The 72,089-nt window shown below is 45.4% G+C and overlaps 2 protein-coding genes across 7 annotated transcripts; one reads left to right on the forward strand and one right to left on the reverse strand.

Annotated features, from left to right (window-relative positions):
- Nucleotides 1-14,855: 14,855 nt before the first annotated feature.
- LOC112881570 (50S ribosomal protein L19, chloroplastic-like) lies at nt 14,856-25,089 on the reverse strand. Of its 6 annotated transcripts, none has more exons than XM_025946321.1 (7): nt 24,735-25,089; nt 19,638-19,718; nt 17,408-17,574; nt 17,111-17,305; nt 16,897-16,983; nt 16,691-16,824; nt 14,856-15,334 (listed from the first exon to the last, which is right to left on the reverse strand). In XM_025946321.1, exons 3-7 carry the CDS (start codon nt 17,564-17,566, stop codon nt 15,232-15,234), a joined length of 678 nt encoding a protein of 225 aa, XP_025802106.1. In that variant the 5' UTR covers nt 17,567-17,574; nt 19,638-19,718; nt 24,735-25,089; the 3' UTR covers nt 14,856-15,231. The 6 variants fall into 6 exon arrangements, with proteins under 6 accessions (XP_025802106.1, XP_025802105.1, XP_025802104.1 ...); XM_025946320.1 differs by having other exon boundaries at nt 17,408-17,580; XM_025946319.1 differs by having other exon boundaries at nt 19,638-19,723.
- Nucleotides 17,886-22,299, forward strand: LOC112880916. The gene is made up of 3 exons (XM_025945643.1): nt 17,886-18,019; nt 20,882-20,934; nt 21,119-22,299. Exons 1-3 carry the CDS (start codon nt 17,886-17,888, stop codon nt 22,297-22,299), a joined length of 1,368 nt encoding a protein of 455 aa, XP_025801428.1.
- Nucleotides 25,090-72,089: the final 47,000 nt, after the last annotated feature.

Genomic DNA, 72,089 nt, shown 5'->3' on the forward strand with positions numbered 1-72,089 from the left:
TGATGTTATCTATGTGCTCAAATTAATTCATGATTTATACTTTCTGTATAAATTTCTTGGTGATAATTCTTGCTTTAGGTTTTCTTGCTTAAATGCTTAAAGATGCTTGAAAGTTGTTGTTTGCAATTATGTTGTGTATCATCACATGTTGTACCATTCATTTTTCATGTCATATCATCTCATGTACAAATTATGGCCTCATGCTAATGCATACACTCATTCATGCATTTTAGTGACCGAAACGCCAGAGAACGATTCCGTTGAGCCCACCGAGAACGTCGAACCCGAGCTTGAAGTTGAGTTCATTATTTTGCCAGAAGAAAACCAAGGCAAGCAGCTAAGCATGTTCTTTTTACCCACCTAATTTTATTTAGCTTTAGTTATCTCATTTGGGTATCTACGGTTATGTATTATGTTTATTTATTGCATTGTTGTACCTATTCTTATGCATTACCCTTTCTTGATTTGTTATCCATATCCTTGTCACTTGATAGCCAGTAACTAATTAATTTGACTAGTTTCTCAGCCATGCTTCTATTTGTTTCACAACTTGAGAGGAAAGAATGGAACAGGGTCACACTAGACTCACTTGATTATCCTTGATGGCACGTGTTCAGTTATGGTTGTGTTGGAAAGATGTTATCATGGTTTGGGTGGAATGGTAGGGCCTAGAGAGAGGAGTCCTGGAGGCATAGTCCGCTCGAACCGTTTAAGAACCATCCATGGATGACGTTGGTTTTGAGCAACTTAACGTGCTACCATATATCCAATCATGGTAAGCATGAGTCCATAACCTCCTTTATCTTGGTCATTGAGGCCCGGTCCTATTTGTATGGCCATTGGACTATGTAGAGAGGCTTAGGGGTGTCCTCGGTGGATCTAGGTGACTCTCCCCGTAAGCTAGGCGTACCCTCAATGGCCGAGGCTTGTTTTGGGAACGGTTGACGCGAGTACCCCCTCATCCAACTTGGCCGGTTGGGTGAGCCGCATGGTCCTTGTATCATGTGGGTAAAGAAGTACACACTTGCAAGATTAAATAATCAATTTGAATTGCCACGCTCCCGGTCATGCATGAGCAAGCTCAATATATCATGAATTCTTCGTAGAAAGTTCGTATATGTTGGAAATGGTTCATGTCACCTTTATGATCAAGTACGTGTTCTACTTATAATCAACTAAAACTAGTTTGGTGGTGGTTTGGGTAAGATAATTAATTTGGTAGGGAACTAGTTGTTGGATTAGAGAGCTCATGCTTATGCAATAATTACTTAACCATAAAGCCTCATCCTTGTTAAACCCTCTTTGCATAATCCTTGTTTATATATAATTGCGTAAGTTTTGCGAGTACCTTTGTACTCATGTTGTTTTTTTAAACTTAGTTGCAGGTGAGTCGGAAGTTGTGTTTAGCCACTTCTACCCCGCCGATTCCGGTGCGGGGGAGGAGTAGGTTGTTGTGGCCTTGATGGTGTTCTTGAGCAAGACGCTATTATTTTATCGTACTTTTGTCAAGTTTATCCGCTGCGTAGTCGTTTCTTTTAGAAGAGCATGATAAATACTAAACCTTTAAGTTTCATGTCTCTTTTAGTGCTATTTGTGAGCTCAGGGCTTATAAGTTGTTGTTTAACCTTTAATTTCAGATTTGAACCCTCCTACGTTGAACCTGTAATGTTTAATTATCGAACCTTTAAAATGCTTAAAATTGCTCTTTGTGGTTCATCGGTAATATATGTGATTGTACACAGTATGTGTGTATGCTTGATCTTAGGCATATGGTGAAGCACATTCCGGGACTATCGGATTTGATATTATTTTTGGCGAATGACGTGTCGGTTGTTCATGTCTTTAGATATGGATTAACACGTGGCACACTCTCGAACGAGCACGTGCCAACTCTCATCTTATGGATAATAACCGGCGGTTTGCTTAAAATAGTTTCAAATAGAGCGGTTCTTACATGATACGTGCCTAAATGTTTTCGATTTATGTGCTGTGCTTGATGCTGATGCCTAGCCCATTTTAAGGTGCGCTACGTGTATGGCTCACAAGCATATATCTCAATGAACTGGATTCTTGACTTCGTTGGAACTACTTTTAAGGTAGAGAAAACATTAAAAATATTTAAAAGATCCGTGCACATATAAGTTCCATATTAAGGAGAGGCGACAACCTATATTAGCCTGAACGCTACCGAGTTTTAACATTCCTGAAAGGATCGAGATATCTAAGAGCGACTCAAACTTTTTTATTTACGAATTTTTCTTTCAAAAATTAAAAGCTTAATCACCCCACATGCCTAAACCTTAGAAAGTGATGCTATTCTAATTGTTTCAAAGTCTTGCATGTTAGTTCCAACCTTATACCTACATATAATTCTAGAAATTAAAATTGTGGGAAGTAAACAAAGAGTTATAGTGCCAATTTTTTCCTAAAATATCGAAGAGTCAGAACTCTCCCCTAGTCCTCGTTGAAGCACCTCTCAAAGAATAGCTCCCCTTTTATCCAAGCAAGGATTAACTGCTCCTGAATGGTTGTTTTAAACCATGTACAATCTTCATGGTGCTCCCACAAGGTTCCTCTTTGAGAGCTCACTAAGAACAATACCACCACTAGACCATGTAGGTGATGCCGATCACTAAGAGTAGCCAGTAGAGAATCTCACTTGACCTACAACAAAGCCAAAGAGATGGGTTGATTCACACATGCTGCTCAGTGGCACTAATGGTGTCCTTAATCTTCAAAAAACGAACTCCAAGATCAACTAGTGCAATGCTTGCTCTTGACCTCTAAATATGGCTATGAAACCTCATGCTGACAAGAGCTTAATTGGAGAAGAAGATAATGTATTTTATAAACCCTCTCGCCCAAGAGCTACATCACTCAGGTGATTAAGCATTTGAAGAGAACCAACTAGTTCGGTCCCTCTCAGAGAGCACGACTGAATTGGTCGGTCATTGCTTTTTACCTGATTTCAACGGCTACTGACCGGAGAGCAAAAGCGTCTATCATATTTTTGTACACACCGAACCAATGTATCAATGTAGAACCAAACTTCAACAAAATGCCACATGATCGAATCAGTCAATCACTCTGTAGACCTGTTTTGCCAGCATATAGTAGGACCGACTGATTCACGGTGCCTTATCCCTATGCACCGATTTAGTCAGTCTTCGGTCGATCTAGCCACTTATAAACTTGTCCAATTCAATCACTTGGGTTTCTAACTCTCAATGCTTCATTGATCTTCATCCGAGCTACTAATACTATAATTTCACAGGTGTGCACCACATATACTCTAGGGTTGTCTAGAGAAACCTAATATACCTTGCCCGCTTAATAGTACGATTGAAAAATAAGGAACTAAACTACTCCAAGTGACCATCAACACCAAATGATACTCAAAATTAGCTCATTCTTAGTTTTAGCGCATATCCTTTGCACCAATACAATGTAAAAAATAGCGATGGAAGCAAAGAATAATATGAAAGTCTCTCATTGTGCACTAACTTTTAATCGCCGTTGCCAAGAATACACTAGTCACAATGGTCATGTCATCATTAATTACCCAAATTCGAATTAGGGGACCAAAATGCTATTTCAATGTAAAATCATTTGCCTGTGTAACAGCGACCGACCTGCTTGTTGTTCTGATTCCGTTTCATGGGCAGCCTAGCAGCTTGCATCCCTTTTGATCCCTTCCCTTTTTGCGTCTTGCCCTGTCATTGAATGGAACAGCCGGCCTACTGTGAGGCGTCAGCTCTAGATTATATTCCAATTCGTTTCCAAAGCGCACACATGCTCTGACTGCATAGCTGCTGGACAGTGACGAAAGAGTGGACGACGACGAGCACCAAGGAGGGTAGAGGAATATAGCACTACATACAGGGTGTGCGCACACACGCGACCAGGTTCACTTTTGCCGCATCACCGGCAACGGCGGCGAGGGTTTGACGCGCTGGGGTCGATGGCGACAGCCCGCCGCCGCCGACTCGGCCTTTGCCAGCGGGCCGGGCGTATGCTAGAGCCTGCTAGCTATATATGTTTTTAGGGAGAATCATATGCAAGCATATGTTGTGCTCAACACATGCCTGTTCTGGCATATGCTGATGCACGTTTTTATCCTCTCGTCGCCGTATATATAGTATTTGTTAAAGTGGGCTCAAATGCAGTGGAACTAGACACCTGTAGAATAATATTCTCAGATAGTGGCTCCGGCACATGTGATTTTTCTGCCGCCCCATGTTTCGTGCATGGCCATGGGAGCTGTGTGCTTTTGGTGCTTTTAATTTCCCAGTCGTTCATTGTATATTCAGGAAAGCAACTCTTCGTTCAGTGATATGATAGGGCCTCAAATATACGATTTCACATCCATATGTTGTGGAAGATGTGTCTTTGTCTGCCAATTTCTATTGTGAAACATTATTGGAACCAATGAAGCTGTAATGTTGTGAAAGCTCTTCTATATAATGTTTCTTCTGGGGATATCTTATATGTTTCTATAAAAAAATAACGCAGAGCACTGCCATGAATAATTATTGTACAGAGAATGACGAATGGCAGTCGTTATTAAATACTTTAAGCCATGAATTAAGAAGATACTGTTTGTTGGGATTCAGAAAAGAACGGTACGATGCTTCTTCGTAGAAACAAAATCCAATCTGCAGATCAACAGATTCTGAAAGAAATGGACGGAAGTAGGATAAGGAGTGCAAATTTTTGTCGTGTGGATGAATCGGCACATCACATTGCTTTTGTGTCCAATTATTGTCCTTCTCTTGCTAGTGTTTTGTTAGAGATGCCCTTCGGAGGTTAAAAAATCGTACCTACGACGAATAAAAAAAAAATAGAGTTCCAGGGCAGGGAAGCCCCCAGGCCTTATGCATTGCAACAGAGCCCTTGCCAGTGTTTGAAGAAGTTCAACGCACAGAGAAACAGCCCTTATGCACAGATTCAGAAAAGAAATGAGATCAGAATAGAATCACATAAGGACGTAGCTTGCACGCCCGGCAGCAGCAGACTTATCTCCCTTCATTTCGGATGCTTTCAGTCTCCTTCACCTGATCACTTCCAGATTGGACATGATCAGCCTTCATTTACGTCCGTAATTTTGTGTTATCTCTTTGTACCTGCTAGGGCCCCGCGGAAAGTCCTTAATTAATTGGAGCCATGAAGATGTCGGAGTATAGACTAGATGCCTTTGCATAGATGACTAAAAAGCTTGAGATTAAGGACAAAAGTCAATGGACAAAGACCCGTAAATCCTTAATTAATTGGAGCCATGGAGATGTCAGAGTATAGACTAGATGCCTTTGCATAGATGACTAAAAAACTTGAGATTAAGGGCAAAAGTCAATGGAGAAAGACCCGTAAATAGGTTTCAATTTGATGAAGAAGGTGGGAAGAAGCGTGGCATATTTTCCTCTTTCGATGATCCTTGTTATTTTGGATCATCAAAAATGTTAAGTTGCTTTGGAAAGAAGAAAAAGTTGCTTCGTTGTTGATAGAGAAAATGGAGCTTCATTCGATTGGTGCATTACGCATATATAGTTGGGTGGCCTCGCATCTGTCAACTAGTCATGCTGGTTTTCATCGTCTTCACTAAAATTTTTTTGAATATTTCCTTCATCCTGTCTTCACATTCTAAACTACTATTTTGTCCAATTCTGTCAGTGAGATACCATTTTTCCAAACTTTAGATGACCCACACTAATAATGCACTAAAAAAAGGCAGCACCTCAGCAAATATAGTGTCATAAAGTTCTGCACTTCGAGAACGAATCACATACCATTTGGCTCAGTGGATTGTGATCCAGAATATATTAACTAAAGAAACATATTTTTTTCTGCACGATGGTTCAAGATAGAGTAAATGATTTCTTAGTAAGATTTCAGGCATATATAGCACTTACACTAATTGCATCTGGACGGTTAGAATTTCTGTTAATGCAAGGTAAAAGTTTCAATTCCCAGTTCCCACTAGTTAATCTTTGCTCACATTTACTCTTGTCTCTTCTTTTTTATCTCCATTCCACGCAGAGAACAGATCTGGGGGAACAACAACCAAACTAAATTAACTCGTCAAGATGGTATATTATTCCTGCACGTAAACAAACAGGAAGTACTAATTTCTCATCATCCTCCACGCCGAAAGAGCCTACCCTGCTGGGAGAATATATGCACACTGTTTCGCAGATATGCAGTATAAGATAATAGAGCGCAGCGACGAATCTAACACATAGGCCTAAGAAGCAATACATTATCCCAGAGTATTTCTTTGACAAAATTATTTGAGAGTACATTCTAAGGCTCTTGCATGTTCTAGACACATGCTCAGGAAAGATGCAGCATCTGGAACAAATAAACTTAATTACCTAACTTTAGTTAAGGAAGCAGAGTAAAACGATAACAAATAAGCGGGCACCTTCTACGCTAAGCAAAAACTTCTTTGGGAGTAGTAGTATCTGTAGGAAATTTTAGAATTAAGATTAAGATTCAACTAAAATTCCAAATATTTGTGCTGTTACTCCTTTCTCTAGGAATTTGAAGAATTACGATTACGGTAAATCGACATGACTTAAAATATTTGTATCGTTAGACCTACAGCCGTACCAAACAGAACTGAATGGAATAAAGGTAGATGTTAATACTGTGCTTCTGCCAGATTATCACAGCAATCGGCGAGTGTTTGGCCTCTTTTTATTCATAAGGCACATCACCTTTTTTCCCATCATCGTTGTATTGAACTCGGTTACTACAACAGATAGATGTGTGGGCGAGAATTATGTCTTGCATAAGTAATTCGGATACTTCCGTGATGGTCTGATAAAAATGTGAGATGATAGAGAAGAATTTTGGGGCTAGATTCTACCGTTTTATCCTTATGATAGAGGCCTCAAAAGCTCAAATAATGCAGTAGAACCAATGCCAACCACCTGTTGCTGCTGAGCTAGCGTTATCGGCTGAAGTTCAAGTCCACCATATATTTTGTTCCACCCTTTTGTGGGAGTGGTGTTGTAAATTCATAATGATTTTTCTATTGAGAATATAGGCTGATGCAATATTAAATTCTGTATGAAATAAATTATGATGAACACAGAAACTAGCATACATAAGTCTAACATACTAGACAGCATAAACAGAGAATACATGCTTAAGGAACAGATCAGATCATAAAACACGTACCGAACCTTGGCTGGAGGGTTGACGACGACGAACCGCCGCTGCTGGAGATGACAAAAACGGTTGGCCTATGAGGTGACGGAATTGGATGGAAGATGCGCCGTGGTGAAGAACTTGAGCAGTCGCGCAAAAGCACTTCCCAAAAACCTTATTCGTCCTCTCCCGGTGCAGAATCCCAAAGGTGAAGAGTCCGGAGACCCGCTCTTCCGTTCGCCAGTGCACGCCGGCACTCGGGATGGAGAAGACTACGATGGCGGCGCAGCAACGAGAAGAGGCAAAAACCCTAGCTTTTGGTGTGTTTTTGGTAGAGGCCGATGAGTCATATATATAGGGAAGTCAAACCGACCTCGGGATCTAAACCGATTCATATCTCACAGATTTAGGGACCAAGTCATCAAAAACTAAAACTGCTAAAGTAAGCTGCGCCCCCGCAAGGTGAGGGGCCGAATTTTGGCGGACTATTCACACAGGTGCCACGCGCCCGCGCCCTTCGCCCCGCCCGGCCTGGCCCGGCGAGGCGTGGCGTGCGCACGCATGTGGTGTTTATCTTCCCTCCTCCATCACATACTTGGAGGAGTGGAAATAACCTCCATATTTATGTTGGTCATCCCACTCCTCCACTAGCAAGGTAGGACTAAATTTGTACCACTTCCTCTTGCACATATGGGCCTTTGAGATTTATTAGAATTTCTGAATTTGTTAATGGGCCAAGCCCACTAAAATTCCAACAATCCCCCACCAGATCTCAAATGCCCATTTAGAGTTTTTTCTGTTCTTACCACTATTTGATATACTGGTGTTTCCGCAGAGACTGTTAAGTTGAACTTCCTCCTAGAGCTTTAAGTTATGCTTATTCACAACTTGACAATGTATTATGCCTTGAATTGCTAGTTTTCTGCGAATAAGTTTCACTCAAAATCATAACCAGTACATGGCTGCCAGTAGCCTACCCCTCAGGTGGAGCATATATGTCGTACTCCCTAGTCTCTTCATGAGCTTGCTAGAGATCACCTAAGTCTCATAGAGGCTCAGATAGGTGTGTTCTTTCAAGAACGCTCTGTAGCACAGCACCTTTGCTTATCAAAGCCAATAGAAACACATTACGGCGTATAGCCAACCTGCTTTACAGCATTTGAAAGTATTGCATCTTCACTTAGAGAGGGTTAAAAAGAAAAATTACTCTCCTCAGTTAACCAATAACTTGTTCTTCACAAGTCCTAATTCACGAGATCTCCGATCACATAGGTTGGGTTACTACTATGGCAACCTATATGGGTCTCATACCCATCTCCCTCGATGCATTTTCAATCACATTCCGTGAAAGCCCTTTTGTAAAGGGATCTGCTAGGTTTTTCTCTGTTGAGATATAAGTCACACTTATCACTCCGGAGTTTCTAAACTTTTTGACTGACTTCAGTCGTCTCTTGACATGTCTTGATGACTTCGCATTATCATTAGCACTGTTAGACTGTTACTTAGCTAGCACCGTTAGCCGGCACTGATTTTTCAACCATAGGCAAGTCCATCAAGAGCTCACGCAACCACTCTGCTTCAACAATGGCTATGTCTAAAGCAATAAGTTCCGCTTCCATGGTTGACCTCGTCAAAATGGTCTGTTTGCAAGACCTCCATGATATCGCATCACCTCCAAGGGTAAACACATACCCACTCGTGCCATAAAGCTCATCTGCATCAGAAATTTAGTTCGAATCACTATATCCCTATAGCACGGCGGGGTGCCTAAAATAGTGAATCCCATAGCTCATAGTGCCTATCAAGTAGCGCATAACCCTATCAAGTGCATGCCAATGATCAGAACCCGGGTTTGAGATGAACCTGCATAATTTGCTTACAGCAAAAGATATATCGGGCCTCGTTGCACTAGCTAAGTACATGAGTGAACCAATAATCTGTGAGTACCTCAATTGATCCTTAGCAATTTTCTTGTTCTTACGGAGTATCACACTGGGATCATAAGGTGTTGGAGATGGCTTGCTACCCATGTAACCGAAACGGCTCAAGACCTTCTCCACATAATGGGATTGTGACAAAGTAATCCCATTCTCATCCTTAATAAGCTTGATGTTGAGGATCACATCAGTTTCTCCCAGATCTTTCATATCAAAACTCTTTGACAAGAAAGATGTGACATCATTACTCACCTCAATGTTTGTGCCAAAAATCAGCATGTCATCCACATACAGGCATAACATAACTCATTGGCCCCCACCATGCTGATAGTACACACATCTATCAGTCTTGTTAATGACAAAGCCCGCAGAAGTCAAGGTTCTATCGAACTTCTCATGCCATTGCTTAGGTACTTGTTTAAGATCATACAAGGATTTTAACAACTTGCACACCTTGCCTTCTTGACCCTCAGGTACAAACTCATCTGGCTGATCCATGTAAATCTCCTCATCCAACTCTCCATTTAGGAAAGTTGTCTTAACGTCCATCTGATGTACGATAAGACCATATGAGGCAGCTAGAGAGAAAGTAGTGCTCGAATAGTGGTCAATCTAGCAATAGCAACGGGTGAGTAAGTGTCAAAGAAGTCTTCTCCTTCCTTTTGTGTGTAACCTTTAGCCACAGGCCGAGCCATGTACTTCTCAATACTACCATCAGGCCTAAGCTTCTTCTTGAACACCCACTTATAACCAATTAGTTTGCAACCATATGGTCATTCAGTTAATTCCCAGGTCCCATTGGATAGAATCGAGTCCATCTCATTATGAACAGCTCCTTTCCAATCATCAGCATCAGGAGATGCGTATGCCTCTGCAATAGACGTGGGAGTGTCATCCACAAGGTACACAGTGAAATCATTACCAAAGGATTTTGCAACCCTCTGTCTCTTACTCCTCCTAGGAGCTTCACTACCATCCTTCTCAAGGATTTTCTCATTCTCGACAGGTTGTTTAGAAAACTCAACAGGTGCATTAGGTTTAAGAGTTATCTCAGTACAAAATCTAAAAATGCTATATATATCTTGCATTGGAAATATATTCTCAAAAAAGGTTGCATCATGAGATTTCATAATAGTATCAACATGCGTATCAGGTAACTCAGATTAAACTACTAAAAATCTATAAGCAATGCTCCGCTGAGCATACCCTAGAAAGACGCAATCCACTGTCTTGAGTCCCAACTTGCGTTTCTTCAGAATAGGTACATTGACTTTCGCCAAACATCCCTATGTGTGCAAATAAGAAAGCGATGGTTTTCTCCCTATCTACATCTCATATGATGTTTGATCTTTATTCTGTTTGGAACTCTATTCAGGACATGACATGAAGTCAACAGAGCCTCCCCCCACCATGCCTTAGATAACCAAGTCAATCAGGGTGCGGTTTTTCCTCTCAGCAACCCCGTTTGATTCGGGTGAATAGAGAGGCATCCTCTCATGAATAACACCATGTTCTTCACAGAATTCATCAAATATTTTGGAAAAATACTCACCACCGCGATCAAATCTTAGACGTTTGATCTTTCTCTCTAGTTGATTTTCAAATTTGGCTTTATAGATTTTAAAGTAATCTAACTCTTCATCCTTAGTTTGCAACAAATAAACATAGCAAAATCTAGTCGCATTGTCAATCAACGTCATGAAATATTTCTTTCCACCTTTTGTCAACACACCATTCATCTTGCATATATCAAAATGTATGAGTTCTAGAGGTGCCAAATTTCTCTCCTCGACCGACTTATGAGGTTTTCGAGGTTGCTTCGATTGCACACAGTTATGACACTTAGAACCTTTGACAATGGTGAAATTCGGAATTAAACACATGCTGGAAAGCCGATACATTAAACCAAAATTAACATGACATAAACGAGAATACCAAACACTCGCATCATCATTAACGCCACCACAAATATGGTTCATTGATTTATTGCAAAATTCTGCAAGGGAAAAGCGGAACAAGCCTCCGCTATCATAGCCTTTACCCATGAATTGTCCATGCTTACACACTACTAATTTATTGGACTCTAAAACTACCTTAGAACCATCCCTACACAGAAGGGAGCCGCTCACGAGATTCCTGTTGTTGATAGAAGGGGCATAATGCACATTCTTCAGCTGCACGATCTTTTCTGAAGTAAACTTCAGATCTACCGTACCAACACCATGAACAGAAGCATGCGGCCCATTCCCCATTAGGACGGAAGAGCCCCGAGCGACCTAATAAAAAGAGTACATAGAGATGTCAGCACACTCATGAACACTAGCATCCGTATCAAGCCACCAACTAGCAGATTGAAATACTGAAAAAATAGTAGGTAAATTACCATAACCATCTTCAGTGTTGCTCGCGGTCACCGTGTTGACAGTCTTGGATCCAGATCCATTGCTAGCCTTTTCCTTGAGATCTGCACAATTTGAACAGTCCCTCGCGAAGTGTCCCCCATCACCGCACATGAAGCAGGCTCCTTTAGCGTTTGTAGTCTTCTTCTTCTTGAAGGTAGTAGCCTTGTTTGTAGTCTTCTTCTTCTTGAAGGTAGTAGCCTTGACAGGCTTGTTGGCAGCCTTCCCTTTGTTCTTGCTGTGTGGGTGGTTCTTCTACACCATGTTGGCGCTGGAGTGACCCTCACCTCCTTTTTCAGAAACATTCTTAGCCCGAGCCTTCTCCTCAACATCAAGAGATGCTATCAGGTTTTCAACTGATATTTCCTATCTCTTGTGCTTCAGAGCAGTGGCGAAGTTCCTCCATGAGGAGGGTAACTTTGCAATCATGCACCTAGCCACAAATTTGTCAGGTAAAGGACACTTCACGAGTTTGAGTTCCTTCACAAGTATTTGTATCTCATGAATCTGCTCTACCACATAATGGTTATTCACTATCCTGAAATCATGAAAGCTCTCCATGGTGTACAGTTCACTGCCCACTTTAGTCGCATCATACTTTGCAATCAATGCATCCCACAGCTCTTTAGCATCTGTTATGTGCATGTACACATCAACCAGACGATCAGCAAGGACACTGATAACGCAGCCCACGAAGAGATTGTTGGCATCCATAAACTTCTTCCTCTCCTCAGGAGAATGTTCATCTACTGGTATGCCAAGCATTGCTTCCCATGCATGCATTACAGTAAGCCAGAGACGGACCTTAACTTGCCATCTCTTAAAGTGCACACCAGAAAACTTTTCTAGCCTTACTGCATCAGCAAATCCAGTCATTGTAAAATCAACAGATTGCCTATAATAAGGTTTTTGGATTGTTGAGAATATAGGCAGATGCAATATTAAATTTCGTATAAAATAAATTAAGATGAAATAGAAACTAGCATGCATAAGTCTAACATAGTAGACAACATAAACAGCATAACCAGGAACTCAGGATACATGCTTAAGGAACAGATCAGATCACAGAACACATACTGAGCCTTGGCTGGAGGGTTGACGATGACGAACAGCTGCTGCTGGAGACGACGAAGGCGGTTGGCCCGTGAGGCGACGGAGTTGGGTGGAAGACGCGCTGTGGTGAAGATCTTGAGTAGTCGCGCAAAAGCGCTTCCCAAAAACCTTATTCGCCATCTCCCGGTGCAGGATCCCAAAGGTGTAGAGTTCCGGAGACCTGCTCTCCCATTCGCCGGTGCACGCCGACGCTTGGAATAGAGAAGACTACGGTGGCGGCGCATCAACGAGAAGAGGCAAAAACCCTAGATTTTGGTGTGTTTTTGGTGGAGACTGATGAGTCATATATATAATATATAGGGAAGTCAAACTGACCTCGGGATCTAAACCGATTAGGTTTAGGGTTTAGACTTCCATATCTCGCAGATTTAGAGACCAAGTCACCAAAAATTAAAACTGCAAAAGGAAGCTGCGCCCCCGCAAGGTGAGAGGCGGGATTTTGGCGGACCATTCACGCAGGTGCCCCGTGCCCGGCGAGGCGTGGCGTGCGCGCGCGTGTGGAGTTTCTCTTCCTCCTCCATCACATAGCTTGGAGGAGCGGAGACAAGCTCCATATTTATGTTGGTCATCCCACTCCTCCACTAGCGAGGTGGGACTAAATTTGAACCACTACCTCTTGCACACATAGGCCTTTGAGATTTGTTAGAATTTCTAAATTTGTTAATAGGCCAAGCCCACTAAAATTCCAGCATTTTCTGTGTTTGACAAAAAAAGAGGCGATTGTATTATTTTTATGGTCCAGTTTAATCCATATTTTAAAATATCTGATCAAATACATAAGCCAAGGCTGGATTTTGTCGCTTGCGTCGCTATAATTAATTTCTAGATTGATGGCTACATAGCTAGTTGTTTGTGGTCTAAAATATTTCATTCGTTTTTAAATATATGATGTCGTTAACTATATTTTAATTAACTATGTGTTAGTGACGGATGAATCGGGATACTAAATTTTAAGGCATTGCCATAGTTGTGACCGTGAACCAAAGGTGTGTCAAATGAAGTCAAACTTATCTAACACAAGTTTGATGCTATACCTTAGCCATGTCACCATCAAGGACGGGAGTTTGACGCATTTTGGATCGCAAGACAGCCTGCCAACCATTTCCCATGACGGCGTATGGGACCCGGCTACAAGCCTACAACATATGCGTGGGAGAGAATCAATCTTTTTTAGGGCTGATAAAAGCATAAGATGATAGGAGAAGACTTTTGGGGCGCGGCTTACTACCACCACTTATCCTAATGATATAGTGGGGCTCCAGAGCTCCAATGCAGAACCAACCAGCTGTTGCTGCTGAGCTAGTGCTGCATGTGGCCGATGCTTGAGTTCTCTCTATTCAGGTTCACCTTTTCTGAATCATGGTACTGCGCTTTTCATAGTTTTGTGTTGCGGCCATGCTAAGGCCCAAGAAAAACTTTGATTTGAAGAATCTTTGTTTGAAAACAGAAAGTATGTAATTATAGCTCTTACGATGGTCCAGATAAACCCGTATCTTTAAAACTTGACGCTTGAAACATTTAAAAATGAATTCGGGTTGGGAGAAACTCTTACTCCCTTTGTACTGCACACAAGCCTTAGACAGTGTATGAATCCTAGAGAGAGAAAAGCAAAATGACCACACCATTTCCCTTAAATACCTTATTAGTTCATGTAAAGGCAAGGGATTAGACCAGAAGAGGCATCGCAAATTTGAATCACAAGGCCAGTCCATTTTTGACATCTGAAAAAAGCATCCATGAAGCACAGGAAAGTTTTGGTGAGTGCTAGGCGTCTCAGATGTTTCCTCCACATTAGACTTCGTGCCTCGCCTTTTGAGAGAAATGAATCGGACAATCTTTTTTATCAAAACTAAAATCATTTCAAGATTTGCCGAATGTTCCACGTAGCACAAATCCAAACCCTTGTCAGAGGTGATCTGTTGCAAAATGATAGAAGTTGGCGGCAAGAACCTTGTGTATTAGTACTATCAATTTCAGGGCTAAGTGAGTGCTAGAACCATACAGCGTGAGCACAATTGGAAGAAAAGGAATTTATCAGTTTCGACTTTCGATTTAACCACATCTAGACTATCTAGGAGACACCTTAGGTTCTTAATTTCTCATATGGACTATTGGCGCAATGGCACATCAGCTACCCACGGGGGAAAATGGGCTCTGTTTGAAGAAATTCATCACCAGTAAAAATTTGTACTAGACGAGGACAATTGCACTCGAAAATTATTGGTGAAAAGAACTGCTGATAGTGACATCAGGAAGGTGAGCTGAAACATTCCAACTTTTCTGTGTCATCCACAAACAGGTAGTAACAAGAATGTCCTCGCAAAATAAAAGGGCAGAGAATTACAGTTGAAGATAAAGTGAAGCTATAGATCTGAGCAAGATTATTTCTGCACTGAGGCTACAGTAGCATCTGCAACTCAGACAGGACTGATCCACATATGTTAGTTCTGAGTCACAAAGCGGCATCTCTACTAGCACTTTTGCTGCTTGAAACCAAGCATGGGAACTACAAACCATGCCTTCCAAAATTGGAACTATAACAATGTGATTCACAAACTGCAACTTTTTGCACCTTCTGAAACCATGCAAATCCACAGGACAAAATCCTAAAAAACAACAAGCTGAAATCTGTCTCATTTCTTAAGTGCATTCATCCTGTCCCTCAGGTAATATAGCTTAGCTCTCCTGACTTTCTTCCTGTCCAAGATCTTGATTTCTTTGATGTTTGGCGAGTAGCTGAAGGAGAAAGAGAAGTTGCATCAAGAAAATAGTCTAAACAAAATAGTTCATAGCTCTTTAGGAGAAAGGCAGGTAGACATTCAAACAACAATACATAACGAAGGCAGGTTACCCTTCAAACTATGAAATGTAATAAAGCCGGACTGCCCTTCAAACAATGGAAAATGTAATTTAGTACAAGCACACGAGGAACTAGAATTATAACATATGCTGGCAAAGCTGCATGAGAATGTAATCTTTCACGTTTACCTTCAACTTATGCTTATTCTGAATATTACAAATTGAAGATCCTGTGAATAAATGAAGAAAAGGCATAGAAACTACTCCCTCTAGTCACAAACAACTGTCAGTTTGGGTTATGCGCATTCCATACGATTAAACATTCTGTGTCAATCTATGATTTCAAATGAACTTTTGAAAATAGTATGGCTCCATTTGTCTTCAAAAGTAGTTCAATGTATTTATCTATTACTATATTTGCATACATTTAATACTATTCATCAATGGCCCAGATGACCTACAGCAAGTACTACTTATATCATTCTTCCAATTTATTTATTTCTGCAGTAACCGTAGAGCGAAGAAAGATGATGCTATGAAGTCAGAACAATTGAGATTTGAACACAACTGGATGGCTTGTTTATGAAACTACAGACTCCATTAGTAATAGGATAAAACATAATATTGAACAAGCAGTTGTATCCATCATTCTACAAGTTGGCCAAAGGAATAAGTATGTGCCTATTGCTCTTTGCTAGACAATCATTCACTTACGAGACATTAACTAAGTGTGTATCATAGTATGGTTCAGAACATAGTATTCACGGATTCAAAACAAATGGAAGGACTACAATTAAGCTATTTCCTTTTATGTTCGTTTTATTCTCATCAGTGAATGAGAAACTATGAAGGAACATTATGAAGTCAGCAAATACCAGCAAGACACCTGCCTGACTAACTGAGTACAGTTTTCCCAGTTTTGCAAACATCCAGATATCTCTCGCGTGAAGGAATTACACACATTTGTTTCACTGGCCTTAATTTGTCAGGGTATGTAACAAAATTGTGAAGTTAAGTACAAACAAAGCATAAGAAGTCCCCTTTCCACCATCATAACAGATAGGGTGAAACGGCCCACTAAAAACATGGCATTTAGTGTTTGTTGAATGATTGTCAGATCTGAATGACCAAGTAGTTAATTCTGGCAGCACAAGGATATTACAGAATGAGGAAGCACATCAATCTCAGCCCTCAGCATGATGAGTTCCAAAACGAAGCAGCATAAAACTAAAACGGAGAGAAGCATCATAGAATTAAAATGGAGTAGAGGATCGCGTGTGTGGTTTCACTTACAGTGGAAAGACAGACTCAACTCCAATACCAGCTACTAATCTACGCAGTCTGAAAGTTGTATTGATCCCAGCATTACGCCTTCCTATCACAATCCCTTTCAATGTAGACTCTCGCCGTTTGTTCTCAGGAACTTGCTGTTTAATGCACAGGATCAGTACCACAAACATGCCTAAATAGCACTAAAGCAGGAATGCACATTGCTATACCAATCTCATTTGAATGATACATCCAGGTTGTACATCAGGAATCTCCCTCTCAGAGCGGACCTTTTCAACTGCCTCTTTGTTCAAGATCTGCAAAGTCAAAAAAATAACAAATACTAATAAGATAGATTTATGTTTTTGTGGTAACATTACTGTCACCGGATATTATATAGTTCCTGCAAGTAACACTAAGCTTGCATTCATACTGGGAGCTTACATTCATAATGTGCCTGGCAGTCTTGTCGAGCCTCTTGAACTTGATCCTTGGGGGGTGCGCCACAGCAGGAGAGCTGGAAACCTCATCGTCCGAAGCAACCTCAGCATTTCCCACCGCCGAGAAACCCCTCACTGGGAGAGCTCTTGCGCAGAAACCAGAGGCGGCAGGAACACCACCACAGGGAATGATCTGACTCTGCACACAGACAAATTGAACCCATATAAAGGATGCAGACAAATTAAAATAACAGGGACAGAGGGGAATCCCCACAGCGCGTATCTCTAATCAGAATCCTACCCCGATTGGACAACTGAATCCATAAGGCCTGAGGTATTGGATGGCCAAGGATGACTGGGTAGCCATCTGCTGTGTGGCTACAGGAGCAGCAAATTCAAGGAGCCTCGCAGCAGCTAAACGGCTTCCGGCTTGGCAGACATTCCGGAGCAAAGATTGCATCCTGAGGCCTGTACCTTGATTAGAAATTGCACAGTAAACTGAGATCAGATCAAGCAGTTAGATTGCATTCCTGCAGGAAGGGCAGGAATGGACGAGTATCACATAAACCCTAGAAAAACCTTGGTCGAAATTTCTGAAAAATAAACCGAATAATAAGCACACCGCAACGCAACACACAAAATCCGCAACAAACTCGAAGGGATGGAGGGTTTGAATTTGAGGGCTCACGGCACGGAACAGATTACGGAAGAGAAGAAACATCTACATCAATCAAGCCAGGGCATCATCACCAGCTGACGCGGTCAGTCAAAGTCCGCTCATGCGACACCCGCGGAGAGAGGTGGAGGAAGACAACAACAAGAGGCTGAAGGATGGCCTGGGTGGCGGCGCGCTCAGCGCGGCGGCGGAGGCGGAGAGGGGAGGAGGGCTGGGGGAGGAATCACTGATAATGTGGTACGTCGTGTGACAACGACTCGGTTGGGTAACCCAATAGGCAACACGAGCCACGGCCCACAGCAGGGAGCCAGCCTAAAGAACAACAACGCTGTTGGACTTGCCCATCTAAAAAAAAGGCAAAAATGTTGAAATACTTCCTTCGTCCGCAGCTACAAGGGATTCTGGGATTTTGTAAGGCAGTTCAAGCCAGATAAAAAAAGATATAGTTAGCATGTATACCCTTTTATTAAAGCATGTTAAATAATTTTGATCGTGAAGTCACGAGAATAAATGGTAAGTCACGTAAGTGATTAATGGGATTTGGTAGAGAATTATCATCGAGGGTGTTGTTTTGTATGGAGAGTTAATGTGTATAATTATAGTCCATTATATATGTGGACAAAATCTGAATCACATAATTTCTTGGGCCCGTTTGGATCCCTGGAATTGAAAATCTTTCCATGAAACATATTCTAGCAATTTGATTCAATAGGAAATAAATTTCTAGAATATGATTCAATTCAATTTTTCTGTTTGGATAAAAATAGAAACATTTTCCTCGAATTGAATTCCAAATGTTGTTTGGTTGTGTTGAAATATAGAATTTATTCCTGGACATGCAATCTCTCTCTCCCTCTCTCACACACACCCTTCTCACAATTTACTCTCTCTTTTTGGATAAAAATAGAAACATTTTCCTCGAATTGAATTCCAAATATTGTTTGGTTGTGTCAAAATATAGAATTTGTTCCTGGACATGCAATCCCTCCCTCTCTCCCTCCCTCTCTCCACTCTCTAACATACATGACCTTCTCTCTCATCTCTCTTACAATAACCTCTCTCTAGGTAGCAGATACATGTGTTTCTCTCTACACTGTCATGTGGGGACGGCATTACCAGCGCCGGTCCCGCGCCCAGGTGCAGCATCCACCGGCACCGCCGAGTGGTTAGGCAAGATTAGGATAAAGACTTGATTGGTTTGCATGGTAAGCTAGAATTAGGGCTAAGTGCCTATATAATAGATGTAATCGGGACTCCTTTGGGATTAAGAAAGAATTACCCGTCTCTTATCTCCCTCTTTCTCCTCTTAATCTCACCCCCTTCACCATTGGGCCGACGGGCAAAACCCCCGCCGCCTCTACCAGCCGAGGCTACGAACTACGGAGCCGAGGCCCTACTGTCTTGGGCGCCGACGCCCTTAACATACACACTCCAGCAAGCACCTCTCTCTCTCTCTAGACATTGAAGCAAGCACTTTTCTCTGCTCTCTATCTATTTCTCTCCACACATATACAGAATGACAACATCATAACAAAAAAAAATTATACACCTGAAAATCTACCACCATGAGTTAGAAATTGATGTTGCAACCTTAATATAGTTGGCACAGTCCTAAATAATTTTCAGTTAACTAGCATGAAACAACTATCAATGCCAGCATGAGTTAAAAGACAATGTTACCAAGTGCAGGCAGTTGGTTCTTATTGCAGATTAATGTTTGTATTTGCCTCTGCTAAATTTTCAGTAAGAATCATAGAACATTTTCTACAGTTAAGAAGATACAAGCTGCAGTATCAAACTATCAATGCCAGTATTCAGTAGTATACAGATAGTCAAGTGCAGACTGCAAACTCACCAGTTCAAGGCTCCAAGCTGGCCTGAAGATGACTGTTCTGAACTTGGACTCGGTAATAAGAAGATACAAGCTGAATCTTCACTGGCCTGACCAAGAGAAATACAAGAGATATCATATATGCTATTAAAGTGGCTGTTACTCTTATGTGTTAAAAGCAATGTTCTAAATCTCTGGCTATAGCTGCCGCTATAGCCGGATTTAGCTGTTTGGAAGCAGCATAGCTAGGAGAATAGACTTTTAACGCTAAGATTTGAAATGCGCTAATAGCTGAGCTTAGCTGGAGATTTCCGCTAAATGGGCCATGAAATAGCGGCCGTTAAAGAAGCCTGCGCACTGAAAATCTGAAATTTGGGTGCGGCCCAAATTTTCCCCGGCCCAAAAGTATTCGGTTAGCCTAACTGGCTAACCCTAGCGTGCTTTCCCCATCTGTTACCTCTCTCCTATCTCTTGTGCGTCCCATGGCGGCGGTGGCGGTGGATCTGGTTCCCTGAACCAGCCAGCAGCGCCCACGCCGAGCTCGCCGGTGCCCGCGCGCAGCACGCACACCTCCTCAGCTCCTCGCCCTCCTCTGCATCGAGGTCGCCACTGCGTTGGTGCCGGCCGCCTGCTACGTCGCCGTCGACGACTCCTCCTTGCAGCTCGCTGCTGCCGGCCGCCTGCTACGCCGCCGCCTGCAACGATGTCTCAGGCCGGCCAAGAGCAGGCAACACCAACAGGCATGTTTCTCCTCCTCTTCCTGGCATATTCAATTCCTGAAGTATAGAACTACAGATTCGTAGCTTTTGGTTTACACTTTACATATGTGTGGGTACTCAGTCCTTAGTTTCAGTCCTCGTAGAATCTGATAATGCAGTAGATGAGTGGTGGTATTTGGGTTCCAGAAATGAACAAGATGAAGCCTTTCCATCTCGTATTTGCCGAGTCATTTCCAACTGTCAAACGTGTATGTGTTTTGTGTGGTAATTCTAGAACAAACAGCAGCAGTTCTTTAAGATAAACGCTAACAGTTGCAGTTCTGCACATCTGAAACATATATTGCACATTCTGAACAATCTACTATGTGGACATTGCCTATAAAGCTCTGAATCTGAACTGGGTACTTATGATATTGGATAAGAAATTAAGCATCTAGAAGACTTGTACAGAGAACATATCCTCATTTTTTCACTTTGCAATTAGTGAATTATATTGACATTGACATAAAAATAAACATGACTGAAATATTGTATTTTGTGGATGTACAGGGAACCCATCAAGTGCAACCTCTGCCTCAGTGACAAATTCAGCAAAATCACAAGTTGTTATTAACTCCGATGACCCTGCATGGGCACATTATTATTGCCCAGATGCATCCAAGAAGCATTGGTTGAAGTGCATGTACTGTGATAAGCTTTGCACTGCCGGGATTACAAGAATTAAGTATCATCTTGCTGGCATTAAAGGATTCAATGTTAAAAAGTGTTTACAAGTTCCAACTTCAGTGAAGGAAGAGATGTTTGCTTTGTTCACAAAGAAGGTAGAAGAAAAGGATCAGAAAGCCAAAGAAAAGCAAAGGGACAAAGATGAAGTTGATATAGATATCTTGGAAGATGAAAGCAATGGTGAAGAAGATTTTGATCAGGGAAATGAAGTTCTCGTACTGAAGTCAAAGCCAAGCAAAGCTGCTAGTAGCTCCAGATCGGTGGCAGGTGGTGGCCCTATTGAGAAGTACTGCAAGCCTCCTTCCATAGAGGAGTCTGTTCAAATGAACCTCAACAATAAGGTTCAAACAAAATTGACAACTCAGAAAAGAGAAGAGAGAAGGGATAGAGCTTGTGAGTACATATGCCAGTTTTTCTATGAAGCTAGCATTCCACACCACACTGTTACCCTACCTAGCTTTGCCCATATGCTTGAGGCCATTGGACAGTTTGGCAGAGGTTTGAGAGGGCCTAGCCCTTATGAGATGGGTGGACCTTTCTTACGGAAAAGGAAGCAAAAGGTGCTAGATGGTTTTAAGAACCATAAGGAATCATGGGAGCTCAGTGGATGTACAATTATGACAGATGCATGGACACATAGAAAGGGAAGGGGTGTGATGAATTTAGTTGTGCATAGTGCTCATGGGGTTTGCTTCTTGGATTCAGTGGACTGCTCAGGTGAGAAGAAAGATGGAAAATATATATTTGAGCTTGTGGATAGATACATAGAAGATATTGGAGAGAAAAATATTGTTCAAGTAGTGACTGATAATGCTAGTGTCAATACAACAGCAGCAAGCTTATTGACAGCAAAGAGGCCCTCAATATTTTGGAATGGATGTGCTGCTCATTGCCTAGATCTCATGCTAGAGGATATTGGAAAGCTTGGATCAGTTGAGAAAACTATTGCTAGTGCAAGACAAGTGACTGTGTTCTTGTATGCTCACACAAGGGTGTTGGATTTGATGAGACAATATCTTAAGAAAGATTTGGTTCGCTCTGGGGTTACTCGCTTTGCCACTGCTTATTTGAATCTAAAAAGCTTGCTAGACAACAAGAAGGAATTGACAAGGTTGTTTAGATCAGACCAACTCAATGAGATGGGTTACCTGAAGAAGGCCAAGGGAAAGAAAGCCAACAAAGTGGTCAGATCTGAAAGCTTTTGGAAAATGTTGATATTGCTGTTAATTTCTTTGAACTAATAGCTAATGTGCTGAGAAGAATGGACAGTGATATCCCGGCAATGGGCTTCTTCCATGGATTAATGGTTGAGGCAAAGAAAAAAATTTCTGAGAGGTTTGATAATGATGAGAGTCGCTTCAAAGTTGTTTGGGATATCATCGATAAAAGGTGGGACAACAAGCTCAAGACTCCACTACATTTGGTTGGTTACTATTTGAATCCTTACTTCTGTTACCCCAAGAAGTCAGAGATTGAGCATGATGGATCCTTTAGAGCTGGTGTGATTGAATGCATTACAAAGCTGGTTGAGAATGAAGAAACTCAGGACAATATAATTGAAGAGCTCAACGCATACCAGGATCAGCAAGGGACATTTGGACATGAGATTGCCGTAAGGCAAAGGAGAAACAAGAATTTTAATCCAGGTGAATCTAATATGAGTATATGTCATGATGAATATGAGTTATTTGTTGCCAGCTATGTGTAACTCTTATTAACTTTTTTCAGCAAAGTGGTGGCTAAACCATGGCACAAGCACACCAAATCTAAGGAAGTTGGCATCAAGAATTCTGAATTTGACCTGCAGTTCATCAGCCTGTTTTTGAACAGGTACTTATCAGCTTATTTATAGATACTTTATTCTAAACTTTCTTGATCATAGTTAGTATAAAAGCAATCAGCTTTAAGTGTGCCTTAAACCTTTGTTCTGTACAGCTAGATAAATACATCTATGACATGTTTCACTGAAACCTTTGCAAATACATGTACAGTTAGATAAATACATCTAGATGTTTCAGTCATAAATTGTTTTCAATCAATAAACACTTTTGTTATTCTAATATCAGCAAGCTTAGCTCTCCAATTGCCATCCCTGTGTATCAGTATCACATAAGTGTTAAAAAATCTGCAGCCTTTGCTCTCCAATGCTGTCATTACAATTTGCAAATTTTCTACTTTCAACCTATAGGTTCATACAAAGAAGCACAATAGATTACATCATGATAGGATGAGAGATCTTGTTTTTGTGAAGTTCAACTCCAAACTAAGGAACAAGAGGGAGAGCAAAGGCAAAGATCCTTTGGAGAGGGAATTAGATGATGCTGTGGGTGATAATGAAAATGAATTCATTACTGGTATTGTGCAAGATGGACCATCGCAAGTAGATTCAACACATCTTGTGCCATCGCAAGTAGAATCAACACCACAAGCATAAGTACAGGAAAAAAGGAAGAGAAATGTGTGCCCTAAGCAGAAGAGGAAACTTAGGAGCCTCCAATCTTTGCTGCGTGATGCTCCGGATGAGCAGTCCTCATCTAACTCCGAAGATGGTGATGGAGACATTCTAATAGAATCCTCTGAATCTGGAAAGTCTCCTTGTGCCACTGGTAGTGATGACTGATGAGTAGACATTAAGAATTGTATCAGCTGTATTATACTATTTTTTAATCTGTGAATTGTACTATTTTTTAATCTGTAAAGTACTAAAGTTGTGATCTTGAAACTTGATATTTAGTTTTGTATGAACTTAAACCTGTATGGCAAGGCTGCATAATTGATTAGCTTATCATTTATATTAAAATTTTTACTCTATTCTATAGATGTAGCTGTTCAAAAACTGAACCGCTAAAGCCCTTACCCGGAGAGTTAGAACATTGGTTAAAAGCAGGTCTACTAAGTTGCACTGGTCCAGCCAGCGTGTTACACGCGGTGCTTGCCGTCAAATAAGAATCGCAGCCAACCTAAACTACAATTGTGACTAAGGGCCAGTTTGGCAGAGCTCCCAAAGCTGATTCTCTGCTGAATCCAGCAAGAGCTCTGCCAAACAGTTTTTCAGAGAGAAGTGATTCTCTGTTGATTCTGTGGAGTGATTCTCTAAAACGAACTAAGAGGCTGGGAGCTGAAAAAAGTAGCTTCTCCTGATTCTATGAAGTGATTCTCCATCCTGATTTTAAAAGTTTATGCTAGAAAATCAAAGAGAATCACCTTCAGCCACAGAATCACTTCTATCAGAGAATCAGCTCCCACAGAGAATCAGGATGAGTTGGAGCTCTACCAAACTGGCCCTAAAAAAAATACAGAGTGATCCATCCTGATCATTCCGTTCCTCAACACGCAAACAAGAATTGCAGCCGAGCAGGCTGGACAAAGACTGATTGAGGTTGCCATCAACTCTGCTTACAGCCAAAGTAAACACTAGCACCCTTGTCCTGTCTAAGGATGGCAACGGGGCGGGGCGGGGGCCGCTCCCCCGCCCGCTCCCCGAACTCTGATCCCCGCCCCGGCCCCGAAACACCAATCGGGGGAGAAACATGCCCCGTCCCCGACCCCGTCGGGTCCCCGAACCCCGACGGGTCCCCGTGGCGATCAAACCACCCAGCAAATGAATCGCAAAATAGAAATCCAAAACAATTAAATCAGAAGTAAAGAGACATAGATTGAAGCACGAGTCGCATACATCGTCACAGATCGAGCACAAATACGCAAGACCAAAGCTAACAGATGGAGCACAAGGCCACAAGCTAACAGATCAAGCGCACAGCTCACTACTAATACATGGCCAGCGTATGGGGCGGGTGAAGATTTGCAAGGCGATTTGGAGAATAGCAGCGACCGATCGTGGATCTTCCGCCGGCCAGCACGGAGCAGACAGTGGCGTCAGCAGCTTGCCTTCTTCACTGGCGCAGCGAAACTTCCGGCGTCCGGCCGACCGGCCCTCGAGTCACGTCCCGCTCGATGCGTCTCGCACTCGTGTGGGTGGCTGCCGCTGCTCGCCTGCAGCTGCGGCTGCGGGAGCCAGGGAAGGGAATATGTGTGTTAGGGTTTGGGAGCTGTTATTTATACGCTAGGGATTTGGTATTGAGCTGCTGGGCCGTGCATTTTTAATGGGCCACGAGAATTGCGGGTCCCCGTGGTGCCTCCGCGGGGAAATCCTTCTCCCCCTCCCCGCCCCGTTACTGTTTCGGGCCCCCGTCCCGGTGGGGCCGTCTATACATCGCTTGCTGCGATGTCGGGGGGATTCAATCGCAGAAGGGCGGACGGCGGGGGCACGCGCTCGTGGAAGCTACCGGGGCCATACTGGAGGCCCATTAAGTCGTTGGCAAAGCTGAACGCCGATTAAACATTTGTAATTGTTTCAAAAGGTTCTGAGATATTTCGAAATGATTTCAGAATAAATAAAAATGTTCCGAATTTTCAAACAATTAAGAATCAAAACGATTTCGGATTGAATTGGAACATTTTACAATGTTCCAAATATTAATGTTCCTAAAAACAATGAAAAAATTCTGAGCCTTCCGAATTGTTCAAAAAATTGTTTCAAAATAATTATAAAAATTTCTGAATGTTCCAAATGTTTCAAACATTTCAGAATGTTGGAAATATTTTTTTATTTGAAACTGTTAGGCAGAAAGAAAGGAATAATAGCAGGAGGAGAAAAAAGAAAGAAAGAAGCCAACGGTGTCTAAATGGGCCTCCACAACAACAGAACAAGAGAAAGGAGGCGTGCCTCAACTTCTAGCCTTGTGCGACACGATGCTGCGCAGCAGCTCGCGCGACAAATAGAATTCCCCCGCCCTGTTTGCCCCATGGGAGAATTTTGCACCCCGTCACCACCCCGTCGGGTCGGGTTCCCATGGGAATACGCCCCCACCGGGAAAATTGCCACCTTGAGTCCTGTCCGAACCACCCTTACCCTTAGGAAATGAACCCTGAACTCTATGGCCAAAAGCTCCATACTTCTCCGGGTGGCAAGAAAACAAAGACATTATGTTCCTTCTTCACTCAACCTTGCTTCGGGATTTAGAGGAGCACACTGGTTGTTTTTTACTATCTTAGTAGAGCTGCATCATATAATATCTCAGGAAAAATTAATTGCTCAATTGAACATTCACCGCACCAGCAAAATAAATAATATAGTCTAGACGAAAATAACTACACACGAAAATAAACAATATAATTTGTTCAGTTTAAAACTAACCCACAGAACAGTGAAGATCGTTTGGATCGAATAGAAGGCAACACAAGTGTAACACCCTAATGTAATTTTCCTAAATTTTAATAAATTTATTTTGGCTTAAATAAAATTTCTAAGGTTTTCCTTAAATTACCTTACTTTTAAATTAATTTTATGCCACAAGTAATTAAAAATTTATTTTAGGAACAACATGTTCGTGCATTCATGCTGGTGCATATGTTTTATTGGAATAAGTGCACAGGGTTTGAATTCAAAAGTTCCTTTGAAATCCAAATAGATTTGAGTTTCAAAAGGAGTAGAAAAGTTAAAGAGAAGGAAATAAAAGAGCAAAGTCAGATCGCAGCCCAGGCAGCCCGGCCTGCTCCCTTTCTCCCCTTGGGCTGGCCCTCCCTCGCGCGGGTCCATTCTCCCCCTCTCTCTTTTCTCTCGCGCTCAGCCGGCCCGGCCCACGTGCGCTCGCCTCTCCCCGCTCTCCCCCTCTCCTGGGCCGAGCGCTTGCCCCGCTCAAAGCCAACAGAGCGCCTCCTCTCTCCTTTTCCCTCTCTGCCAACCACGGCCCGCACGTCAGTTCTTTCCTCTTCCTCCTCACGCTGCTCTCTGCTCCGCTGACCGCCTGCCCGGCCGCGCCTCTGCACCCTGGGGCCGCTCCTCTGCCCCACACCCGAGCCCGCACCCCGGCCGGCGCCCGAGCCCCCCCCCCTTCTTTCTAGAAGTTCCGCCACCCGAGCCAATATCGCGCGGGGCCGTTGTGCGTGATCCGCTTCCTCCGCATGCCATGGTCACCGCCGTGATTTCCTCGCCAGCCCGGGCACGCACGCCCAGCTCCCGCTCCGGCCCTTAATTGGCCCCCGCACACGCCTCTGAACCCCAGCCCACCGAAGCGCCGCGAACCCTAGCCGCCGCCGCCGCGCATTGAAGCTCAGCGGAGCCGCCTCTGTTCCGCGGTGGTCCGGCAGCTTCGCCCCGCCTCCGGCCAATTCCAGCCCCGGTGAGCATCCCATCGTCCCCAGGATCTTTTTGCGTTAGTTGCTGTGGTCCCTAGCTCCCCGCAATGACCGGACCGCCGCTCACCAGTGACCGCCACCGTGCCGAACCGCAGGCCGCCGTGGCGAGCCCCCTACACTGTCGGGCGTGCCCTGTTTCCGGCTTGCTTAGCACCGTGCACGCACTCAGTACCTGTTCGCAAACGCTTCGAGCCCGAGCAGCCCGAATGCGTGCGCACCGGCTAGCGTCGCCGCACCAACCCGCCTCCGCCGCCGAGCGTGCCGTCTCAGCCGCTGTAGACCCGTGCCAACCTCCCAGATGTATTACGCACGCCGCGAGCTTCCTCCAGGGCCTGATCTCGTCCAAAATGGGGCCCGGACGGCCGAGATCGGCCATCTCCGGCGAGCTGCCGCCACGGGAGTGGTCTCCGGCGAGCAATCGCCGCCGCCCGGACCCCCGACCCCCATTCCCTTTGATCCATACCGCTAGATCCCGATCCAACGGTCCTGATTAGAACATACCGGTTCAGCCTGGTCGTTTTGCTAAAGAGTCCCTGGACTCTCCTAGAATCAACCCGCAGTCCTATGCCATTCAGAAGTATTTGCAGATTAGTCCAGTTTTTAGTGTTTAGACCCCTGGTTTCTTTAGAAATTGAACCCGCCGTCCATCCCCGGTGTTTTTACGGGTTAGACCCCAGATCTAGCCTTTAATTACGTTTAGGTCCCCGGTTTTCGCCCAGAACCCCTTAGAACCCCTTGTTTTCTTACAGAAAGGTCCCTGGACCCTGTTTTAGCTCTAGATTTCGCGTCTTAGCTCCGTTTTAGGTGGTTTTCACGCTCACACGATCGTTATAATGCGTAGAACAGTTCTATCATAGTTTTGTGTGCTGTTTTTATGTAATGGTGTACTGTTTCTTATCTTTTGTCTTTGTTTGCATGTATGTGTATGTGCTGGACCATGTTTTGGGTGTTGCGATCGTGAGTAGACACTGAGCCTTTGGACGAGTACCAGGAGCCCCTTTCTGCAGAGCAGTTTGAGCAGCAGCAGGAGACCTTCGAGGAAGGCAAGTATAACATGAGCATCCTATCACTTTTAAATACAATTTCATACTGCATTTTAATTCTGTATGGCTATAAGGACATCCTAAACACTGCCGTTGCCGGTCCCAAGCCCGCGATGAGAAAATGTGGAGGGTTGTGTTAGGTTTGGCGAACCAGCGTAAAAAATCAGCCACTCTAATGGAAATGAAACCCATAAGAAATTCGTTGGGGCGTAACCCTCTTAGCGACGCGCTACATCGGAACCCGGGTGTGGTGTTAAATGGGCAAGGGCCGGGTCGTCATCCCCTTAGGGGCGCGTCGTATCGTGATCCGGGTACGATGATAAGTGAGCAAGGGTCGGGTCGTCGCAGCCTCTGTGGCGCGCTACATCTGCGCCCGGGTGTAGTGAAAAATGAGCAAGGGTCTTCGCATTTCTCTCGACGGGTGCGAAGGGTAAGAAAGCTAGCCGAGCCAACTAGGATTCGTCTAAGTAGTTGGAACGTAGGGTCTCTAACAGGTAAGTTAAGAGAGCTAGTCGATGTAGCAATTAGGAGGCGTGTAAATATTCTATGCGTGCAGGAGACTAAATGGAAGGGTCAGAAGGCGAAGGAATTGGAGGGTTCTGGCTTCAAGCTTTGGTACACGGGGACAACCTCGGGTAGGAATGGTGTAGGCATCTTGATCGATAAGAGTCTTAAGGATGGAGTTGTAGATGTTAGGAGGCAAGGCGACCGGATTATCCTAGTGCGGTTGGTTATTGGAGATTTGGCTCTGAATGTGATCAGTGCCTATGCCCCTCAGGTAGGTCTTAGTGAGAGCTCCAAGAGTCAGTTCTGGGAAGATCTTGATAGCATGGTTAGTACCGTGCCTATCAGTGAGAAGCTCTTCATAGGAGGAGACCTCAATGGCCATGTGGGTGCGACTAATGTAGGATATGAGCGAGTACACGGGGGTTTCGGGTATGGTAGTAGGAACGAGGGGGGGGAGGATGTTTTGAATTTTGCGTTGGCCTACGACCTGCTGTTAGCGAATACCCTCTTTAGAAAGAGGGAGTCCCATCTAGTGACCTTCCATAGTGGACAATACTCGAGCCAAATCGATTTTATCCTTGCTAGGAGAGAGGATAGACGTGCCTGCTTAGATTGTAAGGTGATACCTGGGGAGTGTGTTGTCCCCCAACACAAGCTTGTGGTGGCGGATTTTCGTTTTCGGGTATGTGCCCACCGGGACAAACGTGCCAAGATTGCGAGAACGAAGTGGTGGAAGCTTAGAGGGGAAGAGGCTCAGGCGTTTAAGGAGAGGATGCTAGGCGAGGGGCCTTGGGAAGAAGTAGCAGATGTAGATGATATGTGGCTAAAGATGGCGATATGTGTTCGGAAGGTGGCCTCAGAAGTGTTTGGTGTGAGTAGGGGAGGCAAGCAGGAAGTGAAAGAGACTTGGTGGTGGAATGACGAGGTGCAAAGGGCTATTAAGGAGAAGAAGGAGTGTTTCAAACGCCTTCACCTCGACAAGAGCGCAACCAACATCGAGGGATATAGATTAGCGAAAAGGTCTGCAAAGCGAGCTGTAAGTGTAGCGAAAGGTCAGGCTTTTGATGATCTGTATCAACGGCTAGGTACGAAGGAAGGAGAGAAGGACATTTATAGGATAGCTAGGACCCGCGAGAGGAAGACAAGGGACATAAACCAAATCAAATGCATCAAGGATGGGACAGATCGACTTCTGGTGAAGGATGAGGAGATCAAGGACAGATGGCGAGAATACTTCGACAAGTTGTTTAATGGGGAAAATGAGGGTCCTACCTTCGAGTTGGATGACTCATTTGATGATACCAACAGACGCTTTGTGAGGAGGATTCAGGAGGCAGAGATCGGGGAGGCTTTGAAGAGAATGAAGGGAGGTAAAGCGATGGGTCCCGATGGCATCCCCATTGAGGTGTGGAGATGCCTGGGCGAGAGGGCGGTAGTATGGTTAACTAAGCTTTTTAACCTAATTTTCCAGTCAAACAAGATGCCGGAGGAATGGAGGAGAAGTATATTAGTACCGATCTTCAAGAATAAGGGAGATGTTCAAAGTTGTACTAACTACCGGGGGATTAAGCTGATGAGCCATACGATGAAACTTTGGGAGAGGGTTATCGAGCATCGCCTAAGAGGATTGACAAGGGTGACCCAAAACCAGTTTGGGTTCATGCCTGGGAGGTCAACCATGGAGGCGATTTTCTTAGTACGACAGTTGATGGAGAGATATAGAGAGGAGAAGAAGGACTTACACATGGTCTTTATTGACCTAGAGAAGGCGTATGATAAAGTACCGAGAGACGTCATGTGGTGGGCCTTGGAAAAACACAAAGTTCCAACTAAGTATATTACCCTCATCAAGGATATGTACAAGGATGCGATGACTTGTGTTCGAACATGTGATGGCGATACCAGTGACTTTCCAATTAAAATTGGACTACATCAGGGGTCAGCATTGAGCCCTTATCTATTTGCTTTGGTGATGGATGAGGTCACAAGGGACATACAGGGTGATATCTCTTGGTGTATGCTCTTTGCTGATGATGTGGTGCTAGTTGATGAGAGTAGGGTAGGGGTTAATATGAAGTTAGAGCTGTGGAGACACACGTTAGAGTCGAGGGGGTTCAGACTGAGTAGGACCAAGACCGAGTATATGATGTGCGACTTTAGCCCGACTAGGCATGAGGATGGGGACGTTAGCCTCGAAGGTCAAGTGGTGGCCAAGAAGGATACTTTCCGGTATCTAGGATCAATGCTTCAGAAAGATGGGGACATTGATGAAGATGTTAGACATAGAATTTCAGCCGGGTGGTTGAAGTGGCGGCAGGCTTCGGGCGTCCTCTGTGACAAGAAGGTGCCACAGAGGCTAAAAGGTAAGTTCTATAGGACGGCGATTCGCCCAGCGATGCTATACGGTGCTGAATGTTGGCCTACAAAAAGGCGACATGTTCAGCAACTGAGTGTAGCAGAGATGCGTATGCTGCGTTGGTTCTGCGGGCATACAAGAAGGGACAGAATCCGGAACGAAGAGATTCGAGATAGGGTCGGGGTGGCACCTATCGATGAGAAGTTGATTCAACATCGGTTGAGATGGTTTGGACATGTACAACGGAGGCCTCCCGAGGCGCCGGTGCGTAGTGGAGTTTTAAAGCGGGGCGATAATGTAAAGAGAGGTAGAGGTAGACCTAGACTAACTTGGGACGAGACGGTTAAGAGAGACCTTAAGGAGTGGAATATCGCTAAGGAATTAGCTATGGATAGGAGCGCTTGGAGATTAGCAATTAATGTACCTGAACCGTGACCTTTGTTACTTTTTGTTTAACCCCTAACTCTTCCTTTGGCTTGTGCACTTTTTGTGTTTCTTATTCTTGTTTTCTGTGGGTTTCATCTCTAGCCTACCCCAACTTGCTTGGGACAAAAGGCTAAGTTGTTGTTGTTGTTGTTGTATAAGGACATCCTAGCCACCTTTTATCCTTATTATAAATACCTTGGGTTGCATTTTGGTTAGTTGTGCTAGGTGCTGCGCTCTCACACACCTCAGTCCTTTTTAATTAAATTTGATTAATGGTTATATGCAACTTAATTCTGAGAGTGGCCCTCTATGTTGTGTGCTTGAGTGGCTCACGTCTCTTTAAAATATGTTTTTGATAGAAACATGGTTTAGGGGGCCAGCACGGTGCTTAGTGCTTGGTTGGCCACTCTCCATAAGGACCGGTTCATAGAGCGACAACCTGGGACAACCGCTGTAACACCCTAAGGTAAAATTTCGAGATTTATAATGAATTTAATTGGGCTCCAGTAATTTTCTGAGGATTTATTTTGCCTAGCTTGCATTTATTTATAATTTAATTCACAAAGAATTAAAATTTATTTTAGGTTCAACATGTTTGTGCATTCATGCTGGTGCATAAGTTTTATTTGGTTGAGTGCATAGGAGTTGAATTCAAATTTGAGTTGGATTCAAATAGATTTGAGTTGGTTGGAAAAAAAGAAAAGGGAAGGAAATAAGAAAGTTGGTCAGTCATTCCTTCTTTTCTCAGTCATTTCTTCTTTTCTCAGTCATTCCTTCTTTTCTCAGTCATTCCTTCTTTTCTCAGTCATTTCTTCTTTTCTCAGTCATTCCCGTTCTTTTCTCTGTCATTCTTTCTTTCTCAGTCATTCCCCCAGCTCGACCCCACCTGTCGGTGACCATCTCTTTCTTTTCCTTCTTCTTCCTCGTGCCCGACCTCCCCTGTTTCTCCTCCACCGTCCCGGCCGCTCCCTCGCTGCCCGTGGCCCCGCTCCGCCCCCAGTGCGCACGCTCGAAGCCCACTGACCAGTCTCGCTGGCGCCCTCACCTTCTAGAAGCCGAGCCTCCAAAGCCGGGATTGCGCAAATCCGTTGCGCGATCCGCTTTCACCGCAGAGTCCGCGGCACGCACGCCTAGAGCATCCCCGCCGCCTCTTAAGATACCAGGCCACCTCTCCTGTGACTTCCTGAAACCGCGACCGCAACCCTAGCCACGCCCAGCTCGCTCTCGCCGTCGAATTTCGCCACGACCGCCATTGCCGGTGAGCTCGGCCGCTACCAAAATTGATCGCCGCTGGCGTGTTTCCGTACTCTCTAACTCTCGTGTTACCTTCACAACACCACCCCGAGTCGATCCACGGTAACCAGAAGCACGGAGGCCCCTGCATCGTCTTCCTCCGCGAGCGCCGCTTGTCCTCGCCGCTCGGCCCTCGCCGCCGACCACTCTGCGCTGTTTCACCGGCCAGTTCGAGCTCTCGGTGAGCAACAGCACGTTCCCTCGGTCCTTTTGCGCTAGATGTCGTGGACCTTAGCCCGTTTCCGTAGCCGGAACGCTGCCCGCCGGCGAGCTCCGCCGCGCAAACCCGCTTCCGCCGCCGCGCGCGCAATTCCGAACAACCCCGAGGTGGATTGCGCGTGTCACGCTGATCGCGACAGACACAAGCCCCGTTCGATCTAACCCCCGGAGCATTGATTTCACCCAGCTTCGGTGGCGCGCCGCCGTGGAAACCGATCTCCGGCGACCCCCACCCCGCCGGCCGCGTTCTGTCAGATCGGACGTGTCCGGTCCCCCGCCGTGCAGATCGGACTGTCCGAACTAGATTGGGTCCGAACCGTCTGATCCAGATCCGACGGCCCAGATTGGAAGATACCCCTTCAGCCGTGGCAGTTTTGTTAAAGAGCCCCTGAGCTTCCTTGGAATCAACCCGCAGTCCACCTTCGTTCAAAGATAATTCCAGTTAAGCCCCTGTTTTTGCACCGAAGCCCTTGAACTTTCCAGAAATAGGGTCCGCTGTCCCTGGGCGCGTGGTTTTGCAGTCTAAACTCGAAGTTTATGGGTTAGTTCCGTTCTAGTCCTCAGTTTTTGCGCAGAACCCCTTAGGACTTCCTGTTTTCTTACAGAAAAGCCCCTGAACCTTGTTTTAGCTCTAGTTTTCACGTCTTAGCTCCGTTTTAAGTGGTTTTCACGCTCACGCGATCGTTGTAATGCGTAGAACAGTTCTACCATGGTTTTGTGTGCTGTTTTCATGTAATGTTGTACTGTTTCTTATCTTTTGTTTTTATTTGCATGAATGTGTATGTGCTGGATCATGTTTTGGCGTTGCGATCGTGAGTAGACGCTGAGCCTTTGGACGAGTACCAGGAGCCCCTTTCTGCAGAGCAGTTTGAGCAGCAGCAGGAGAACTTTGGAGAAGGCAAGTATAACATGAACATCCTATCACTTTTAAATACAATTCCATACTGCATTTTAATACTGTCTGCCTATAAGGATTTCCTAGCCACTTTTATCCTTTATATATATACCTTGGGTTGCATTTTTGTTAGTTTTGCTAGGTGCTGCGCTCTCACACATCTCGGTTCTCTTAAATTAAATTTGATTAATGGTTATATGTAACTTGATCCTGAGAGTGGCCCTCTGTGCTGTGTGCTTGAGCGGCTCACGTCTCTTAAAATATGTTTTTGTTAGAAGCATGGTTTAGGGGGCCAGCACAGTGCTTAGTGCTTGGTTGGCTACTCTCCATAAGGACCGGTTCATAGAGCGACAACCTGGGACAACCGCGCAACCACAAGACTGGAATGGGACGGTCTTGACTTACTAATTAGGTCATTTTGGTTTGGGAGTAACTTACCTGCGGGGTAAGAGGGGTGGTAAGCTTCTATGGCCCTCGCGCTACGAGGCTTGGTCTATGCTGTGTGTCTTGTACCCCCTCGAGGCTTGCTCCATAGTCGCTAATCCAGAATCCTTAGCGGTTACACCTTACCAATGTGTTCTTTGTAACGGTCTCGTAGTGTGCTTGCTAGTCATCTCACCTAAGGAAGTGTGATGGAAAACTAGCGTGGCTCACGACTTGTGGGTAAAGTTGTGCAACCTCTCGAGAGTGTAAAACTGGTATACTAGCCGTGCTCACGGTCATGAGCGGCCCAGATCCTCCGTCTGATTAGTGGGAATCTACCTTGGGTGGTTTGGTTTGGTTCTCAGTAGATTCATGGTTAATTTTGATTAATTATTATGTAACTTGGGTCATGGTAATTCATCCACTTGTAGTAATTAGCTTTAATAAAATTTGCCAAGATTAAAAGCTAATGCAGTTGAGTCAGCTAACCCTAGAGCCTCATACTTCGTGTTATACTTGTTGAGTACAAGTTGTGTACTCACACTTGCCTTCTCTACTCTTCTGTTCTCTCTAGGATATCTTCGACTGCTGCTCAGCACCAGGCGACGTGGAGAACTACATCAGCGGACTCGATGATTTCTAGGCGATGTCTCCCATTTGACGTCCCTGTGGCGCCCTATTCTTCATGTATTTATTTTGCGCTTCCGCATTCCTTGAACTGATTCTTGATTCAGTTGTAATAGAGATATTAATTTATAATCTATACGCTTTTATTTCGAGATACGTGTTGTGATATCTTGATGATTCTGTTGTATATATGCATGACTTGATCCTGGCGCATATATGATTGCTCGATTTATGTTCTTATAAATCGGGTGTGACAGAATTGGTATCAGAGCCGTGTCAGCTATAGGACGAAGCCTAGATAGAAATGATCGAGTTTAGGGATTTCCTTCCGCTTGCCTTACTTCCGCAAAACTCAAACATTCATTTCTGTTTCTATTCCTTGAGCTCTAAACCCCGATTTTGCTAACCCTCTCTGCATTTTCCGAGAATTAGTCGGATAATTTCAGTAGACGTGGCCTGTAATTTTCTGTCTGTCCTCATAAGTCTAGGATGCCTTTGCAAAAATATGCTAGAGCACCGTTTGTTTTAGTCGAGTGGAGTGATAAACTCGGCTAAGATGTGAATATTGAATGTTTGTGATTGTGCAAATGTTTGATTTGGATCTTTGGTTGATTGCATAGTCCAGTAGTTAAACTTGTACATGCAAATCGACTTTAACGCAAAACTTGAATTAAGTAATAAAAATTGAGATAGATCGTTGGGGGTTAAAACCGTACACTCTTTACTCCCTACTTTATCCTGTCAGAGTTTCCTTCCAGAAGTTGTACAATATCTGTCTCTTATAAATTTCGCTCCACTGCAAACAGATGGTTAACACCAGGAGCACCGGCACCGGTTCTGGCCAGCAGGGGCAGAACAATCAGAGTACCGACCAGCCGCTGCCGATGCCTCCACCTCTGACTCCGGAGCAGTTCTTCCAGCTCCAGATGCAGATGATGGCCACTCTGAACAACACTGTTCAGTCTCTGCAGCAGATCCACGCTCAGCCACCACCTCCTCCACCGCCGCAGCCCCGCGACAGGCGTGCAGACTTTCTGAGAGGACACCCGCCGACGTTCTCCCATGCGGATGATCCACTCCAGGCTGATGACTGGCTTCGTTTAGTGGAACGTCAGTTGGATGTCGCTCAGTGCGACAACAGGGAGCGAGTCATATTCGCGGTAGGGCAGCTGCGAGGCTTGGCCCTTGACTGGTGGGAGTCCTATCTAGGTCGGGACCGTGACGCTTTCACTTGGGTCCAGTTCCGGGAACGTTTCAGGAACCACCACATCCCTGCTGGAGTGATGAAAATGAAGCACAAGGAGTTCCTTGCGCTTAAGCAGGTAAATTGGAGTAAAATCTTTCCGCAAATTTCTTCTTGAGCTCGAACCCACCCTTGTTACAAGAAATGCGGAGTCATTTCCATTCTCTCATTCCGGTGATTATTATTTCAGGGAGCTATGACGGTGATCGAGTATCGTGATCAATTCCTCCAGCTCGCTCGCTACGCCCCCACTGAGGTCGCCTATGATGGCGATAAGCAGGAGCGCTTCAGGGAGGGACTGGATGACCACCTGGAGTACGCGCTCATGAACCACCGCTTCGGCAACTTCAACCATCTGGTTGATGCTGCCCTCAACAACGGGCGCAAGCGCTGGGAGATTGAGGACAAGAAGAGGAAGATGGCTCCTGCTGCGTCTGGCAGCAACACTCGGCCTCGGTACCAGTACCCGCAGCAGCAGAGGCAGATCTAGCCTTACCAGCAGCGACAGCAGCAGTACCCGCCTTGTCCTCAGTAGCAGCAGCAGGCAGGACAGGGCCAGAGGCTTCCAGCGCCTCCTGCACGCTCTGCTCCACCGGCTCCACCAGCTCCGCGGCAAGGAGTGCCTACTCCTCCTGCCAGGCAGCAGGCTCCAGCACTCCCACGGGTGTGTTTCCACTGTGGCGAGCCGGGACACTACGCAACGTCTGTCCCCGGAAGGCGCAGTCTGGACAGCAGGGGCGCCCAGCTCAGCCCAAGGCTCCCTCTCAGGGCAGGGTGAACCACGTGACGGCCGAGTCAGCGGCCGAGGCTCCCAACATGGTTATTGGTACGTTCATGGTTAATGCCCACCCTGCTACAGTTCTTTTCGATACTGGTGCTACGCATTCGTTTATTACTCGGTCATTTGCTGAGAAACATCATATACCGGTATCCTGCATGAGGACTCCTATGGTAGTTACCACACCTGAGGTAAGATCCATACCTGCTCTATCTGTTCTAGGATTAGTTTGATCATAAGGGGGGTAGGGTTTCGCACCGGGCTTATTGTCATCGACTCGGTGGGTATTGATGTGATCTTGGGAATGGAGACCCTTGTTAGATGGGGTGTCAAGATTGATTGTGCTCAGAGGACTGTCCATTTGTCAGCACCAGATGGATAGGAGGTCACAGTTAGTGCTTCGGAGCCTTTTGGAATTCTTTGTCAGATGGAGGCTAGACCCACGGATGGTATTCGCGTGGTGTCTGAATTTCCGGATGTCTTTCCGGATGATCTGCCAGGTATGCCGCCTGACCGCGACATTGAGTTTTCTATTGATCTCTTGCCTGGCACAGCTCCGATTGCTAAGCGGCCCTACCGTATGGCACCCGTTGAGCATGAGGAAGTTAAGAAGACTGTCGATGAGTTGCTAGCCAAGGGCTATATCCGTCGCAGTTTCTCTCCTTGGGCTTTTCCTGTATTGCTCGTAGAGAAGAAGGATGGCATGAAGAGAATGTGCGTCGATTATCGGGATCTGAACGCAGTCACCATCAAGAACAAGCATCCATTGCCCCGCATTGAGGATCTTTTTGATCAGCTCCGGGGTACTTGTGTATTCTCGAAGATTGATCTGCGTTCAGGTTATCACCAGCTGAAAATTCGTTCTGAGGATATCCCGAAGACGGCATTCACTTGCAAGTATGGGCTATACGAGTATACGGTCATGTCCTTTGGCTTGACCAATGCTCCGGCTTTCTTCATGCTTCTGATGAACAAGGTTTTCATGGATTATCTGGACACCTTTGTGGTGATATTCATTGATGATATCCTGGTATATTCCAAGTTAGAAGCAGAGCATGAGAAACATCTGAGGCTTGTGTTGCAGAGGCTCAGAGAGCACAAGCTGTATGCTAAGCTCAGCAAGTGCGAATTCTAGATTGACGAGGTTCCATTCCTCGGTCATGTCATCTCCAGGGGAGGTATTGCTGTGGACCCCGGAAAGGTGAAGGATGTACTTGACTGGGTGGTTCCGCAGACGGTGAAGGAAGTCCGCTATTTTCTGGGCTTAGCAGGTTATTATCGGAGGTTCATTGAGAATTTCTCCAAGATTGCGAAGCCTTTGACTTCCTTGCTAGAGAAGGGTGCAGATTTCACTTGGACTGGTGAGCGTCAGAAGGCCTTCGAGGGGCTGAAGAAGAGGTTGACTACGGTACCAGTCCTTACTCTGCCAGACCAGGGCAAGAGGTTCACAGTATATTGTGATGCTTCAAGGGATGGTCTCGGTTGCGTTTTGATGCAGGAAGGCAGAGTCATAGCTTATGCTTCGCGGCAATTGCGCCGGCACGAGCTGAATTACCCCACTCATGATCTGGAGTTAGCCGCAGTTGTGCATGCTGTGAAGATATGGAGGCATTACTTGTTTGGGCAAAGGTGTGACATTTACACCGATCACAAGAGCCTCAAGTACATTTTCACTCAGAATGAGCTGAACATGCGGCAGAGAAGATGGCTAGAGTTGGTCAAAAATTATGACCTGGAGATTCACTATCATCCGGGCAAGGCCAATGTTGTAGTAGATGCTCTGAGCAGGAAGAGCTATGTTAACATGGCCATGGCTTTTCAGATGCCTCAGGAGTTATGCGAGGAGTTTGAGCAGTTGAGTCTGGGTTTCTTGCATCACACCTCGAGTGCATCATTTGAGGCAGAACCCACCCTAGAGGCAGAGATCAGGCAGCATGAGAAAGAAGATAAGAAGCTGCAGGAGATCCGTGAATTGCTCAAGATTGGCAAGGCACCTCATTTCAGAGAGGATGATCAGGGTACCTTGTGGTACAAGGGTCGGATATGTGTACCAGATGTGAAGGATCTCAGGAAGCTGATCTTGAGTGAGGCTCATGATACGGCATATTCCATTCATCCTGGCAGCATGAAGATGTATTATGATCTCAAGGAACGATTCTGGTGGTATGGTATGAAGCGCTCCGTTGCGGAGTACGTGGCTATCTGTGACACTTGTCAACATGTCAAGGCAGAGCATCAGAGACCAGCAGGTCTATTGCAGCCGTTGAAGATTCCAGAGTGGAAATGGGAAGAGATCACTATGCATTTCATTGTGGGATTGCCTCGTACTCAGAAAGGGTACAACTCCATATGGGTAGTAGTGGATCGGTTGACGAAGGTTGCTCACTTTATCCCAGTGAACACTACTTACTCCGGTGCTAGACTCGCAGAGTTGTACATCTCTAGGATCGTCTGTCTACATGGTGTTCCGAAGAAGATCATATCTGACGGAGGATCTCAGTTCACTTCACGGTTCTGGGAGCAGTTGCATGATTCGTTGGATACGAAGCTACGTTTCAGCACCGCTTATCATCCTTAGACAGATGGGCAAAGAGAAAGAACCAACCAAGTGTTGGAGGATATGCTTCGAGCCTGCGCTATTCAGTATGGTACCAGCTGGGATAAATGCCTGCCGTATGCCGAGTTTTCATACAACAACAGCTATCAGGCCAGTCTGAAGAAATCTCCTTTCGAGGCCCTGTATGGTCGAAAGTGCAGGACTCCGCTTTATTGGGATCAGATTGGTGAGAGGTAGGTATTTGGTCCAGATATTGTTGAGGAGGCAGAACAGCTGATACAGCAGGTGCGAGAGAACCTGAGGGTCGCACAAACTCGTCAGAAGAGCTACGCGGCTGTTCGTCATCGAGATCTGACCTTTGCAGTGGGTGATCATGTGTATCTGAAGGTCTCGCCGATGAGGGGAATTCGCAGGTTTAATGTGAGAGGGAAGCTAGCCCCTCGATACATCGGTCCATTCAAGGTGTTGGAACGGAAAGGTGAGGTAGCATACCGTTTGGAGTTGCCTCCCAACCTCTCAGGAGTGCACGATGTGTTTCATGTATCCCAGCTGAAGAAGTGCCTGAGAGTGCCGGAAGAGCAAGCACCATTGGAAGGGTTGGAAGTACAGGAGGATCTGACCTACACCGAGCATCCAGTGAAGATTCTGGAGACGTCTGAGAGAGTTACTAGGAACAAGAAGATCAAGATGTGCCGTGTTCAGTGGAGTCATCACACCGAGGAGGAGGCTACCTGGGAGCGAGAGGATGAGCTGAGGAAGACATACCCCAATCTCTTTGCTAGCTATCCTATCTAAATCTCGGGACGAGATTCCTGTAAGGGGGGTAGGTTTGTAACACCCTAAGGTAAAATTTCGAGATTTATAATGAATTTAATTGGGCTCCAGTAATTTTCTGAGGATTTATTTTGCCTAGCTTGCATTTATTTATAATTTAATTCACAAAGAATTAAAATTTATTTTAGGTTCAACATGTTTGTGCATTCATGCTGGTGCATAAGTTTTATTTGGTTGAGTGCATAGGAGTTGAATTCAAATTTGAGTTGGATTCAAATAGATTTGAGTTGGTTGGAAAAAAAGAAAAAGGAAGGAAACAGGAAAGTTGGTCAGTCATTCCTTCTTTTCTCAGTCATTTCTTCTTTTCTCAGTCATTCCTTCTTTTCTCAGTCATTTCTTCTTTTCTCAGTCATTTCTTCTTTTCTCAGTCATTCTCGTTCTTTTCTCTGTCATTCTTTCTTTCTCAGTCATTCCCCCAGCTCGACCCCACCTGTCGGTGACCATCTCTTTCTTTTCCTTCTTCTTCCTCGTGCCCGACCTCCCCTGTTTCTCCTCCACCGTCCCGGCCGCTCCCTTGCTGCCCGTGGCCCCGCTCCACCCCCAGTGCGCATGCTCGAGGCCCGCTGACCAGTCTCGCTGGCGCCCTCACCTTCTAGAAGCCGAGCCTCCAAAGCCGGGATTGCGCAAATCCGTTGTGCGATCCGCTTTCACCGTAGAGTCCGCGGCACGCACGCCTAGGGCATCCCCGCCGCCTCTTAAGATACTAGGCCACCTCTCCTGTGACTTCCTGAAACCGCGACCGCGACCCTAGCCACGCCCAGCTCGCTCTCGCCGTCGAATTTCGCCACGACCGCCATTGCCGGTGAGCTCGGCCGCTACCAAAATTGATCGCCGCTGGCGTGTTTCCGTACTCTCTAACTCTCGTGTTACCTTCACAGCACCACCCCGAGTCGATCCACGGTAACCAGAAGCACGGAGGCCCCTGCATCGTCTTCCTCCACGAGCGCCGCCTGTCCTCGCCACTCGGCCCTCGCCGCCGACCACTCTGCGCTGTTTCACCGGCCAGTTCGAGCTCTCGGTGAGCAACAGCACGTTCCCCTGATCCTTTTGGGCTAGATGTCATGGACCTTAGCCCGTTTCCGTAGCCGGAACGCCGCACACCGGCGAGCTCCGCCGCGCAAACCCGCTTCCGCCGCCGCGCGCGCAATTCCGAACAACCCCGAGGCCCACAAGTGCCTCAGGTGGATCGCGCGTGTCACGCTGATCGCGACAGACCCAAGCCCCATTCGATCTGACCCCCGGAGCATTGATTTCGCCCAGCTTCGGTGGCGCGCCACTGTGGAAACCGATCTCCGGCGACCCCCACCCCGCCGGCCGCGTTCTATTAGATCGGACCGGTCCGATCCAGATCGGACGTGTTCGGTCCCCCGCCGTGCAGATCGGACTGTCCGAACTAGATTGGGTCCGAACCGTCTGATCCAGATCCGACGGCCCAGATTGGAAGATACCCCTTCAGCCGTGGCAGTTTTGTTAAAGAGCCCCTGAGCTTCCTTGGAATCAACCCGCAGTCCACCTTCGTTCAAAGATAATTCCAGTTAAGCCCCTGTTTTTGCACCGAAGCCCTTGAACTTTCCAGAAATAGGGTCCGCTGTCCCTGGGCGCGTGGTTTTGCAGTCTAAACTCGAAGTTTATGGGTTAGTTCCGTTCTAGTCCTCAGTTTTTGCGCAGAACCCCATAGGACTTCTTGTTTTCTTACAGAAAAGCCCCTGAACCTTGTTTTAGCTCTAGTTTCACGTCTTAGCTCCGTTTTAAGTGGTTTTCACGCTCACGCGATCGTTGTAATGCGTAGAACAGTTCTACCATGGTTTTGTGTGCTGTTTTCATGTAATGTTGTACTGTTTCTTATCTTTTGTTTTTATTTGCATGAATGTGTATGTGCTGGATCATGTTTTGGCGTTGCGATCGTGAGTAGACGCTGAGCCTTTGGACGAGTACCAGGAGCCCCTTTCTGCAGAGCAGTTTGAGCAGCAGCAGGAGAACTTTGGAGAAGGCAAGTATAACATGAACATCCTATCACTTTTAAATACAATTCCATACTGCATTTTAATACTGTCTGCCTATAAGGATTTCCTAGCCACTTTTATCCTTTATATATATACCTTGGGTTGCATTTTTGTTAGTTTTGCTAGGTGCTGCGCTCTCACACATCTCGGTTCTCTTAAATTAAATTTGATTAATGGTTATATGTAACTTGATCCTGAGAGTGGCCCTCTGTGCTGTGTGCTTGAGCGGCTCACGTCTCTTAAAATATGTTTTTGTTAGAAGCATGGTTTAGGGGGCCAGCACAGTGCTTAGTGCTTGGTTGGCTACTCTCCATAAGGACCGGTTCATAGAGCGACAACCTGGGACAACCGCGCAACCACAAGACTGGAATGGGACGGTCTTGACTTACTAATTAGGTCATTTTGGTTTGGGAGTAACTTACCTGCGGGGTAAGAGGGGTGGTAAGCTTCTATGGCCCTCGCGCTACGAGGCTTGGTCTATGCTGTGTGTCTTGTACCCCCTCGAGGCTTGCTCCATAGTCGCTAATCCAGAATCCTTAGCGGTTACACCTTACCAATGTGTTCTTTGTAACGGTCTCGTAGTGTGCTTGCTAGTCATCTCACCTAAGGAAGTGTGATGGAAAACTAGCGTGGCTCACGACTTGTGGGTAAAGTTGTGCAACCTCTCGAGAGTGTAAAACTGGTATACTAGCCGTGCTCACGGTCATGAGCGGCCCAGATCCTCCGTCTGATTAGTGGGAATCTACCTTGGGTGGTTTGGTTTGGTTCTCAGTAGATTCATGGTTAATTTTGATTAATTATTATGTAACTTGGGTCATGGTAATTCATCCACTTGTAGTAATTAGCTTTAATAAAATTTGCCAAGATTAAAAGCTAATGCAGTTGAGTCAGCTAACCCTAGAGCCTCATACTTCGTGTTATACTTGTTGAGTACAAGTTGTGTACTCACACTTGCCTTCTCTACTCTTCTGTTCTCTCTAGGATATCTTCGACTGCTGCTCAGCACCAGGCGACGTGGAGAACTACATCAGCGGACTCGATGATTTCTAGGCGATGTCTCCCATTTGACGTCCCTGTGGCGCCCTATTCTTCATGTATTTATTTTGCGCTTCCGCATTCCTTGAACTGATTCTTGATTCAGTTGTAATAGAGATATTAATTTATAATCTATACGCTTTTATTTCGAGATACGTGTTGTGATATCTTGATGATTCTGTTGTATATATGCATGACTTGATCCTGGCGCATATATGATTGCTCGATTTATGTTCTTATAAATCGGGTGTGACAGAATTGGTATCAGAGCCGTGTCAGCTATAGGACGAAGCCTAGATAGAAATGATCGAGTTTAGGGATTTCCTTCCGCTTGCCTTACTTCCGCAAAACTCAAACATTCATTTCTGTTTCTATTCCTTGAGCTCTAAACCCCGATTTTGCTAACCCTCTCTGCATTTTCCGAGAATTAGTCGGATAATTTCAGTAGACGTGGCCTGTAATTTTCTGTCTGTCCTCATAAGTCTAGGATGCCTTTGCAAAAATATGCTAGAGCACCGTTTGTTTTAGTCGAGTGGAGTGATAAACTCGGCTAAGATGTGAATATTGAATGTTTGTGATTGTGCAAATGTTTGATTTGGATCTTTGGTTGATTGCATAGTCCAGTAGTTAAACTTGTACATGCAAATCGACTTTAACGCAAAACTTGAATTAAGTAATAAAAATTGAGATAGATCGTTGGGGGTTAAAACCGTACACTCTTTACTCCCTACTTTATCCTGTCAGAGTTTCCTTCCAGAAGTTGTACAATATCTGTCTCTTATAAATTTCGCTCCACTGCAAACAGATGGTTAACACCAGGAGCACCGGCACCGGTTCTGGCCAGCAGGGGCAGAACAATCAGAGTACCGACCAGCCGCTGCCGATGCCTCCACCTCTGACTCCGGAGCAGTTCTTCCAGCTCCAGATGCAGATGATGGCCACTCTGAACAACACTGTTCAGTCTCTGCAGCAGATCCACGCTCAGCCACCACCTCCTCCACCGCCGCAGCCCCGCGACAAGCGTGCAGACTTTCTGAGAGGACACCCGCCGACGTTCTCCCATGCGGATGATCCACTCCAGGCTGATGACTGGCTTCGTTTAGTGGAACGTCAGTTGGATGTCGCTCAGTGCGACAACAGGGAGCGAGTCATATTCGCGGTAGGGCAGCTGCGAGGCTTGGCCCTTGACTGGTGGGAGTCCTATCTAGGTCGGGACCGTGACGCTTTCACTTGGGTCCAGTTCCGGGAACGTTTCAGGAACCACCACATCCCTGCTGGAGTGATGAAAATGAAGCACAAGGAGTTCCTTGCGCTTAAGCAGGTAAATTGGAGTAAAATCTTTCCGCAAATTTCTTCTTGAGCTCGAACCCACCCTTGTTACAAGAAATGCGGAGTCATTTCCATTCTCTCATTCCGGTGATTATTATTTCAGGGAGCTATGACGGTGATCGAGTATCGTGATCAATTCCTCCAGCTCGCTCGCTACGCCCCCACTGAGGTCGCCTATGATGGCGATAAGCAGGAGCGCTTCAGGGAGGGACTGGATGACCACCTGGAGTACGCGCTCATGAACCACCGCTTCGGCAACTTCAACCATCTGGTTGATGCTGCCCTCAACACCGAGCGCAAGCGTCGGGAGATTGAGGACAAGAAGAGGAAGATGGCTCCTGCTGCGTCTGGCAGCAACACTCGGCCTCGGTACCAGTACCCGCAGCAGCAGAGGCAGATCTAGCCTTACCAGCAGCGACAGCAGCAGTACCCGCCTTGTCCTCAGCAGCAGCAGCAGGCAGGACAGGGCCAGAGGCTTCCAGCGCCTCCTGCACGCTCTGCTCCACCGGCTCCACCAGCTCCGCGGCAAGGAGTGCCTACTCCTCCTGCCGGGCAGCAATCTCCAGCACTCCCACGGGTGTGTTTCCACTGTGGCGAGCCGGGACACTACGCAACGTCTGTCCCTGGAAGGCGCAGTCTGGACAGCAGGGGCGCCCAGCTCAGCCCAAGGCTCCCTCTCAGGGCAGGGTGAACCACGTGACGGCCGAGTCAGCGGCCGAGGCTCCCAACGTGGTTATTGGTACGTTCATGGTTAATGCCCACCCTGCTACAGTTCTTTTCGATACTGGTGCTACGCATTCGTTTATTACTCGATCATTTGCTGAGAAACATCATATACCGGTATCCTGCATGAGGACTCCTATGGTAGTTACCACACCTGAGGTAAGATCCATACCTGCTCTATCTGTTCTAGGATTAGTTTGATCATAAGGGGGTAGGGTTTCGTACCGAGCTTATTGTCATCGACTCGGTGGGTATTGATGTGATCTTGGGAATGGAGACCCTTGTTAGATGGGGTGTCAAGATTGATTGTGCTCAGAGGACTGTCCATTTGTCAGCACCAGATGGACAGGAGGTCACAATCAGTGCTTCGGAGCCTTCTGGAATTCTTTGTCAGATGGAGGCTAGACCCACGGATGGTATTCGCGTGGTGTCTGAATTTCCGGATGTCTTTCCGGATGATCTGCCAGGTATGCCGACTGACCGCGACATTGAGTTTTCTATTGATCTCTTGCCTGGCACAGCTCCGATTGCTAAGCGGCCCTACCGTATGGCACCAGTTGAGCATGAGGAAGTTAAGAAGACTGTCGATGAGTTGCTAGCCAAGGGCTATATCCGTCGCAGTTTCTCTCCTTGGGCTTTTCCTGTATTGCTCGTAGAGAAGAAGGATGGCATGAAGAGAATGTGCGTCGATTATCGGGATCTGAACGCAGTCACCATCAAGAACAAGCATCCATTGCCCCGCATTGAGGATCTTTTTGATCAGCTCCAGGGTGCTTGTGTATTCTCGAAGATTGATCTGCGTTCAGGTTATCACCAGCTGAAGATTCGTTCTGAGGATATCCCGAAGACGGCATTCACCTGCAAGTATGGGCTATACGAGTATATGGTCATGTCCTTTGGCTTGACCAATGCTCCGGCTTTCTTCATGCATCTGATGAACAAGGTTTTCATGGATTATCTGGACACCTTTGTGGTGATATTCATTGATGATATCCTGGTATATTCCAAGTTAGAAGCAGAGCATGAGAAACATCTGAGGCTTGTGTTGCAGAGGCTCAGAGAGCACAAGCTGTATGCTAAGCTCAGCAAGTGCGAATTCTGGATTGACGAGGTTCCATTCCTCGGTCATGTCATAATTCGTGTTATACTTGTTGAGTACAAGTTGTGTACTCACACTTGCCTTCTCTACTCTTCTGTTCTCTCTGGGATATCTTCGACTGCTGCTTAGTACCAAGCAACGTGGAGAACTACATCAGCGGACTCGATGATTTCTAGGCGTTGTCTCCCAGCCGACGTCTCTGTGGCGCCCTGTTAATCATGTATTTATTTTACGCTTCCATATTCCTTGAACTAATTCTTGATTCAGTTGTAATGAAGATATTGATTTATAAATTATACGCTTTAATTTCGAGATACGTGTTGTGATATCTTGATGATTCTGTTGTATATATGCGTGACTTGATCCTGGCGCATATATGATTGCTCGATTTATGTTCTTATAAATCGGGTGTGACAGAATTGGTATCAGAGCCGTGTCGACTGTAGGACGAAGCCTAGATAGAAATGGTCGAGTTTAGCGATTCCCTTTTGCTTGCTTTGCTTCCGCAAAACTCAAACATTCATTTCTGCTTCTATTCCTTGAGCTCTAAACCTCGATTTTGCTAATCCTCTCTGCATTTTTCGAGAATTAGTCTGATAGTTTCTGTAGACGTTGGCCTGCAATTTTCTGACTGTCCTCATAAGCCTAGGATGCCTTTGCAAAAAAAAAACACACTAGAGCGTATGTTTGTTTTAGTCGAGTGGAGTGATAAACTCGGCTAACGTTTGAATATTGAATATTTGTGATTGTGCCAAATGTTTGATTTGGATTTTTGGTTGATTGCATAGTTTAGAAGTTAAACTTGCTCATGCAAATCGACTTTAATACAAACCTAAATTAAGTAATCAAAATTGAGTTAGATCGTTGGGGGTAAAGCCATACACTCTTTTCTCTCTATTTTATCCTGTCAGGGTTTTCTTTCCGGAAGTTGTACAATATGTATCTCTTATAAATTTTGCTCTGCTGCAAATAGATGGTGAACATCAGGAGCACCGGCACCGGTTCTGGCCAGCAAGGGCAGAAGAACCAGAGTACCGACCAGCCGCTGCCGATGCCTCTACCTCTGACTCCCGAGTAGTTCTTCTAGCTCAAGATGCTGATGATGGCCATCTGAACAACACTGTTCGGACTCTGTAGCAAATCCACACTCAGCCACCACCTCCTCCACCGCAGCAGCCCCGCGACCGGCGTGCGGACTTTCTGAGGGGTCACCCGCCGACGTTCTCCCATGCGGCTGATCCACTCCAGGCTGACGACTGGCTTCGTTCAGTGGAGCGCCAGTTGGATGTCGCTTAGTGCGACGACAGGGAGCGAGTCATATATGCGGCAGGGCAGCTGCGAGGCTCAGCTCTCGATTGGTGGGAGTCTTACCCAGCTTGGGACCGCGACGCCCTCACTTGGGTCCAGTTCCGGGAGCGTTTCAAGAACCACCACATCCCTGCAGGAGTGATGAAGATGAAGCACAAGGAGTTCCTTGCGCTTAAGCAGGTAAATTGGAGTAAAATCTTTCCGCAATTTTCTTTTTGAGCTCAAGCCCCACCCCTGTTTATCCTCATGAAATTGGAAATGCTGAGTAATTTCCATTTTCTTTTTTCCGGTGATTCTCATTTCAGGGAGCTATGACGGTGACCGAGTATCATGATCGTTTCTTCCAGCTCGCTCACTACGCCCCCATTGAGGTCGCCAATGATGGCGATAAGCAGGAGCGCTTCAGGGAGGGACTGGATGATCACCTTGAGTACGCGCTCATGAACCACCGCTTCGACAACTTCAACCATCTGGTTGACGCTGCCCTCAACACCGAGCACAAACGCTGGGAGATTGAGGACAAGAAGAGGAAGATGGCTCCTGCTGCGTCTGGCAGCAACACCCGGCCTCGGTACCAGTGCCCGCACCAGCAGCAGCAGCAGAGGCAGATCCAGCAGTACCAGTAGCGACAGCAGCAGTACCCGCCTCGTCCTCAGCAGCAGCAGCAGGCGGGACAGGGTCAGAGGCTTCCACCACCTCCGGCACGCCCTGCTCCACCGGCTCCACCAGCTCCGCGGCAGGGAGTGCCTACTCTTCCTGCCGGACAGCAGGTTCCGGCATTCCCACGGGCGTGCTATCACTGCGGCGAGCAGGAACACTACGCCAACGTTTGTCCCCGGAAGGCGCAGTCTGGACAGCAGGGACGCCCAGCTCAGCCCAAGGCGCCATCCCAGGGCAGGGTGAACCACTTGACGGCTGAGTTAGCGGTCGAGGCTCCCAACGTGGTTATTGGTACGTTCATAGTCAATAATCACCGTGCTACAGTGCTCTTTGATACTGGTGCTACGCATTCCTTCATTACTCGGTCTTTTGTTGAGCATCATAGCATTCATACTAGCACATTAAAGAGGGGCATGTTAGTATCTTCACCGGGAGGGCAGTTGAGGTCTCATATCTTCTGTCCCAGAGTCAGTGTTGTCATAAGGGGGGTAGAGTTCAGTGCTAATCTGATGGTGCTAGACACCAAGGGTATCGATGTGATCTTGGGAATGGAGACCCTTGTTAGATGGGGTGTCAGGATTGATTATGCTCAGAGGACTGTCCACTTGTTAGCACCGGATGGACAGGAAGTCACAGTCAGTGCTTCGGAGCCCTCTGGGATTCTTTGTCATATGGAGGCTAGACCCACGGATGGTATTCGCGTGGTGTCTGAATTCCCGGATGTCTTTCCGGATGATTTGCCAAGTATGCCGCCTGATCGCGACATTGAGTTTTCCATTGATCTCTTGCCTGGCACAGCTCCTATTGCTAAGCGGCCCTATCGTATGGCACCCGTTGAGCATGAGGAAGTTAAGAAGACTATCGACAAGTTGCTAGCCAAGGGCTATATCCGTCGTAGTTTCTCTCCTTGGGCTTTTCCTGTATTGCTGGTAGAGAAGAAGGATGGAGCGAAGAGAATGTGCGTCGATTATCGAGATCTGAATGCAGTCACCATCAAGAACAAGCATCCATTGCCTCGTATTGAGGATCTCTTTGATCAGCTTCAGGGTGCTTGTGTATTCTCGAAGATTGATCTGCGTTTGGGTTATCACCAGCTGAAGATTCGTCCTGAGGATATCCCGAAGACGGCATTCACCTGCAAGTATGGGCTATATGAGTATACGGTTATGTCTTTCGGCTTGACCAATGCCCCGTCTTTCTTCATGCATCTAATGAACAAGGTTTTCATGGATTATCTGGACAACTTTGTGGTGATATTCATTGATGATATCTTGATATATTCCAAGTCAGAAGCAGAGCATGAGAAGCATCTGAAGCTCGTGTTGCAGAGGCTGAGAGAACACAAGCTGTATGCCAAGCTCAGCAAGTGTGAATTCTGGATTGACGAGGTTCCATTCCTCAGTCATGTCATCTCCAAGGAAGGTATTGCTGTGGACCCCAGCAAGGCAAGGGATGTGCTTAACTGGGTAGTACCGCAGACAGTGAAGGAAGTCCGCTCTTTTCTGGGCTTAGCAGGATACTACCGGAGGTTCATTGAGAATTTCTCCAAGATTGCGAAGCCTTTGACTTCCTTGCTAGAGAAGGGTGTGGACTTCTCTTGGACTGATGAGCGTCAGAAGGCCTTCGAGGAGCTGAAGAAGAGGTTGACTACGGCGCCAGTCCTTACTCTGCCAGACCAGAGCAAGAGGTTCATAGTATATTGTGATGCTTCGAGGGATGGTCTTGGTTGCGTCCTGATGCAGGAAGGCAGAGTGATAGCTTATGCTTCACGGCAGTTGCGCCGGCACGAGCTGAACTATCCCACACATGATCTGGAGTTATCCGCAGTTGTGCATGCTCTGAAGATATGGAGGCATTACTTTTTTGGGCAAAGGTGTGATATTTACACCGATCACAAGAGCCTCAAGTACATTTTCACTCAGAACGAGCTGAACATGCGGCAGAGAAGATGGCTAGAGTTGGTCAAAGATTATGACCTGGAGATTCACTATCATCTGGGCAAGGCCAATGTTGTAGCAGATGCTCTGAGCAGGAAGAGCTATACTAACATGGCCGTGGCTTTTCAGATGCCTCAGGAGTTAGGCGAGGAATTTGAGCAGTGGAGTTTAGGTTTCTTGCATCACACCTCGAGTGTATCATTCAAGGCAGAACCCACTCTAGAGGCAGAGATCAGGCAGCATCAGAAAAAAGATAAGAAGCTGCAGGAGATCCGTGAACTGCTCAAGGTTGGCAAGGCACCTCACTTCAGAGAGGATGATCAGGGTACCTTGTGGTACAAGGGACGGATATGTGTACCAGATGTGAAGGATCTCAGGAAGCTGATCTTGAGCGAGGCTCATGATACGGCGTATTCCATTCATCCAGGCAGCACGAAGATGTATTATGACCTCAAGGAATGATTCTGGTGGTATGGAATGAAGCGTTCCGTTGCGGAGTATGTGGCTATCTGTGACACTTGTCAGCGTGTCAAGGCAGAGCTTCAGAGACCAGCAGGTCTATTGCAGCCATTAAAGATTCCAGAGTGGAAATGGGAGGAAATCACTATGGACTTCATCGTGGGATTGCCTCGTACTCAGAAAGGGTACAACTCCATATGGGTAGTGGTGGATCGGTTGACGAAGGTTGCCCACTTCATCCCGGTGAACACTACCTACTCCGGTGCTAGACTCGCGGAATTGTACATCTCCAGGATTGTCTGTCTGCATGGTGTTCCGAAGAAGATCATATCTGACAGAGGATCTCAGTTCACTTCACGGTTCTGGGAGCAGTTGCATGATTCGTTGGATATGAAGCTGCCTTTCAGCACTGCTTATCATCCTCAAACAGATGGGCAGACGGAGAGAACCAACCAAGTGTTGGAGGATATGCTTTTAGCCTGTGCTATTCAGTATGGTACCAGTTGGGATAAATGCCTGCCATATGCAGAGTTTTCATACAACAACAGCTATCAGGCCAGTCTGAAGAAATCTCCTTTCGAGGCCCTGTATGGTCGGAAGTGCAGAACTCCGCTGTATTGGGATCTGATTGGCAAGAGGCAGGTGTTTGGTCCGGATATCGTTGAAGAGGCAGAACAGCTGGTACAGCAGGTACGAGAGAACCTGAGGGTCGCTCAGACTCGCCAGAAGAGCTACGCGGATGTTCGTCGTCGAGATCTGACCTTTGCAGTGGGAGATCATGTGTATCTGAAGGTCTCGCCAATGAGAGGAGTCCGCAGGTTTAACGTGAGAGGGAAGCTGGCCCCTCGATACATTGGTCAGTTCAAGGTGTTGGAACGGAAAGGTGAGGTAGCATACCGTTTGGAGTTACCTCCCAGCCTCTCGGGAGTGCATGATGTGTTCCACGTGTCTCAGCTGAAGAAGTGCTTGAGGGTGCCAGAAGAGCAAGCACCGCTAGAAGGGTTAGATGTGCAGGAGGATCTAACCTACACCGAACATCCGGTGAAGATTCTAGAGATATCTGAGAGAGTTACCAGAAACAAGAAGATCAAGATGTGCCGTGTTCAGTGGAGTCATCACATGGAGGATGAGGCTACCTGGGAGCGAGAAGATGAGCTGAGAAAGACATATCCCGATCTCTTTGCTAGCTAGCCTATTCGAATCTCGGGACGAGATTCCTGTAAGGGGGTAGGTTTGTAACACCCTAATATAATTTTCCTAAATTTTAATGAAATATTTTGGCTTAAATAAAATTTCTAAGGTTTTCCTTAAATTACCTTGCTTTTAAATTAATTTTATACCACAAGTAATTAAAAATTTATTTTAGGAACAACATGTTCGTGCATTCATGCTGGTGCATATATTTTATTGGAATAAGTGCACAGGGTTTGAATTCAAAAGTTCCTTTGAAATCCAAATAGATTTGAGTTTCAAAAGGAGTAGAAAAGGAAAAGAGAAGGAAATAAAAGAGCAAACTCAGATCCCAGCCCAGGCAGCCCGGCCTGCTCCCTTTCTCCCCTTGGGCCGGCCCTCCCTCGCGCGGGTCCATTCTCCCCCTCTCTCTTTTCTCTCGCGCTCAGCCGGCCCGGCCCACGTGCGCTCGCCTCTCCCCGCTCTCCCCCTCTCCTGGGCCGAGTGCTTGCCCCGCCCAAAGCCAACAGAGCGCCTCCTCTCTCCTTTTCCCTCTCTGCCAACAAGGGCCCGCATGTCAGTTCTTTCCTCTTCCTCCTCACGCTGCTCTCTGCTCCGCTGACCGCCCGCCCGGCCGCGCCTCTGCACCCTGGGGCCGATCCTCTGCCCCGCACTCGAGCCCGCACCCCGGCCGGCGCCCGAGCCCCCCCTTCTTTCTAGAAGTTCCGCCACCCGAGCCAATATCGCGCGGGGCCGTTGTGCACGATCCGCTTCCTCCGCACACCACGATCACTGCCGTGATTTCCGCGCCAGCCCGGGCACGCACGCCCAGCTCCCGCTCCGGCCCATAATTGGCCCCCGCACACGCCTCTGAACCCCAGCCCACCGAAGCGCCGCGAACCCTAGCCGCCGCTGCCGCGCATTGAAGCTCAGCGGAGCCACCTCTGTTCCGCGGTGGTCTGGCAGCTTTGCCCCACCTCCGGCCAATTCCAGCCCCGGTGAGCATCCCATCATCCCTAGGATCTTTTTGCGTTAGTTGTTGTGGTCCCTAGCTCCCCGCAATGACCGGACCGCCGCTCACCAGTGACCGCCGCCGTGATGAACCGCAGGCCGCCGTGGCGAGCCCCCTACACCGTCGGGCGTGCCCTGTTTCCGGCTTGCTTAGCACCGGGCATGCACTCAGTACCTGTTCGCAAACGCTTCGAGCCCGAGCAGCCCAAACGCGTGCGCACCGGCCAGCGTCGCCGCACCAACCCGCCTACGCCGCTGAGCGTGCCGTCTCAGCCGCTATAGACCCGTGCCAACTTCCCAGATGTGTTACGCATGCTGTGAGCTTCCTCCAGGGCCTGATCTCGTCCAAAATGGGGCCCGGGCGGCCGAGATCGGCCATCTCCGGCGAGCTGCCGCCACGGGAGTGGTCTCCGGCGAGCAATCGCCGCCGCCCGGACCCCCGACCCCCATTCCCTTTGATCCGTACCGCCAGATCCCGATCCAATGGTCCTGATTAGAATATACCGGTTCAGCCTGGTCGTTTTGCTAAAGAGTCCCTGGACTCTCCTGGAATCAACCCGCAGTCCTATGCCGTTCAGAAGTATTTGCAGATCAGTCAAGTTTTTAGTGTTTAGACCCCTAGTTTCTTTAGAAATTGAACTCGTCGTCCATCCCCGGTGTTTTTGCAGGTTAGACCCCAGATCTAGCCTTTAATTACATTTAGGTCCCCGGTTTTCGCCCAGAACCCCTTGTTTTCTTACACAAAGGTCCCTGGACCCTGTTTTAGCTCTAGATTTCGCGTCTTAGCTCCGTTTTAGGTGGTTTTCGCACTCACGCGATCGTTATAACGCGTAGAACAGTTCTATCATAGTTTTGTGTGCTGTTTTTATGTAATGTTGTACTATTTCTTATCTTTTGTCTTTGTTTGCATGTATGTGTATGTGCTGGACCATGTTTTGGGTGTTGCGATCATGAGTAGACGCTGAGCCTTTGGACGAGTACCAGGAGCCCCTTTCTGTAGAGCAGTTTGAGCAGCAGCAGGAGACCTTCGAGGAAGGCAAGTATAACATGAGCATCCTATCACTTTTAAATACAATTTCATACTGCATTTTAATTCTGTATGCCTATAAGGACTTCCTAGCCACCTTTTATCCTTATTATAAATACCTTGGGCTACATTTTGGTTAGTTGTGCTAGGTGCTGCGCTCTCACACACCTCGGTCCTTTTTAATTAAATTTGATTAATGGTTATATGTAACTTAATTCTGAGAGTGGCCCTCTGTGCTGTGTGCTTGAGTGGCTCACGTCTCTTTAAAATATATTTTTGATAGAAACATGGTTTAGGGGGCCAGCATGGTGCTTAGTGCTTGGTTGGCCACTCTCCATAAGGATCGGTTCATAGAGTGACAACCTGGGACAACCGCGCAACCACAAGACTGGAATGGGACGGTCTTGACTTATTAATTAGGTCATTTTGGTTTGGGAGTAACTTACCTGCGGGGCAAGAGGGGTGATAAGCTTCAATGGTCCCTGCTCCTCCAGCTTGGTCTGTGCTGTGTGTCTTGTACCCCCGTGAGGTGGGCCCCATCGTCGCTGATCCAGAAACCTTAGCGGTTACACCTTACTAACGTGATCCTTTGTAACGGTCTCGTAGTGTGCTTGCTAGTCATCTCACCTAAGGAAGTGTGATGAACAACTAGCGTAGCTCACGACTTGTGGGTAAAGTTGTGCAACCTCTCGAGAGTGTAAAACTGGTATACTAGCCGTGCTCACGGTCATGAGCGGCCCAGATCCTCCGTCTGATTAGTGGGTGTTTACCTTTGGTGGTTTGGCTTGGTTCTCAGTAGACTCATGGTTAATTTTGATTAATTACTACGTAACTTGGATTATGGTAATTCATCCACTTGTAGTAAATAGCTTTAATAAAACTCGCCAAGATTAAAAGCTAATGCAGTTGTGTCAGCTAACCTTAGAGCCTCATAATTCGTGTTATACTTGTTGAGTACAAGTTGTGTACTCACACTTGCCTTCTCTACTCTTCTGTTCTCTCTGGGATATCTTCGACTGCTGCTCAGTACCAGGCGACGTGGAGAACTACATCAGCGGACTCGATGATTTCTAGGCATTGTCTTTCCAGCCGACGTCCCTGTGACGCCCTGTTAATCATGTATTTATTTTACACTTCCGTATTCCTTGAACTGATTCTTGATTCAGTTGTAATGAAGATATTCATTTATAAATTATACGCTTTAATTTTGAGATATGTGTTGTGATATCTTGATGATTCTGTTGTATATATGCGTGACTTGATCCTGGCGCATATATGATTGCTCGATTTATGTTCTTATAAATCGGGTGTGACAACAAGGGGGCAACAACACACACTTGGCCGCCACGACACCTGCAGTGTTCGGGCCTAGCAGATTTTTCACCGAATAGGTAGTGATCAGTGGCCGCATCAGGTATGGACGATGCCATGCAGAATCGTATACGAGATTAGCACATCCGCAGCTTACTTAAACGGATGGGATTGAGTTAAGGAAATTGCGTACTTTTCACAGAAAGTGGAAATCCCGCAGAACAAAAACTAGCAGTACAACCAAGCAAGCCGGGGGCATCAAAACGGAAGGGGGGAACCAGTGGCTGCGGGCGAGCGGCGGCTACAAGCAGGATGAGGTCGCCGATGGGAGAGGAGGAAGAGAGGTGGGAGGGGGAGAGTACTTGAATCGAGGATCGAGTGTTGGTGCTTGCCTGAGCGCGTGGTGGCGGAGGACGAGGCGACGGCTTGAAGAAGACTCAATCTACCGGGTGAAGCGGAGGACTGAAGGAGCCAATGGAGGTGGCGGCACTAGGAAACCCTAGCCCCCATCGCCATATCTTTGGGAGAGCCGAGATGAGCGGGAGGTTGGGTGGTCAGGGATGAGGGAGTGGAATGGCTTTCCATTGTTTTGGCTATGAATTTGTTGTGGGCTTGTGGCCTAACTTTTGTGGGTGTGGAAAGCGCCTCATTTGCATCCAAACAGCTCGGCTTGAAACCTATTCCAATTCAACCCGTTTCGGCTGATCTAGACCCTTATGTTTGTTGAAAAAGTTTAATTCACACCATAGGTTATAAGAGCATCTCCAACAAATTACTCATCTTTCTTTTCAATACCAAAAAATTGATATTTTGATAATTGGAGGTGCTTCAGCATATTACTAATGCAATCCCTAATACCTAAAAGTTTTTTATAACCAAAACACACATCCCTCTCACCTACCTAAATGAAGAGGATTTATCCCTCCACCTTATTTTTGGTGATCGAATTTTGATAGTCTGCTGCAACAACCATTACCAAAAATACAAAAGTAGTTATTGGTAGTAGAGAGAGTATGTGTTTTGGGTGTAATGTATGAGTAATCTGTTGGAGATACTCTAACTATCGTAGATATCTAATCTAATTCTTAACCGATAACTACAAAACCAAATAGCAAGGACCATCCAACTTTCCAAACCACACAAATTTAGTCATTTGAATGGCTCAATGGTGGTTTATTTTTTCTAGAAATTAAAGTTTTGACTTAATCTAAAAATTCTTAACTAATTCCTTTTAAATAAAAAAATGATGAAACTGTGTCTTTTTTAAAAAATATATAACCTATCTATTGGTGCTCAACTTAAAGTTCTTTAGATGTTATTCATTCCTGTTCCTTGTATTTTTATTATTTCTAGTCTCACTTTTAAATTGTTGTTTTGCACTCAACTTAATGTTCATCGTATGTGCTCTACTTAACATTTATGTTATGATTTGATTGCATGATATTTGAGGCCCTTGTCATATTTGAATCTTATTGCCTAATCATGAAATCAATCTAAAGTAAAGCGCTAGCCATGCAATGTGTTTTGTGGACATGGTATTATGTGAATATTTTGATTAACTAAAAAGTTTAAATTTTCACAAAATAGAAAACAACTTAAAAGACTAATTTTACCTGGTTTGGATAGTTGGATGGCCTTTAGTGTCTGGTTTAGTAGCTGAGGGTTGAAAATCATATTAGAATCATGCTCGTGCGTTGCTGCTACGGGCGAAATAAATTTTCTACATAAATATTAATTTTCATAGAATAAAATATTTGTATTAACATGTAACGATAGGTACATACAAAAATGATAACTCATAGAGATTTTCCATTAGGAGCAGGTCATTGCATTACCCATTGAGATTAGCGGAATGAAATTTAATCGCTTGATGATAACTTAACGGTTCGTATCCCTATGTTAAATGAAATAATAGTATCAATGTGGTAGCTTAGAACAAAACTACATTTCATGAAACATAAAGGGCATCTCCTATCCACTCATATTGCAGGAGTGAAAAAATGATGCCTTATGGGTAGTCATACAATGGATTATAAAGAGGATTCGCCATTGCTAAGGAATCTTTATGCAGAGTATTGCGGCGCAATTCTCGACGCATTTTGTACTTATCCCTCTTTGCTTAGGTGTCATATTTGCATACCGTTTCCTATCTTTTGCACGTCTTATTTTGATTTGCTCATCCGTTTGTCCTTGTCTTCGCTCTGCTGATGTGCTAGCATAATGCACTGCATTATGAGCAATTTTTTTCCTAAAATGACCCATTTCCATAAAAATAATTTAGTCGTTAAGTAAATAAACTATGATAATATGGCAATAGATATTCACAAAAGCTAGCAATTTAAAAAGGAAATTTGTTTCCTCAATACCAATAATCATGCTATCGTCCCCGTGCAATGGTGTCTCTCTGAGTTCGTAGCTATCTTGCATTTCGTGTGTACGGAGCAAATCCATATTTTCGTCCGGAGCAATATTTTTGTTGTTTGTTGCCATCTCACACCGCTAAAAAAAATGAAGGACCATAAGACAGATTCTATTAGTGACCACATAATAACATTGAAAAACTATCATCCGGTAATTATTCATACTACCTAGCAATCGATGATGTTCAACTCCAACGTTGGTGGCTATAGCTTTATTTTGTTGGTAAGTTTCACGACGCTTTCTTAGAAATGCTTCCTTCTGGTGGGTAGGCATTTGTGCATACCGAACTCTATCTCGTTGCCTCCTCTGTTCTCCTTGATTTTCTGATGTGGAATGTCATTGGGGGGGGGGGGGGGTGCGGCCATTAGGTTGTTTCGAAGATTCCATCTGCAAAGAAAATAAATTGTAATTACATAGGATTATCATATTATCATCATCTTTCTATTGTTAAGGAGAAGAAATGGATAGCAACATAATGGAATAAAATTGTATTTCAATTTGATCATTATCACTGCTAGAAAAAATGAGCATTCGTCACGCACCTTAGTACTGGTTAATTTTTAGTCCGGTACTAAAGTTGTCATGGAGCTATTTTAAGTACCGGATCCAAATTTTAAAGCCCACGGAACCATTTAATTACCGGACCAAGATACGGACCGGTATTAAATATCACCCTTTATTACCGGATGGTGTTTTGGTCCGGTACTAAAATGATGCGGCTATTTAGTACAGAATAAAGATACTGACCGGTACTACATATCACCCTTTAATACCGGATGATATCTTGATCTGGTACTAACGGATTACTTTAAAAGTAAAATATCTTCCACCCAGTCACATATGATGCGTAAGTAAGATGGTAAAGAAGCTACGCGTGAGGCCGGATGTTATAGATTCAAATCCTAGTGACCGCGTACGCGTATTTACGCGTGAAAAATTCACGTAACTTGTGACTTGCATTCGTACGGAAGCTTACATTATAGGAGCTGGAATCCTCGTCGTCCGAAGCAACCTCAGCATTTCCCACCGCCGAGAAACACCTCATTGGGAGAGCTCTTGCGCAGAAAACAGAGGCGGCAGGAACACCACCACAGGGAATGATCTGACTCTTGCACACAGACAAATTGAACCCATATAAAGGATGCAGACAAATTAAAATAACAGGGACAGAGGGGAATAATCCCCACAGCGTGTATCTCTAACCAGAATCCTACCCCCGATTGGACAACTGAATCCATAAGGCCTGAGGTATTGGATGGCCAAGGATGACTGGGTTACAGGAGCAGCAAATTCAAGGAGCCTCGCAGCAGCTAAACGGCTTCCGGCTTGGCAGACATTCCGGAGCAAAGATTGCATCCTGAGGCCTGTACCTTGATTAGAAATTGCACAGTAAACTGAGACCAGATCAAGCAGTTAGATTGCATTCCTGCAGGAAGGGCAGGAATGCACGAGTATCACATAAACCCTAGAAAAACCTTGGTCGAAATTTCTGTAAAATAAACCGAATAATAAGCACACCGCAATGCAGCACACAAAATCGCAACAAATCGGTACGTTATTAGGTATAACTATGTTATGAATAGCTTTTAATTTATTACATGCATGGCTACACCTCTGCTTTATTTTATGTAGTATCACAAACAACCTTAGGGGAGTGTGCTTTGTGGATACTATATTTGCGAATTTCTCAAAAACAATGGGCTGTACCGAACGAACCCCGAAGAGGTACGTTATTATTATACCCATATTTATATTTAGTTCCTTCATTGTCCATGTCTATACCCATGTAATCTAATAGTAACCCTTCTATTCTCATTTAATTTTTTTGTTGCAGTTGCCGCATATTCGAAAAGATGACAGATCCATAAGCAAAGAAGATATTGATGACATATGCACCGACATGTGTAGATTCAACCATTGCGAGATCTGTCATGAGAGAGGATTGTAGTATAGCGATAAAAGCGAGTTGGGTGAAGACAAGTGTCGTCACTTTCGCAACTGGGAAGGAAGATAGATCTATGTCATATATGTTCATGCAATATTGTTTTGTAACGTGAAACATGAATGCATCATATCAGTTGTGTAATAATTAATTAATTATTTCATCAAATATTTACTGCAAAAAGTATATACATTTCCCATATGTATGTATTAATATATAAAATTAACTAATTAAACATATAATATTAATTACTTAACATTATAAGTATGAAAATAAATACAGTGACTGTATTTGTAACGGCCGAAATACAATTGTCAAAATTGGTGAAAAATTTTAATTTGAAAATTGGAGGAAAATTTAAATTTGAAAACTAGCGGGAACGTTTGAGCTTTCAAAGCTAAAGCAGCCGCCAGCACATATGCAAACCTGCTAGCACAGACTGATCAGTATTTGTGCTGGCAGAGAGTTCCTGGAGGACACTCATCCTGCCAGCACAAAACCAATTTCGCCACTAGCGGAAACGATTTATGTACTAGTGTAACATATTGAGATGTAGGGGGTTTTTAAAAATCCCTAGCTTGTAGGTGTCTTTTCTATTTTTCTTTTTTTATTCACATGGCTTATGCTTTATTTCAAAACATATTGCTAAAATAATGCATATCCTTACAAGAGATGTAAGTCGCGTCAAACTGGTTACTTCTATCTAGCTTAAGAATGCCACCTCCCGCCGAAGCAACTATTGATGTGGGACCACCCGTCACCACACCATCCAAATGGATAAGGCACCGCACTTATGCTAGCCACCTTAACCCACCATAGCCTTGTTGTCATCTTCACAATAGCTTCTGATCCATGATCTCGCATGTTCCGCCAATTGATTACGACACAAAAGTCATTCTTACCATCCACTGTGCCTATACCTTCTTTCCTACCACAATCTAATGCGCCATTGCCCACTACAACGCTATGCTATATCAAAGCTCTAACAACCACCATAGCTCTAACATCCACCATCGTTGTGCCAGTAGCACCATCACAACCATGCACTACCCACACCACAGGGTCAAAGCACCGGCCATAGCCACTGTCGCAACACTATTGTGCCTTCATACGCAAAACCCCTCTCACTGCAACAACTTTGCCACATTAGCACCTCCCCAGTTCGGGTTGGGACAGAGGAGGGAGATGACGGGTGGGGCCACCCATCAGTGGTCCATGGCATAAGGGCCGTGGTGGCCTGAACTGAGTAAGGAGGGGAAAGGTGTGCGGAGAGGGGAGTGGAGAGGGAGATGCGGCCTGGAAAGTAAATGAAGGAAAAAATAATGAAGAAAAAAGTTGGAAAAGAAGAAATAAAGCTCACATTCTAAGATTGAAAATTTTGAAGTGTGACAGCTGATTGATGAGCCCTCGAAGCTCTGTCTAGTCCTATCCTCCAACTCAATTCAATTTTTAATACAGATTTGTGTTGATTGACTGATGTAAATACTTCCTCCATTTAAAATTATAGGTTGTTTTGATATATTTTTAGATACATATTTTTTGAAATATATTTAGATATAGTGTATATTTAGATGCGTAGTAAAATTATAAATTTAGAAAAATTAAAACATCTACAATTTTGAAATAGAGGTAGTACAACTGTCTGTTTTATGGGTTGAGGCGAGAGTAAATAAAAATACATATTGTGACCGCTCTGCCGCGTGGGAGCTGGGCCCCGGCGGAGAGTACGCGGCAGGTTTACGATGTTTGTCATCAGCATGCATGCACGATAAGTGATTGGCAGGATTTTTAAAATTTATATCTTAGGGCCGGATAGCAAAACGACACAGAATATAATATAGGTGTATGTCATAGTGAAGAGGAGCTATTATTGGGATCATACTATACTATACCGAAACATGTTTGGATCTTAGAAAAAAAGAAAAAGAAAAAGAAAAATAAAGTGGATCTTAGAAAAAAAAGAAAAAGAAAAACAAAGCCTGCTGCTGATTCACGCTCTTTGATCTGCAGGTGGCAATCAATCAGATGGCATGCATGTTCCGGTGTCATACCGGCGGGGTGCCGACGACCGGAGACTGGGAGAAGCGGAGACCCACGAGTTGCATGTGCTTCACGGCTAGACCTGTGTGCTCCGTCAAGTCATCCTTGAGAAATGAAACCACACAAGCATAATGTTAAGTGAGGTCATCATGACACTGACGGCTCTATGATGTTTAAGGAACGGCTGCTGGGACTGGGAAAGAGAAAAGATGATACGGAACACCGGTACTAGACCGTTAATACACTTGGCATACAATCCTAAATGAGTGGCTCTAATGTGGTTTTTTATCTACCATTATTATAACTGTAAAAAACGATTCGCAGGGCGTTCCATTTTTTTTCCAGCGGTGGGTTAAAAAGTAAACCGCTCCTTTTCTCCTAGAAAAGGAGCAAAGTTACTGTAGCATCCGACCCGCCCCTGTAAAAGCATTTATAGAGGCGGGTGATGCCATAACCCACCCTTGGAAATAGGGTCTATTTTTAGGGACGTGTGATAGGGCCTCGTTTGATAGATTGTTTGATGTTTATGATGATTTTGATGATGCTAACTGCGATGATGAAGATGTTGGTGGATGTTACGATGATGGTGTCGACGGGACCTATCGATGGTGGTAGTGATGATAGTAGTGATGACGAACTTGATGATGGTGATTTCATGAGCCAATTGTTGCATCACACCAAAGCAGAGGTATTGGTTGGTAGTACAAAGGGGTTAGCAAACTTCGAGATGGTGAAAAAACAGTGGAGGAAAATATATACGAGTGATTAAAAGGATATCTGAAACACTGAACCGTGCTTCGTTTCATACTTGTGTTGTTGACCCTAAATGCTAAGCACAGTTGGTCAGACGGTAGTGTCAATTATCTCCTGCGTATCTTGGCTTGGTTGCTTCCAACACACATATCGAGTAAAGAAGCTTGTCAGCCCGTTCACGATGGGTGTGAAAAGAATTCATTCATGCCCAATCATTGTATTTTGTATCGTAGGGATACTATCAAAGACTTGGACAAATATCCTGTATATTCTACAAGTCGATATAAAAACAATGCCGATTATTGTGGTGGCGACAATCAAGGTCCAACCGATGGGAACAAAAGGAAGAGGAAGGGTGCAACAAATAGTGTTGCCTCTATTGAGCCAGCAGACACTACTTTAGGCATCTCTGAGAAGCAGAGCAGAATTCCTGACATGGTTATGTGGGACCTCCCAGTTGCCGATTGCCTGATGTGTTTCCTCTCCAACCCAAAGGATGCTAAACTGATGCTGGTGGGATACAGATAAGCGAAAGAAGGGCGACGGAAAACTTTGACATCCGGTTGATGCTCGCCAGTGGAAGAAGTTCGATGAGGTGAAAGGACTAGCACTCACAGCACATGGCCAGTGATCTTGATGATGTACAACCTGCCTAATGGTTGTGCTACAAGAGAAAATATCTTCTGCTATCCATCCTTATACAAGGCCCCAAGCAATCCTAGCATCGATATAGATATTTTTCTTAAGTCTCTGATGCAAGAGATGAAAATTTTATGGAAGAAGGATATCGATATTATTGATGGTTTCACACAGTAGCCCTTTAATCTAAGAGCCATTATCTTCGTCACCATCCATGATTACTAGCCGTTGTTTGTCCTTTCAGGACAGATCAAAGGTAGGACGAGATGCACGGTCTACGTGGATGGCACTGTATCATTTTTTCTGGAAGGTTCTAGAAATGTAGTTTACCTTGGGTACAGGCACTTCTTGGTGGAAGGACATCGGTACCGAAATAAGAAGTTCTATAATTTTTTTATAGCAAACTTGAAATAAATTCTGCTCCAGTAAAACGAGATGGGCACTATATTTTCAAAATGGTCCAGACCATCCAGGTCACTTATGGGAAGATGACGAAATATGGAAAGAAAAGAAATAGAGATAAGGCACCTACTGATAGCATACCATTTGAGAAACAGTCCATGTTCTACGAATACTTGCCATATTGGGTAGATTTTTAGATCCGCCATGCAATCAAAGGTATGCACCTGAAGAAGAATGCGTTTGGTAACACAATTGGGCTCCTTCTGGAGGCATCACCTAAGATAAAGGATACCTTGAAGTCACATCAAGATTTGGTAGCCATGAAGATAAGAGAAGATTTTCATCCTGTGGATAAAGGGAATGGAAGATAAAGGTATACACATGATGAGAAGAAGGCAAGGTGTGAGAGCTTACGGGGGATCAAAGTCCCAAGTTGTTTTTCATCCAACATAAGGAAACTAGTCTCGATGAAAGACCTCTCGCTATGCGGCTATAACTGTCACGATTATCATGTGTTGCTGATGATGTTCCTTCCTATTGCAATCAAAGCGATCAAGCTAGTATACGTAAAGATGGTAATCACTCAGTTGTGTTACTTTTTCAACAAGGTTTCTCATAAGGTGATCAACGAAGATAAATTGCAAGATCTCCAAGAATTTATTGGGGAGACTATAGTGCAGCTCAAGATGTGCTTCCCTCCCAGATTTTTTGATATAACAGAACACCTAATGAATCACATGGTCAAGCAGATACAAACACTTGGTTCACATTACCTACATGAAATGTGACTGTATGAGCCTATACGCATTGAATCGTGCATATCCTGTGGGGTCCATGATAGAGGGATACAGTACTGAGGAAATCATCGAATGTTGCCTAGATTACCTAAAGCATCAAGTAGGCATTGGTTTGCCTGTTCCACAGTTTTTGGGAGGTTGGAAGGGGTTGGCATAGTTGGGAGGAAAATCTTCATCAAAAAAGATTTTAAAGATGTGCAACAAGCACATTATAGCATCTTGCAGCATGTCATGATAATGACACTTTTAGTCAATCAACACTTGAGCATGATTCATGCAGAAAGTAATGGCTGCTCGGATGATTGGATCATGAGAGAGCACAAGTGTCAGTTGACTGCATGGTTGAAAGACTTGGATCTACCAGATGGGGAGACCGTGGAAGAACAAACGATCAAAAGATTGGCAGCTGGCCCATCTAGCCAGATCACATCATGGCAAGAGTATGATATTAATGGATATCTATTTTATACTTCCGCAAAGAACAATAGTGGTGTTCGTATTGAGGCCTTAGATGAGAGAACATGCCAAAATACCACATACTATGGCATCGTAGATGATATATAGGAAGTGCACTATGGTTTCAATATATAAATCCTGGTCTTTCTATGTCCTTGGTTCAAACATCCAAGAGGTATTGATGTGGACGGCTATGGGCTCAAGATTGTTGAGCTCAACAATGTTGGTAACAAAGACGACCCATGGGTACTTGCTTCACAGATTGCACAGGTACTATATGTAGCTGATCCCGCAAAGAAGACAAAGCACGTTGTCATCCCTGAAAAATAAGATATCATAGGAGTTGACGACATTGATGATGTGGAAGAATATAATCAATACGATGAAATGAACCTCTTCACAGACCTAACACAGAAAATGAGAATTATAGAAACACGCATAAGAAAAGACGACAACCATGGGCACACAAGGACAGAGAATCGAGGATAGTTACCGCTTAAACATTTAGTTAGTAAATTATTTTTGGATTCATGTAATCTCTCTAATGTCTTGTGCATCTATGTATTCTAAATGAATTATATATATATGAGATCTATGAATATGCAAAAGTGTTTGGATGTGTTGGACCTCACGATAATAGCACTTGGACTTAATTTTATATTTTAGCCTCATTACTTAATGATGAATTTCCTAGATCCATATAGAAGAGAGAAGAATATTTGATTTTTTTCTATATTTACACATGCATGATAGCTGTTTTCAAAGATTTAGCGGGACAACGATAAATTAGGTTTCAATTTTTTAATTTTACTTTAGTTGAATTTAACACACTCACACACAGTAACACACACTCGAACATGCACACACACTAGCACACGCACACTTAACCAATATATCATTATATATACCGAAATGTGCCTGTCATATTTTTTCTAGTTCTATAAGTGACAATAGACTTAGGGTACAAATTTTATATTTTTTTATATAGTTTGCTATATTTTATGATTTAAACAAAATTTCAGAGTTACAAAAATAATTTCAAGGGGTGGGGGCATTACCCCCTCGAACCCATTTGCAGGGGCGGGTGGGGCATCACTCGCCCATGTAAATATATTTTTAGGGGTAGGTGAGTACAAATAATTTTCCAGTTTATTCCGAAAATTTGTTTAAATCATAAAATATAGCAAAACATATCAAAAGAAGGTGAAACTTGTACCCTATGATGATTGTGACATATAGAATAAGGAAAAAGACATGACAACCATATTTTAGTATGTATAATTGTTAAAAGTATGGAAACTACAATGTATGGCTTTCCACACTCTTAACCATTATATATACTGAAATATGGTTGTCACACTCTTAACCATTATATATATACTGAAATATGGTTGTTATATTTTTTTCTAGTTTTATATATCACAATTATCTTAGAGTATAAGTTTCACCTTTTTATGTGTTTGCTATATTTTATAATTTAAATGAATTTTTAGAATTTTCTGAAAATTATTTGTAGGGCTGGTGGGGGCGTCACCCGCCCCTACAAATCGATTTGTAGGGACGGGTGATGCTCACCCGCTCCTACAAATTGGCTCATATATATAGAAGTCGGCGCCCAGGACTTTGCCTTTTTTCGGTTCGCGCCGTTGGGGTGCCAAAATCTCAAGCCGACCCAGCGCCGCCGCCCTACTCCCCGGCGGCGCTCCTCCCCGCAGCGGCCCTCATCCCCGGCGGCGCTCCTCCATGGCGGCCCTCCTCCCCACGGCACGGCGCGATGCCCCTCCCCGAGCCCCTTTGCCCCGTGGCGGCCTCTTCCTTCGCGGCGCTCGTGCCGCGCGGATCCGGCGGCTATGGTCCTCCCTGGCTGTGCTCCTCCCTCCGCCAGACTCACTACTCTCCTCGGTGCCTCCCTCCCCTTGGTGCTTTCCTGTCCACCGCTGCACCCTCCTCTCTGGCATCGGCGCCCCTCCACGTGTGCCACCACCTCCCCGCACGCGGCCCTGTTCCTCCCCACGCCGCCCTCCTCCTAGCCGAGCTCCCTTCTGTTGTCGGTTGAAACCCGCCGGCAAGCAGCGACAGGCAACACGAGGAGCCGGGAGGCTTCCGGGACTGCTGGTGGGCCCCGGTCCCTCGGTCAACGGCCCAAGATCCGGCACACGTCCTAGCGTCCGGGTTGCTAGGCATGCCACCTAACCTTGTACCTGATCAGGAAGGTGTTATATGTTAGTTTCCTGCATGCACAGACACGTATAAACATTTGTTCGAGCCGTGATCGGCTCATCGGGTGACTCCCTATACTGGCTGTAAAGAGCCGACTGTGTTCAGTACCAGATCGGATCTATAAACAAGGCAAACATATCCGATGATAATATAAAAATCTTGCCCTGTAACCACTTAGCTAATCCAATCTATGATGTAAAAGCTTTCACTGCATAATCGGAACATCCTACACATAATTGAGCCTAACAGATACGGAAGGTAATGAAACAACAACCTAAACAGAGGCCTAAAAACCAATTGAAAGCCTATTCCTGGAACAATCCCTTTTTAAGCTGTCATAAAGCGCCAAACATACTGCCGAAACATTCAACCTGTTTGAAAGGCCTAGTGATGTAGATATTAAGCTAAATCTTTGATAAACAAAGACTAACCATAACAGATTGGATCTATTAAACAAAATGGAGCAAGATGCTGCCCTTACACCTGAGATCGGGCACAATGGCAGCTGAACGTTTACAGTTAACAAACAAAGCACGATCAAAGCATGGAAGAGCTGATGCTTCTCTATAAACATCAAGATAACTAGTGCTGCTCGCCATCAACAACGCTTCAGAATGAGAAACACAAAAGGTGGATAAGCAGGGACGATGCCGCCCCAATCACGCAGGGCGTGATCAGGGCTGCACGGCACTTACCCGAGAAACCCTAGAACAAGGGTGGCGATGCGCCGAGAATTGTTGGTGAACGATTGATTGATTCCTTGATTGATAATCCAGGGTACATATTTATAGTCTGGAGACTTGCCTTCCCTAAGCAATCCTAACTAAACACGACACAAATCTTGGCTATCTCTATCTAAACTATTTAAACACACATGCCTATCTAGATACATGGCCAACCTTAGCCTCAAACACTACACAGGGTCCGATTCGCAAGCCCACTATGATTACCCTTTGAGCCCATCTTGCTTCTCGGCCCACCTTTCTGGCCCGCCTGAATTATGGTGATAACACATGCCCCCTGATTTCGGCAATAGTTATTCCGAAACCATTTTTCTTTTAATCGCCCCGCCTCTTCGACTTTCGAAATCCGTACAGGTGTGCCTCTTCAACTTCCAGGGGATGTGATTGCTCTACATCAGGCTTCTTGGAAACCGCTATGGTGCTGATTCATCTTCCACTCCGTCTTTATAAACCTGCCCCCGGTAACTTTATTTTTCTCATCCCCTTCCTTCAGCCATTAGCAACCATACCTGATTCAATTTTCCTCTTCTCGTAATGGCTTCTTCCTCTTCCTCTGCTTCCTCCGCCATCTCCTTCGAGTCTGAGTCCTCTCGAGAGCCCACTCCAGAGTACGACCCTATAGCCGCCTACGAAGTCCTTGCCCCTCTGCATTGGGATGTAGAAGAATGGGACTTCCAGTCCTGGTCAGAGGACGATGAGTCCCTGACCGACGGCGAAGACCTCCACCTACTCCTTGGTGATGAGCTGGAGGAAGATGACAAAGATGATGCATCCTAGGAAGAAGACTTCTTCTCCTCCTCGGAAGAAGAAGCCGATTCCTCCTCAACCGGGGAGGACTCGGTAGCAGGAGACTTCCTCCTTGGCGGATCGTCGGAGGATGACGAAGAAACCAAAGACAGCAGGGGCTTCAACAATAGCAGTGGCGGAGACGATGGCAACAATGTCAACGGCAGCGGCGGCGACAGCGACGTCAGCATGGCTCCACCGATCAAGCACTGTAGGACCTCTGGCGTCTACTGGTGGTAGACTGTAGGATTAAGCCGATAGATCGGCTCTAGGAGCAATCGGCTCCCCTTTTGTACTCACTCCCCCTTGTAAATAAAATCTTTTATTTCAACTGCAATTCGTTAAGAAACCGAACTGTTAAGAGCCGATGGCAATGCATCGGTTCCTTTCCTCAAAAATGCCGATCCGGATTTAAGTCAATTCTCCAATTCATTTCATTTTCCGCTTAAATCCGGAACCTTCCCCAAAACAGATCTCCGAAGATTCCCCGAATCCAAGTTATTCTCCAAAACCTTCCGCTCATAAACCCTAACCGCAAAGACCAAAGCCTTTAGAGCACAAACTCATACTTGCGCCGCTAACCCCAGGTTCTTGATCTTTGGGGTTTCCGATGGCAGGATCTTCGAATGCCGATGCGGGTGTCTTTGGCCTGAAGGTAAAACTCCGACCTTTACTAATTTAATGCAGCGATTACTAGATCCCTTGCACCATTAAATGATCCTTCTCTGGTTGTCTGGTTTTTGTGGATTCTTCGGTTTCAGACATTCTCATGCCGCATCCCTCTTCCCCTAATTCTTTTTGTCTCGGGCCTCATTCTTACGAGAAACCAGTAGATCTAATTTCTTGCAAGGCCAATCGAATTCCATTCATGAGCCAAAACATAGATTTAGACTCCTGGACTGACAGCCTCCGTGCCTGGTCAAATCCTCCCGAGGGCTGGGTGACCTAGTATAACAGAGTAGCAAATACCTACCAGCCCACATGGGAGTCCATATGGATAGCCGATGCTTTGTCTCTGTCTCTATCCCCTCTTGAAAATAACGAGAACCTTCTGAATATCATCGGCTACTTTTGGTCCAATGCCTTGAACTGCTTTCTTTTTGGTCATGGACCGATGACTCCAACCCTCCTCGACATGGTGATAATCACTGGTCTGGACCTCTCATCAACCTGCCCCTCTGCCTACAGACTGTTTGAAGTTCCCTTCAAGTTGTCCTCCAAAACAGAGTGCAAAAACTAGGGTGCATACCTGAACCAGCACCTAAAAACCAAAGGCCCTGTGACAGAGAGAGAACACACAGCCTTCCTGAATCTTTGGTTAGAGCACTTCTTATTTTGCGGTCCTTCCCTTGCTCCAACCAGGAATTATCTCCCTCTAGCATATGAGCTGGCCAAAGGTCACACTGTTGGCCCTGGCAAATTGTTCCTTGGCGAAGTCTACAGATACCTCCACCTGATGTCCTTGGGCCTACTTACCCAAAAGAAACTTAGGACCGGTTTAAAATTTTCTATAAGGGCCTGAACAATCCTATCTTCCTTCCCTATACTGAGTCTGAAATTTTTGAGAACCCGGTCACCTTCAGGTTGGCTGATTTTGCCGATGATGACGGCACTTGGCATCTATATTCTATCATGATCCGTCCTTATCTCCTTCTAGTCGTCATGAGCACCTCCAACCGGATCATCAAGCCAGGATATGAATTCTATCAGCCGGTCAAAGCAGCTCGGCAGTTTAGCCTCGGGCAAGTTCCTCCTCGCTTCTTTCTTCATTATTTGACAACCAACAGGACCGATCTGCCCGATGCCATCACTACTCAAAGATGTTACAGGCTATTTTCAGACCTTCTCATCCCAATCCCTGTTGACCTATCGTTCACCTCTTCGGTCATCAATTTTGAGAACTGGTGGTCAATGTGGAAGACTCATGTCTTTCGGAAAGCCCTGGGGCTGATGCTGCAGCAGATCCACGCTGAGTACGAAGCCCCCAATGAAGAGGTATTACCATCAATCCAATATTTTCCTCCTGACTCCGCTTAATCCTTTTTCTGACTCCATTTGCTCTTTCTGCAGGAGAAAGATGGTCCGGAGCCCAGGAACGATGATGGCTCCCCCTTCCAGTTTTCACCGGTTGCCCCCGTGGTCCTTTTAGGCAAAAATGCACCTCCTCCATCAAAAGGTATCATGCGGATCCAACCTGGCACCGCGAAGCTGACTCCCAAGCAGAAACGATCCTCTGATGCTGCTGCCCCCCGGGCCCAAATCAAGGTGAGGAAGATGATTGTCAGAAAAATTCGGAACGAAGCTGGGCCATCTTCCACCAATTAAGAAGCTCCGATCGCCGGCCAGTTTTGGACCGCCTTTCTTATAATTTGATCCTCTGAACATGTATATCTTGACTTGATTGCTCTTTCCTTTCTTGTAGTCTGATGTTGTAGAAATTTCTAGTGGGGAGGAACCCGCATGCCAAAAAGATCCACTCCAGAAGCTCCAGAAAGTTCTTTGGCAACGGTCAGCGCCTTAGTCAATCTTTAGGATCCCATTCCAAAAATTCCAGAGAACCCCGCACCACCGGTTGATGCTTCGGTCATCCTTCGAGGTCTGCAGGATCCGGTCGTCGCCGTGTTGGACGTTGGTCCCTCTCTGGAAGGGCCAGCTGTCACCTCGTCGACTATCAGTCTTCCTCCTAAAGGGGTGCGCCTGCAAGAGCCGATAGTTGCTTCATCGGCTATCACTCCTCCTTCAGAAAGGGTAAGTCCTCAAGAGCCGATCATCACTTCATCAGCTGTCATCACTCCTCCTCCAGAAATGGTGCGTCCTCAGGAGCCGATCATCACTTCATCGACTGTCATTGCTCCTCCTCTAGAACAGGTATGTTTGATCACCAAATTGTTTACATCTTTTCCCTGTGCTGCACTAATCTTATGCCTTCTTTCAGGGGCTGAACCTCTCGGAGTTGCTTTCATTTGACCCTGCGTCTATCGGCTCGGCTATACTAGAAGTCGATGATCATCAACAAGATTCAACCGGTGTCACCAGTCAACTTCTCCGCATGAAGGGCCTTCTATCGGCTCCGATTGACGCCTTGGTATAGGATTCCGGTGCATTGAGGCAGATTTTTGAGGAGATCAAATTTCAACTTACTGAAGTCCTCCATATCAAGCTCTGGCCGACCGGGCACCTCTCTTTCTTTCGGGCAAGAATAGAACAGGCTCGTCATAGGATTGAGACTCGCCGCTCTCAAGCACCCTTGAAGGCCGACATTGCCGAGAGGTGCCGATTGCTTAACGAGAAGAAGGCGGTTCTGGATGCCAAAGCCAATACATCTGTGCACTCTCAAAGACTTCATCTTCTGAAGAAGGAA

The sequence above is a fragment of the Panicum hallii genome, chromosome 2 (assembly GCF_002211085.1).
Source record: "Panicum hallii strain FIL2 chromosome 2, PHallii_v3.1, whole genome shotgun sequence".
Classification (NCBI taxonomy): Eukaryota; Viridiplantae; Streptophyta; class Magnoliopsida; order Poales; family Poaceae; genus Panicum; species Panicum hallii.

Excerpts from the sequence above, each read along its gene's own strand:
- LOC112881570 (XM_025946321.1), bottom strand. The coding sequence starts at position 17,566 with ATGCAATCTTTGCTCCGGAATGTCTGCCAAGCCGGAAGCCGTTTAGCT. Across the intron at positions 16,984-17,110 it reads CTGCCAGGCACATTATGAAT|ATCTTGAACAAAGAGGCAGT; the intron begins GTAAGCTCCCAG and ends TTGACTTTGCAG. Across the intron at positions 16,825-16,896 it reads GTATCATTCAAATGAGATTG|CAAGTTCCTGAGAACAAACG; the intron begins GTATAGCAATGT and ends TGCATTAAACAG.
- LOC112880916 (XM_025945643.1), top strand. The coding sequence starts at position 17,886 with ATGCGACACCCGCGGAGAGAGGTGGAGGAAGACAACAACAAGAGGCTG. Across the intron at positions 18,020-20,881 it reads GAGGAATCACTGATAATGTG|GGAACCCATCAAGTGCAACC; the intron begins GTACGTCGTGTG and ends GTGGATGTACAG. Across the intron at positions 20,935-21,118 it reads CAAATTCAGCAAAATCACAA|TGAAGGAAGAGATGTTTGCT; the intron begins GTTGTTATTAAC and ends TTCCAACTTCAG.